The sequence below is a fragment of the Mya arenaria genome, chromosome 15 (genome assembly GCF_026914265.1).
Source record: "Mya arenaria isolate MELC-2E11 chromosome 15, ASM2691426v1".
NCBI lineage: Eukaryota > Metazoa > Mollusca > Bivalvia > Myida > Myidae > Mya > Mya arenaria.
This window is the reverse complement of record NC_069136.1, coordinates 44,921,909-44,993,997: the sequence shown is the minus strand read 5'-3', so window position 1 is coordinate 44,993,997 and position 72,089 is coordinate 44,921,909. Positions and strand designations below refer to the sequence as shown.

Genomic DNA, 72,089 nt, shown 5'->3' with positions numbered 1-72,089 from the left:
GCTTAAATGTATGGTTCACCTTATATTATTCCCAACATAAATTAATAAAGATATTTATTGTGACGATGTGTGTTTCTCCTCAAATGTCTTTAAACCAAGTGCTTCACAACAGGGTCATCGTTTAGCTACTTGGCGTGTCCCTGTAGTTTCCATTGTATTGGTCAAATATTAGTATATACGTAATTTGTTTTACATCGATTATGAAGAAAGTTACATTAACCTATGCTAAGTCACTCTCGTTGGCACGATGTTATGCGAGTGCGTGGTCTAATGTTGTAAGGGAGCCCGGAGATAACCCAATTGTCCGGCTTTGTGACCACCAACCAAACTCACATGTGCCCAGGCCGGGAATCGAATCCGAGTCACTTGAAAGTGAGTGCGCTAACCACTGCGCTAATCCGGGTTATTGAGTACTATTCACAGGGGGTCTAGCGCCTCGTGAAATCCGAACCTGCAAATATCTACTCGAGTCGAATACAACCTCCCGGATCAAAACGCAGTACTAATAACCCTATTATAATGGTCTCATATATATAATTCAAGCGTGCATATACATCCAACACGCATCAAAACACATTCCCCGTTTTCCGAAGTTTTGATAAAAATGAGTGAAAACTGACCACCTATTTTTCCTGATAAAAAAACGTTGACAGTACCGTCACCGAAACATTGCAGAACAAAATTCGCGACACCCCAACCACCCCCTTTCCAGGTAACACATACTTCAATTTTATGTTCAAACCATAGTATTTCAAATATTTGTCGCATGCTTCGCATGTGTGTTTTTTTGGTATTCAGCTTTACTGGTAAATGACCTAACAGATCATGGTTATTTTAAAAAAAAATAAAGAACAATAAATAATATTAAATACATAATGGTATATAGTTCCAACGAAAATAGCCGAAGTGAAAAAAAGTACTGATGACAACATTATTATACAATTGATCCTTGTTTAATATACTGCTTAGTATTACTTTTTATGTTTGAATCTGTAAACTTCATTGTAATATAGTAATGATAAACTCGAATGGTAATAGTAACAATTAAGAAAATCGAATCCATGTTATTATGTATAATAATTTTTTTGATGTTTTGATCACAGACACACGTGTTGATCGTACGAATGGCTATATTTACTAGTCTTCATCAGAATTGAGAGACTCACGTCCCCTTAATAATTCCATCTTTACTTTATGGCGCGCATTAAGTGGCTCAGTACTTCCTAGCAATTCCAAATCGTGCCTTGCATCTTCACCGTCTGCCGACCGATCTTGGCCCTCTGAAAGAACAGCATTTGCGTCATCAGATGTAAACGGAATATCTTTAAAACTGTCTACCTCGTCTATGTTTGTATTCGTTTTCTCCAAATATCTCTTCTTCATTAGTTCCATGTCATTTAACATAGTGTCAGAAACAGTAAGATAAGTTGATCCCATCATTGATTCATCCTGGAACTGAGGGTTGTTAAGTATCCATTCAGCGTATTCTTCCCTGTCTTTTTCTAATAGTTTTTCAAGACCAATAATTCTTAGAAGGTCTTCGTCTAAACCTAGCTGTGGTATCAGTGAAATGTCTCTAAACACATCGTGAACTGTATTTGAATCCTCCTCGGAGTGGTCTTCCCCAATATTTGCATCACCGTGCATAAGTATACCATGAAGCGCTTTTGTATCGGGCCCAACATCCAAAGAATCTGATGACTCCTCCGAATTGTCATGCTCATGATCATGTTGAGCATTAATATCGCCGTGCATTAACAGACCATGCATAATCTTTTCACCATTAACAGGCATTACAATAGTGTCGTCTCCGGTCTGAATTTCAGTTTCATCTGTTTCTTCTTCACTATGCTTAAAGTCAGAAGCGCCATGCATCAGAATACCATGCATGAGTTTCTCGAGTTTTTCCGGACCATTTTCTGTTTGTTCTTTGATAGTTTCTTTATCGCTCCATTCGTGTTTATCGACGGGCTCTTCTCCATGCATCCCATTATGTATGACGTCATGCAAATCCTGGACCCCGGCTTTATGCCCATCTTCAGGCAGTATCTGCTTGTTCTCATTTTCATCGTGGTGTTTACCAGCTTCCATGTCCCCATGCATTAAAGCCCCGTGGAAGGTATTTTCCGGGCTATCTGGACCAATGTCTGCTTTGCCTGTCTCCAGCTGAGATTTAAACCTGAATTCAAACAAAAGCGATATTGGCTAACTACGGATTTCTTTTAGGCCTCACCAAATTAATAACTTGTTCATCGGATTTCCCGCACCTATTTCTTTAGAAAGACAAAAAAAATATCACTTGCGCCCACACCATCTATAAAAAAGAGTCATTTTTTTACGAGCGCGCATTTATTGAGTGGAATGTAGCCTTTTTCCTTAAACATTTCAGAGACTGCAGTCGACATTAACTGCTCTCTAACCTAAACCGCGATTTTCAACATTCGGAACTCCTCGGCCATTATTATCGAAAACAAAGTTGTTTTCATTCGGCGCGGAGTTCCGAATGCGTTGGTTTCGACAAAAACATTCGGAACTTATCGGCCTTTTTAATGAGTTTTTGATTGCAAAAATTGGTGGAGGCATTGGTCGCCGATGAGTCAATGGTCATGTACAGTGCGAGTACGCTAAATATAAACCTGAGTGACATTCCTATGTGCTCATGTCGTGCCACGAGCTTTACCATTCACACAAAGAATTGTGTATAATTTGTAAATACTAGTCAAAAAGGGGAAAAAACTGTGTGATTGGCAAATGTATCATTCACACTTTGTGTTGTGAATAAATGTTTGTAGATTTTTTTAGATGTTCATGTGTATATTTAAACTATATATGGAAATCATTCAAATGTAAAATATTCATGCTGATTGTTTTTATCTATGGAGTAAATATTGCATATTTTTGACTCAATCAGTATTTGCAGTAAAAAAGAAATAAAAGTGTGTTTTGTATACAGTCTAACCCTGTTGGCTCGAACTATTAAGAACCGGCGAAAATACATCGAGTCTCGGAAAATTCGAGCCAAGCGGGAACTCTTACATTTAGTTTAAAGAAATCGGTCCTTTACATCCAGTTCGAGCCATGGAGGAATTGAGCCAAGCGACTTCGAGCCATTAGGGTTCAGCTGTATATGTTTTATGTTTTCTACAAATTGTACAAATTTGCACAAGATATTTAAAAAACAATAAGGAAAATGTGCCAGTTTGAAATTATTATGTTATGACTTGTAGGCGTTCAAATTCTAAAAAAGCCTGAAATAGACCTGGCACTAGCTGTCAATTGTGTATTCATTACAAGAATGATAGCTGTAGTTTATATTTTATTGCAAATGCCTATATTCATTTTGTGAGTTATTTTTCAAGTCGCCTTTTTGAGCCATTTCCATGGCTTGAGATATGCCAAAGTGTTTTAATATATAATTATTTTTAAACAGGTTTTCCATTGGCAACAGTGGAAAACCTAGGTTTTTAAATTTGGGTATGGTTTTAGTTGGGCAGGTGGCTCTGACCATTGCCACTCGTGTGTCCAGGCTTTAACTTAGCCATGCCTAGGATATTTTGAAATAACTTTACAAACATGTTTAACAAGTTGAAAACTGTGGTTTTGATTTCTTTCATTTATTGAATAGTTTAAAGCAATTGATTTGCTTGATCTCAAATAGTGTTTGTTTGATTTCAATACTAATATGTGTATAAAATGATCTTGTAGTGTTATCATTCTTTTACTAGATGTTATCCTTGTACTGTTCACAATGTCATAGTTAAGTTAATAAGTAAATAAAATGTGAGTAAAAGTGACTATATAAATTTGTTCGGTCTTCGCTCACTCCTTTTTTTTGCTAAATGCAAAAAATAGTTTTATTCTTATTTCGCTCGGTCGCCCCATTTTTTTTTTTTTTAAATCCGATGAACAAGTTATCAAATTGGTGAGGCCTTACCGATGATTCATTTACCTTGCCATGAATCAATGTCAATGGCAATACTTAAAGAACAATATACAAAACTAAAGCATTTATTACACATAGAAAAAGGGAACCAAAAATGTATACATGCCATTATATATCCGCCAAAGACACATGCAATTGAGGATTTGATCATAAAATAAATTCACAATAGCACCTCATATATAGCATACATTCGTTGATGATCTTATTGCTTGTTTAATCATACATTTTTCACGATCAGTGAACAAAATAATAATTAAATGACCTGGTTTTATATTTCAAATATTTCAATGGGCAACATGGCTAAAGACGATGCATAGTTCATACTTGAACGCAAACTCCGCGTACTGAAAAATATTATCAAGAGATATAACATCGCCTAGGCCTAAAAAATGTTTGGTTAGGGTTACATCCTTTTCAAAAATAGGTAGGGTAGGTAGGCTTTTTTTATTAGGCTTTATATAAGAATGTCATTTTCATCATTGGAGAATGGTGTTAAAGTTATCTTCTATATAAGCAATTAAGGTTTTAAACTACATATTGAAAAGCAAAAAAAAAAAATGATAATAATTTTTCATTTTTTTTTCAAACTGACTATAAAAACGTTAGGGTCGGCGCCTGTTCCGTAGGTAGGGTCGGGTAACCCGAACCAAATGTATTTTTTTTTAGGCCCTATTGAAATAGTGATTTGAGTATATATTTACAAGATATCGATTAAATTGCTTGTAAAATTAAGTGTAACTTTAACATAGCATGCGTCATCATTATTATCGATTCGTCATCGACCAGTCTGCAGTATAACAATACATGATCGAGGTTTTAGTGACAATTAGGCAATTAGATTAAGATCAATACACAGAGGTTGTGCACAATATACACGTTTTTGTTTTTGTTTTTCTTGTGTGTGTTTTTTTTTTTGGGGGGGGGGGGGCGGGGGGTCACTTATAGAAGGACTAAACTAGGCCTTTAAGGCACATGTTGTGCAAATACAATAAGGCCCTTAACCGAATATTCATGTCATGTCACTTAGAACATAAAGCCTTATTTAAGGGCCCACACCTAACCTAAGATACTGATCCTCCGCAGTGTGCTGGTCTCCTTGCTTATCGTCCCCGTGCATGAGAATCCCGTGCATACAGTCCATACCCTCACACGGGCCTGTAAAATACTTTACTTTAAACCTGTATGTAATCACAAAATGTAAGGCACCCTCGTGGACTCAGTAATGCACCAGTCAATTGAAACCACGGCCCCCAAGGTCCGGGGGTGTACCGGGGATAGCCGAGGAAATGGGCCGTGTTTTTACCCTCCCTGTGACCCCGCAGTGCTGGGTGAATGCGGTGGTATTTTATTCGCGTCAAATATAGCGGGGAATGTGCCTTACTAAGGGTCTCTGGGGTGCAGCGGCATGTGGCAGGTTTTATTCCATCAGTGGGTCCCCGCTGGACGGGGGAGGGGGTACCCGGACTTGGCTGTACCGGAAGTAAAAGTCCCCGCTATTCCCCGGACCTGGAGGGGCCGTGGTTACAATTGACTGATGCATGACAGTAACAGAAAGTTACAATAAACTAATAAACTAAAGTATAAAGTATGAATATGAGTATAAACATGCATGATATTCGCTACAATCTTAATTCAGATAAAATTAGACATGATTACTAAGGTACTTCTTTCGTCTAAACATTTTGTGTCGTTTTTATGAATACATTCAACCAAGTCGCTCGGCAACGCCAAACCGCCCATAGCAACACTACACGTGTGTGACATATACGAGTAAGTGTGTACTTAACACACGACGTTGAAAAACGGCAACCACAACTTCCGTTACTACATTTGTGACTGGTATTATAACATTTGTATTGACGTGATTTCGCCTTAAACCTTTTCACAAAATTTGGAAAAAATATATTTATGTTTGACGACGAGTGTGTCATATGATAAAGATGGCGCCTTTGTAAAAACACTTATGAAACCAACTGGTTTATGTAATGGAAAAAGAATGTGAAATCCTATATGTCAGGACTAAGTAAGACTACTCGCCTCAGGGGGAATCGAATATTTAGTCGAGTAGTTAATAAATAAATAAATTAATTAATTTAATGGATGATCTTTTCTATCAAATAAAATTTTGTGGTAAAATTATATTTAGACTTAAACTAGTGTTGATTAACCCGTACCAACATAAAGTATTGTATACACATAGTAAAAAATGTATATTCACCAATCTGTTTTTCCTGAGGCTTCCCTATCACATTTGAAAACATCAACACAAGTGTTACTGATAAGTAAAATGGCACTAAAACCGTTTGAAAAGTCGCTTTATAGGTATCCATCTTGATATAGCAGTACAGTTGTATAACCTATTAGGTTAACTAAAAGTGAATTTCCTCAAAAAACTAAAATTTCTAAAAAGTAATGTCGCCTATAAGTGCTTGAAAGTATCACAGAATAAAGCAAACATAAATCTAGAATGTTCAACAAACACGACCACGAGATTGTTTTATTATTGACCATTTCGGGACCGTGGGATTAATTCTGATTCAATAATCTCAGGCAGATAATAAGACTCATATTGGTCGACACACGCAATCCATGTAACAGCTGGTTTTGATTTCTAAGGCGTATGTCCATCTAGAATGAGGATGAGACAGCTGCTACAAACAGCAAACAAAAAACGTGTTCGAGTATTCAGATAAACGCATTTGATATATGTTGACAACTACATGTTGTATTGCGCATTTGGTTTTGGTTTCAATAATAAAAATAATAATTTGAAACGTGCAATAATAAAAAAGTCGTTATTTCCATTACTAATAGTAGTCAAGACACTACTATACACTTTTATTATATGCTTTCCATTGGTTATAGAGATAAACATCAGTGAAATAAAAATGATATTTTACTGTTTCAAGCAGTGAAATAACACTTTGATATTTTTGACCGTTTTCATATAGCTGTTGGTGCTCAGTGGATGAAATATAATTCGATCTAACTGAAACGAACAATTACCCTATGCTTTAAGTTTGGGTTGCGCAAAATTTCAAAAAGTAGGGACATTTGTAAGAGAATCTAAATACATGATTTTAGAAGGTTACACAACATGGACAAGGAAATAATACTTCAATGTTTACTAACATATAATCACAGTAGTCACAAAGTCTGGATTATCTGTCCCCTACCACTCTGTGAATGATCTATCTAGATATCCTACCCGTACCACTTTGTGTACAGTCTATCTAGATATCCTGCCCCTACCACTTTGTGTACAGTCTATCTAGATATCCTGCCCCTTACCACATTGTTTACAGTCTGTCTAGGTATCCTGCTACTTACTACTTTGTGTACGGTTTATCTAGATATCCTGCCCCTAACAACTTTGTGTACTGCCTATCTAGATATCACGCCCCTACCACTTTGTGTACTGTCTATCTAGATATCCTGTCCTTTTCCACATTGTCTACGATCTGTTAAGACATCCTGCCTCTACCACTCTGAGTACGGTCTATCTAGATATCCTGCCCCTACCACTTTGTGTACGGTCTATCTAGATATCCTGTCCCTACCACTTTGTGTACGGTCTATCTAGATATCCTGCCCCTTACCACTTTGTGTACGGTCTATCTAGATATCCTGCTCCATACCACCTTGTGTAGTATGGTCTGTCTAGGTTACCTGCCCCTACCACCTTGTGTTGTATAGTCTGTCTAGGTTACCTGCCACTACCACATTGTGAATGGTCTGTCTAGGTTACCTGCCCCTATCACTTTGCGTCAGGTCTGTTAGGTTACCTGCCCTCCCACTTTGTGAATGGACTGTATAGGTAACCTGCCACTACCCCATTGTGAATGGTTGGTCTAGGTTACCTGCCCATACCACTTTGTGTACGGTCTGTCTAAGCTACCTGCCCCTACCACATAGTGTATGGTCTGTCTAGATTGCCTACCCCTACCACTTTGTGTATGGTCTGCCTAGAGTATCTGCCCCTACCACTTTGTGTATGGTCTGTCTAGATTACCTGCCCCAACCACATTGCGTATAGCCTATGGTCTGTCTAGGCTACCTGACCCTACCACCTTATGTAGTATGGTCTGTCTAGGCTACCTGCCCCTACCACTTTGTGTATGGTCTGTCTAGATTCCCTGCCACAACCACATTGCGTATAGCCTGTCTAGATTACCTGACCCTACCACCTTATGTAGTATGGTCTGTATAGGCTACCTGCCCCTACTACTTTGTGTACGGTCTATCTAGACATCCTTCGCCTTACCACCTTGTGCAGTACGGTCTGTCTAGGCTACCTGCCCCTACCTCCTTATGTACGGTCTGTCTAAGTTACCTGCTCCTATCACTTTGTGTACGGTCTGTCTAGATTACCTACCCCTACCACTTTCTGTACGGTCTGTCTAGGTTACCTGCCCCTACCACTTTGTGTACGGTCTATCTAGGTTACCTGCCCCTACCACATTGTGTATGGTCTGTCTAGGCTACCTGCCTCTACCACCTTGTGTAGTGCGGTCTGTCTAGGTCACCTGCCCTACCACCTTGTGTACGGTATATCCAGATATCCTGCCCCTTACCACTTTGTGAACTGTCTATGTAGATATCATGCCCCTACCATTTTGTTAACGGTGTATCTAGATATCCTGTCCTTTTCCACATTGTCTACGATCTGTTTAGTCATCCTGCCCCTACCACTTTGAGTACGGTCTATTTAGATATCCTGCCCCTAGCACTTTGTGCACGGTCTATCTAGATATCCTGCCCCTACCACTTTGTGTACGGTCTATCTCGATATCCTGCACCTACCACTTAATGTCCGGTCTGTCTGGATAATCTACCCTTACCACTTTGTGAATGGTCTGTCTAGGTTACCTGCCCCTACCACTTTGTGACTGGTCTGTCTAGGTTACCTGCCCCTACCACCTTGTGTATGGTCTGTCTAGGTTACCTGCCCCTACCACATTGTGTCCGGTCTGTCTAGGTTACCTGCCCCTACCACCTTGTGTATGGTCTGTCAGGGTTATCTACCCCTACCACTTTGTGTAAGGTCTGTCAGGGTTATCTGCCGCTACCACTTTGTGTATGGTCTGTCAGGGTTATCCGCCCCTACCACCTTGTGTATGGTCTGTCAGGGTTATCCGCCCCTACCACCTCGTGTATGGTCTGTCAGGGTTATCTGCCCCTACCACTTTGTGTAAGGTCTGTCAGGGTTATCTGCCCCTACCACTTTGTGTAAGATATGTCAGGGTTATCTGCCCCTACCACTTTGTGTCTGGTCTGTCAGGGTTATCTGCCCCTACCACCTTGTGTATGGTCTGTCAGGGTTATCCGCCCCTACCACTTTGTGTAAGGTCTGTCAGGGTTATCTGCCCCTACCACTTTGTGTATGGTCTGTCAGGGTTATCTGCCTCTACCACCTTGCGTATGGTCGGTCAGGGTTATCCGCCCCTACCACTTTGTGTATGGTCTGTCAGGGTTATCCGCCCCTACCACTTTGTGTATGGTCTGTCAGGGATATCCGCCCCTACCACCTTGTGTATGGTCTGTCAGGGTTATCTGCCCTACCACCTTGCGTATGGTCTGTCAAGGTTATCTGCCCCTACCACTTTGTGTATGGTGTTGTCAAGATACCAGCTTGCTTTTTGTCCGATATAAGAGGCAAGGAACTAGACGCGACAGGGAGCTAGAAAAAGTAGCTACATCCCTCCTTTGTTAATCTTTTTCCATTTTTTTGTGTCGATTCTCTTACACAAATAACAAGAAGTAAGAAGTAAATAGGCTAGCTGATGTTTCAATATCTATATAGGCTAGTTGGTGTGTCAATATCTACATAGACTAGTTGATGTGTCAACATCTACATAGCCTAGTTGATGTGTCAATTTCTACATAGACTTCTTGATGTGTCAATATCTACAAAGACTAGTTGATGTGTCAATTTCTACATAGACTAGTTGATGTGTCAATATCTAAATAGACTAGTTGGTGTGTCAATATCTACATAGACTAGTTAATGTGTAAATATCTAAATAGACTAGTTGATGTGTCATCAACAAAGGCTAATTGATGTGTTAACATCTAAATAGACTAGTTGATGTGTCAATATCTGCATGGACTAGTTAATGTGTCTACATCGACATAGACTAGTTGATGTATCAACATCTACATAGGCTAGTTGATGTGTCAATATCTATATAGACTTGTTGATGCGAAAAATATCTTCATATACTAGTCGATTTGTCAATTTTCAATGCAATACATGATAAATTTGCTGAGATAATGACTTTAAGGTGCTGACATGCAAAACCTTTACCAAGGTGTGACACAGATGCTTACGCCAGGGTGAGTAGTATAGCTTTCATCATTCTTTGAACAGTCATTCTATAAATTCTTATAAATTTTATTAGTTTTTAGATTATATGATAGAAAAAGTTCTTATTTGGCACAATATCAATCTAAAATCTTCAATATATCCAGCTGAAGAGTACATGACTTAAAGGAGTTGGCTGGTGTCAATGAAAACAAGATAAGCCATTAGTCAAGAGAAATAAGCTAGACACTTCTTCCCGTCATGGTTGTAATGTGTGATAAGTATCCGAGTGATATCACTAAAACTGTTGGAGAAACTTACTTCACAAACTCGCCCAAAGTGTAAAACTCATGGCACATATTTCTACTAAGAAATAGCCGTTAGTCATGACAAATACGCCAGCCATTACCATCCAATGTCCGAGTTGTTCCACAAATATTTGCCATTATCAACCCACTGGATTGTGCCTCCAATATTTCCCTACCAAACTTTTTTGGGGTGAAAATAAATGTAAGTTCAAAACATGATACAATTTTAATGTATGAAACAAAAACAGTGAAATTAGTCATTATAAAGGATATTTTAGCACATCATAATACTTCAGCATTTACAACTGTTTCATAACTATTATGTTAAACATGATATTAAATTATGAATAAATACTGATTGAACTCTAGGTATAACCTTGACCTCTGTGGGTGGTAGGTCTTGCACATGACACACCACTTTTATTAATATGTATAGAACACATACAGTCAAACTGTTGACTCGAACTCACAGGGACTGGCCAAAATACCTTGAGCCTCGGAAATTTTGAGCCAAGAGGGAATGTTCATCCTCAGTTTCAAGAAATCGGTCCTTTACATCCAGTTTGAGCAAACAAGGAATTCGAGCCAAGCGAGTTAGAGCCAACAGGGTTTGACTGTATGCTGTATTATTTTAAAATCCCTCTGTGCATGACAAAGTTACAGACAATGAAAACTGGAAGGAGGGATGGTGTGATATCAATATGCTCACCTCCAGGGGAATTAAAACATGGCCGAAATTAAACATGAAGAATTATTTTTTTACACATATTTGTATATAAAATGATATTATAGGTGGAGAAAATTAAGGAAATACCTTATAAGGCGATGTTAACAAGAGTTTCAAGGAATAAATAAATAAAACACAAAAGTTGTGTACATTCTTTATGCAAAAAGTGTACTTTGTAGCATATATAAAGCCTTTTTCACACAAAAAATCACACTTCAAAAAAGTCAGCAATCGCAAAGTCATCATAAATGTATACGCTTAGAGCTAACATGATAATATTCACAAACAAACATTGATAAAGTGCATTGCTGACCAGAATAACGGTGTTTTTACATAAAACAAGAAATAAAACATCCATATTCACTGCCATACAGAAAGCAATTTCATATAAGCCCAAAAACAACATATTCAATGGGGTTTTCATGACAAAAAGAATATCAATTTGATTTAAAATATAAAGCAAATGCATGTTTCAATGATAAAATATAATCAAGAGTTTAAATAAGAGCTTTCTTTAAAATAAGACAAAGAAATACTCATTCACCTCAAGTTAAAGGCATTTAAGTAAATGCTATTCAAAATTGAACTTATTTTAACTTGCATTCACAAAACTGACATGTCAGTATCTGGCAGTTGCTGTTTGTTCATAAACGTAAGTATTATAACTAAATTAACATTCACACAAGCAGCATAAAAAAATGTGTTGGATTTCAAAAAGCCACATTTAATACAAGATTCAATACAAAAGAAAACTAAGAGTGACCAAGAAAAAGTCACATTTACACAAGACATGTCATGGAAAAATAATGTAATTGAAGGGAACTTACTGAAAAAACTCACACACAGATACAGCCAAGAAGGCAACAGTAGTAGCGGCCCTTAGAAGAGCAGAAACGTTGTGAATAATACTTGTATGTGTACTTGTTTAGTTTAACCGTTATATAACTTACAATGATTGTGAAGAAAGCTATGATAGCTTATACTAAGTCACTCTCGACGTTGGCACGATGTTGCGCGAGAGTTTGGTCTTGGTTTGTGGGGGAAACCGGAGTACCCAAAGAAAACCCACTTGTCAAACTTGGTGACCACTTACCAAACTCACATGCACCCAGGCTAGAAATCGAACCTGTGTCGCCTTGGTGAGAATCAACAAATTGCACACATTGATCATGAAAAAAAAAAAATTTCAACTAATTTTAAGCATGTTAAACAAGGGAGATAACTTTAAAAAGAAAAAGATCTGACAGTGAATGAGGAGTTTCAGCCCTTTACAATCCAATGAAATCTACAGTCAGTAATGCACCAGTCAATTGTAACCATGCCCCCCCCCCCCCCAGGTCTGGGGAAAAGCAGGGACTTTGACCTTCGGTCCAGCCAAGCCCGGGTAAAATCCCCGCTCTGCGGAGACGAACTGGAAGTAAAATCCCCGCCAAATGCCCCGCACCCCAGGGACCCTAGGTTTTAGTATTTAGTGCGAAGACAAAACCAACACATTCACCCGGCACTGCAGAGCCACCGGGAAGGTAAAAACACAGCCCTTTCCCCGGCTTTCCCCAGTATACCCCCAGACCTGGGGGGGGCCGTGGTTACACTTGACTAGTGCATAAACGAAACAGTCAACAATGCTTGTAATAAGTTGGATATGACTTATTGCTGCTTCAAATCAATGTATTTTTGAAACTGAAAGTTTTTAAATGATCTTTTATGTGTAACTAATATAATTGTTAACAATGGGCTAATTGTTCAGAACTTTGTTTAAGTTAACAATGTGATTAACGACATCAATGTTAACTGTTAAACATACAAAAATGATAATGTCTTCATTTATTTAAATATAAAAAAGTACAGAATACAGCAAAGCACAAGTCTCTTCATAAAACTGTGTGGGAAGTTAAGATTTAAAAGTTAACAAAGATGAGGTTTACAACGTTGTTAATATTTACGAAGTTCTGAATTAATAAGCAATGAAGAAAGTGACAAAATACTATGTGTTCCTTTGAAATGAATGGCAGCTATATAATACAGGAACCATGAGATGCAGAATTCTAATAAAAGTATGTTATATGGTAAGAATAAACGATGCAGTATATTACGCAATTTCTAACAGGATATTGAACACTGGCATTATCCAAAAACACTCTTACGTTGACGGTTCATATGTGGGTGTCTTTATCATTTTCATGTTTCTATCTACGTTATTTGTTTTACAAATGAACAACAAGCCGTTATGAATGGTGTATGACAATGACATCACTACCTTTCTAGGACTTTTTTTTTATTGATGAAAGCGTTATGCTGAACAATTAGATATAAAAGAATGGAACGTGTTAAAAATAGTGAGATTAGCTTAATCCTGTTACAAGGGACTTACAAAGTCTCAAGACACTGGGGCCTGGTCTCGTTGTAGGGCAGAATGGTGCTACCGAACAAGGACAGGATGAAGCACTCTTTTATTTCTCTTAGGCTAAAACATTTCAATTGTGTGACATCGTTTTTATTTGCATTGAAAAGTTAAGGTACCTTAAATAATTTGTCTTTTATCTTGAACTGATATGGCATGATGCACAAAAAACTGATGGTAGCAAAAATTGACTATAAGAAGTGAATATCCCAGTTCTAATTAGGAATCATAATAAATGAATAAGTTACAGTGCTTCATGGATTAATGAAAAATAAGTTACAACGGAAGCACATCCAAACAGAATAACCTAAAATAGAATCACTTAGAGCACCAATTCAAAACCTTGGGCTTGGCCCCAAAACATTATCAAATAATAACTCGTAAAAAAAGAGTAACATAGTTAATAACTTATTATAATTTAACAAAGAGAAAAAAAGGTATTCATGATGAAAACTTTACTAATTATCTTAAAAATTTACCATATGATTGCCATTTACAACAATAAAGTCATCAAAATTAGAAATTTTTAATGCATGAGCCTAGATTCTTTCACTTAGTGCTTGACATAAAATAAATCAGCAAGACCTGCTACATGCCTTTAAATCCAGAATTTGAGCAAACCCAAGTTTTTTACCACTGGGATTGCGTGCTCAGGCTTTATGTCATTTTCACTGGCACCAGATTTTCAAACTCGATCATTTAAAAAAAAAAAATCTTATAATTCCAAACTAAAATTTAAAACACCTAAAATGTGAAAAAATATTGATTTTTTTTAAAGAATATGCACTTTTACTGTATATATATATATATATATATATATATATATATATATATATATATATATATATATATATATATACAGTACAATTATAATAAGTGGATATTTATAAAAACAATCAATCACATTTTCGGTTTTATAGTTTATTTTGGAATTATAAGCCTTTTTTTATTTTATAAAAAAATGAGATTGAAAATCCGGTGCAAGAAGTAATTTTCATCACTGAACAAAAGAAGAAATTATAACATATTGTTGCTACTTTGAATCATGTAAACAAGCAAAACCAGTCACCTCATCTGATGGCTTTCACATGCAGCCTGGCGTTACAATCTGGAGTAAGATGTACATAATACACGAGCACCATGAACAGATACTAGCACTCCACCAATTTCCCCCATGTGATATGACACCAAGGGGCATAACTCAAAAACTATTCAAGCTAGCGTTCCGCCCCTTTGTATATGCATCAATCACATTGTCACTGGTAACATGATTGCCAAACTGAATACAAATATTTTTTCTTACTAATGACAACAATGGTGCCAGCCAACAACAACATGACTATGACAATGCCTCCACTTTATTGCTTCGAAGAACGGAAAAGCTAATGATATATACACATGCACTTGGCAGGGTTTAAACTCGCAAATACATATAGAATATCCAGCATTACGTGGACCACATCAGTTATCTGTCACAGAATGCTTTGTTAAGACCCTTGTACCCATCTGTTCAAAACTTTAATTATTGTTTCCCTCTTCAGCTACCATACTTATTCCCAGAATCTGTATATCTTCACAAACTGACAAAATTTACCAGTTTCGCTTATCAAATTACAAATATTTTCTCAAACCTACATTTTAACAAAATGGTTACACTTAGTATCTTCCATGGCCGAGAGTGTGAAATAGGTTCATCCCGACCCGAGGGTATGGCGAGGGCGAGAAATAATTAATTAGCATTCTAAATATTGCCACATGACTAGGCTTCTATGAGGCTACAGACGAAAGTCTTCAATAAGGGAGGTAATTACAATGCGATGACCATTAAAAAGGAGTTCCATACGGGTACTTGTTTTATGTTTGCCTGTGTGCAAGATAAGAATTTAAAGTTAAATTTTTGGATCTACATGTAATTATTTGAGTTGGGAGAAAAACTGATCTTACCGATAAAATGTGACTGACTATTTCTTATGGTATATAAACCATTTGAAATTCTGTTATACATTTTTCACCCATCAAAAGCCAATTTAAAGCAAAGGCACCATTCCCTTAAGCAGGTGTTTCTTAGAGCTGCACTCTTACAGATAAACCGTTTTGAAAATTTCAAATTTTTGTCTCGGAATGAGCCAATTTTGCATAAATGTCTGGAAACCATTTATACAAGACTGCTGTCATTAAAAGATCACATCACAGTTTTCTGCATAAAAATAAAACATATAAAAACCTGCGATGTGATCTTTTGTCAGCAAACTTACATGCATATCACTGGTTTTCAGACATTTCCTCAAATACTGACTTATTCTATGACAAAAAATATTTTTCTATCAAATCTGTCAATCTGTGAGAGTGCAGCTTTACCCTGAATATCTCAAGTCACGAACTGTCAAATGATTCTCTACTTGCTTATGGCGCAACCAATGGTAATTTTCTAAATGCACTAGCGGATCCAGGTCACTAGCCAGGTGCATGCCCCCTAAAATCGTACAAGTTTCCTTTACTTTCAATGTACATGTAAGAGAAAAAATAAATAAAATACGGCCAAAATGCACATTTTCGGACTAGCAATTGTTAAAATTTTCTTAGGAGAATACCCCGAACCCCAATCCAACAAATGGTTCTGAGGGAGGGGCATAAGTTAAAAGGTTACGCCCTAACTTACGCCCCCTCTTAAGTTGAATCCTGGATCCACCCCAGAAATGTGCATACTACGCTAAATGTAGTTTTTAACACTAAAATCTTGTATTTTGTATGTGTGAAAGTGCATGATTTTAATGAATTCAAAGTGTCGAAACTTTTGTAAAAGGATCCAATAAAAGGCTCTGGAAAGACTCGTTAAATACCCTGACTCACGACACTTAATTACTCAAATATTCTTCCTGATTCACACATTATAAATTTAAGTGAAAACCATGGCTCATAAAATAAGATACAAATACATGTAGATTCACAAGAACAACTTTGTAAATAAAATATGGCAGACACTAAAAAGTGAAAATTCTTGAATTTTGAAACGTGGTATTCATCAAGAATCATCGTCCTCATCATCTGCAAAGTCAACCGAGTCATCAAACTGATCCTTCGTCTCCAATAAATCATAATCCCTTTCTACGAACGTATCACCAGTTTTTTCACGCATCTTTTTCGTTCTTTGAAGGAACAGATCTTTTGCATACTGGTAGAGAGCAATATCTAGTTTATTCTGTTCTAATATTTCAGACTTCTGTCTTTTAGAAATATCTGTTCTGTCACTATGGGTGACGGGTAGCTGTTCAAATTCCTTTTTGAAGTGTATATCAAAGGTGTATTCAAACAGCTTTTGTGTTCTTAACTGGAATTCTGTAAGACCGAAAAAGTCCATATTTAAAAGATTTTCTTTGGCACTATCTAGTATTTTTTGGTCCCGATCTTCAGGTGTCATGCTACTGGTATTGTAACAATTAACCTTTGCAAGATCTGCAAGCATACGAGTTTGGCGGTTTTTAGCCAAGTTGTGTTTACAGCTTAAGAATTCATCCAGGGTCACATCTGACCAGTCAGTCCCGTTAAAGCAGAGCGGGACCTCATTTCCAACGGCACTATGTCCATTGCAAACCAGCTTGGCTGTTTTCCAAGTTGCTCCACGTTGTACATGTTTCCACTCGCTTAGAAAACGCTTCACCGGATCTCTCAGTACTGTAATGTAATGATACCTGAAAATATAAATTCAGATTAGCAGGGTACTTATATGGATACCTGATTTCATTTCTATGATTTAAAAAAAATAAAAAATTCAACAATTAGTCAATCCACCACCTTAGTTTACACAGTGGTGAAAAATTGGAGTAACAATATTTTATTGTGTTGAACAGTACTTAAAGACCCAACATCCGATCAGACTATCGGATGTAAATGAGCTATAGAAGAGGAGTGGCTTATCCGATCAGACTATCGGATGTAAATGAGCTATAGAAGAGGAATGGCTTATCCGATCAGACTATCGGATGTAAATGAGCTATAGAAGAGGAGTGGCTTATCCGATCAGACTATCGGATGTAAATGAGCTATAGAAGAGGAGTGGCTTATCAGTTAGGGTCAGTACCTGTGAAGTATTTATAGCCCAAGAATGTAAACAAACATAACCCATATCTGAGTGAGTAGCTACTTTGTTGGAATGCTTCAGATGTTGTAAGGCTCAATTAACAGATTCATTATATAAGAAAATGTTTACAACCTAGAAATGTTCCAAAATGTGAAGTCTTTAGCCCTGACCAACTGACCCATGCAAATTGGAACAGTTCATATATTGAATGGGTGGTATTTCTTTTGAAGTAAAATTGCATTTTAATATTAAGTGATTTTATTGCTTTAAAACGTAACACTCAAATCTACAATCTATGTTCTTGAACATTTTCAAAGAATGGTTAATTTATATTGACACAACTTTTCATAATTACTCTAAAAAATAATTTGTGTATAAGCGACCTACCCTATTATATTTCAATAGGAAAGTTTATTTCTGGCGGGATGATTTTGGCTCCATTTTATTGCTCTCACAGTCATTCTTTTGAATATCATCACATTACATATGGATGAAAATAAGCAGTTTTATCTATCAATTTTATTAAACGCGGACCAAAAATTAACCATTAAAGCATTATTCAATCACAATAATTGGGATTTTGTTAAAATTTACAAATAAATGGTTGTGAATGAACAGTCAAAACAACAGGATGTGTTACATAATAATTTAGAATATAATCATCAGCTAAGATTGCCTTCGCCATCAGAAGGAGCATTTTGGAAAATAATATTATAATATACAGGAAAATGAGAAACTAATGAAAATGATGTTTAAGATGGAACATGTACAGAGTGTTTATGTGTGACATATTACACATGAACAGGCAAGGCTCTGTGTATAGGCAACACATGAATAAAGTAGAACAGTTCACAGAGTGAGATATAAACAGTTCTGGTCAATGTTAGATCACAGTGCATGAAACAATCAAAAGTATTTAAAACAGAAAGCTAGACTACTGCAAGGGACAATGTTGATGTGACAGTATTCAGAATACAAAGAGAAATAATGCCAAGATGTGTACTTGAATTGGTCTGATCAAAATACCCAAATACAGCTGGCATTACCATAATGATATCACTGTGTTATATTCACTGGAATTTTATTGTCCCTGTTGTGAGAAAAAATGCAGCTGAACTCAGTAAGTTTATATGCATGCCATTTACATTATTGAAAATCTGATTCTAGATAGACCTATCCAGCATGTGCTCATGTTTACAAACAGAAGATCACATGATCAGTTTGTTAGCTCCTCCTACTATATTCAAATTTTGAAATTGAAGATATGCATTTCTTATTATCAAGACCATGTTTTAACATAAAACTATGATATATGTATACATATTGATGGACACACTTTCAAACTACATGTACATGCCTAAATTTTTATGGGTTGTAATAATTTGATTTTAAGGTTAAAATTTTAAAAAATGCTTCCCTGATTTGAAATGCTTTCAAAAAACAGGGGAAAACACCCGCCCGCCATTACCTCCCTTTTATACCCCAGTTGGGTCTTTAAACTGATTGAGTTCCTGATTTTGTGGTGCCAGTTAGTTTAAAAAGGAAGTAAATTGGTGCCTATGGCCTGATGTTTTCCAAGTAAAATGGAAAAATCTGAAAATGTAATTGACCAGGGATGGAAACTAACGGTTGCCCGTTCGCCCGAGGCGAGTTATTTTCAGATCAGGCGAGTGAATTGTCTAAGATGGTAGTTCGGCTGGGCGATAAGTTTTTTGGGGAACACGTTTTCTTTTTCATTTTGCAATTATTCATGTCGTAAAAATGACAGATCAAAACAAACTGCAGACGCTTGTTTTCGCTTCGAGCAAACGATCAATACATTCGGCCCTCTCGGCGCTATTGTTATATTCAAGAAAATCACTCGATACTTATGCTCTGGCCCGAACAGCCAATGAAAGCGATCGTTTAAGTTTTATTCTTTATCGTATTGGCGGCGCCCTAGTCTGTATGTATGTATGTATTTAGATCTTGCGGTCGAGGATAACCCGTGAAAGTGCAAGCACTTATTTCCAACGGGGTCCAGTTTTTTTTTTGCTGAAGGGACAGCACGCTGAAGAGGGAGTTTATGGATACAAGGAAGTCCGGGTGCGATACCCTAGCTCTTTTGGAAGAGACCACTTGGGTCTTTTACGTGCTCGGTGTTAAGCACCGATACACGGGGAACAACTTTCCTGGGTTAAACCAGTACTGAGTACACCACTTTTCCAAGCACTACCCTTTAAATGCCGAGCGCCTGGCAAGGGAGCTACTTGTACCAATTTTTAACGTCTTTCGGTATGACGCGGCCAGGGATCGAACCCACGACCTCCCGCTCCGTAGGCGGACGTTTAACCACTGGGCCACGGAAACGGTTGTTGTGACATTTTATAAACAATGTGGCGTTTTTGAAAGACTACTTTTTTCAGTCGTGAATGATTAGTTATATGGTATTAAGAAGGAAATAAAATTTAACATTGTTCTTTTTTTGGTAGAAAATATGGGCTCATAGATTTTAAGACGGGCAACCAAAACCCAAAAGTTGGTTGCCCAGACGGGCAACCATGCTGGCAAAGTTAGTTTCCATCCCTGTTGACTAGTTCCAAATAGGTCATTGTCTATAAAATAATGCATTCAGTGGTGTGTTAAATGTATCAGTTCTGAACAAAAATAAAGATGAGATCATCTAGAACTTGCATAACTTGTTACAGCCTACTGTTGACAATGTGGAAATCTGAACTTTCATAAAGTGCTATCCTACCATATGTTTTAGCAATTCCCTCTCATAAGTGTAGCTTTCTATTGACAAAGATAACCTCTCAACACATATTAGAAGTGATTAAGTACTTAAGTGCTTAAGTGCCCAAGGTTGATTTTATTAACTATTATAGTGCAATTGTGTGGTGCTTACGAGCCATTGTCATGTTCATGCAATGTAACTTAGTGGGAAACATATTTCTAAAGAAACTGTAATTTAATGAAACAAACATTTACAGCTGCTTAATTAATACAACTATTAATCTGCTTTAAGTATGACTGGTTGGTGCATGATAAATTAAAGGGACTTTACACCAGATTAGCACAAAAAAGTTTTTTTCTGTACCGAATCTCAGGAGTCAGGACAATTATTTAATAAAATGTTTTTCTCTTCGATATCATAATTGTAAACTGGTGTCACCAAAATTGCAGTCCAGTGTTGTTACCACTGTGCTACGAAGGCTTACCCTAAGCGGTTGGAATATTTAAGGAATATTGTAACCTAACTTGGTAATATCACGTGATATCATTGCCTAGCCAATCATGCATAAGGAATGAATTCTACTAGGTAGACACTAAGACATACCTAGTGATCGTTTTTAATTAAAAAATACAAAAAATCTGTGAAATAAATAAATTCATTGTAAACTGTGTGGTAACTTGAACTTCAGTTAGTAAGTTTCAATCCCTTGTACACATCGATACCAATTAAGTTTATGTCAGTTTTCGACAATTTTCTTCTTTTTTTCGCTATTTCATCGTACGGAGTACAGCCCCTTTAATACTTAATTCCAAAAAATCTTTGAAATTCTGATTCTGTATTTCCAGATATTTTAAGGCATAAATTGTGCAGATTTCAAGGGAGTTTCAACATGTATTCTTAAGTCTGTCACAATCTTTGCTGGAATGTTTTACCTAAATTACAATAGGGTATAGAGTACTCCATTAAAGCCATACGAATAAGATTTCTCTCTTGCAGCAATGTAAATGAAAATAATGTCCCTGAGTTTTCAAATGAGCAAGGTTTCAGTCGCCCAAAATAAATTACTTACAAAAGTTTAATATACCATGGACATCCTATCCAATGTGGCAAAAGTCTTTGAGAACAATTCTGCTTTGCTTGATGTTTTGAGCACATATGTAGCCCCAAACTTATTTGATAAGGGCACAAATTCGGAACATTTTTATTTAAAAGCAAAAATACATGGTATTACAATTATAATTAATAAGTATGCTATATTGAATAAACACTTAGCTGCAAAGTTATTTATTGTTTCTGCTGTTTTTTAAAAATATGATATAAAAATAAATGAAATGTAAAGCGTGATCTGTACTTATAAATATCTTGAATGTATGTCAACATTTATAACTGCATTAGGCCTCAAAGATGGGCATGCACCCTCTGATGTCATTCCCCACTTTGATCTTTAAGTGTATTAGAACACTGAATAGCATTTTTAGAAAAATACTCAACAAAACAAGATGAAACTTTGCAAGTGTTACAGTACACTCAACGAGTTAGACCCACTTTCCTCACTCACTCCGAGGGATAAAGTCGATGATCGCGGGTTTCCTCCAAGGGTAAAACTGTTGCCCTCGCTAAATCCCCCCCCCCCCGAGTTCCTCCGAGTGGCTATCTTACCGCCGATTTTAATATGAACGAAAGCGTTGAGAATCGTCCGATTTTATGAGCCCGCGGTGGAACACCGAGTCTAATCAGATAAGCAAGAAATCATTCTTGTTTAGAAGTTATTTATTTTTATGCTTATGCACATTCTTAAGCGTAAAAGATTCTTACATGTACCAACGTTTAATTTGTATTTGTGTCCGTAAACGCCAATTGTATATTGTCTTGAATAATAAACATTGAGTCATTAAAGTAGTGCAACTAATTTTATTGCATCATAAATCAGCCTACTATTTACACGATTCTGAACCATGACCTCTGACGTCAAGAGCGTGATCAATACAATGTAGAATATACTATTTATTATTGGTAGTTAAAAATAGCTATGACGTTTAATGGAATTTTTCACAGAAAACGAGGCAAGAAGGCCTTCAAAACCATGCGCGTTGAACTTTGAACACGTGTTTGACCTCCTGATTTTCCGAAAATGTGTAACCTAGCCTTTCTCTGATAAAATGTGTTTATCAATGTATTCAGTCATTAGCAAAAACACGTTTATAAGATGCATGCGCAACTTGTGAAATACAACTGCATTCTTGTGGTAAGCTAACTTCATGCAAAACTGGCAGAGGAAAAAGAATAATAGCAATTTATTGGAGCCGTCATAATTGGTTGAAAATTTTAATAAAAATCAAATAACTTCAGCATAGATTCTTATCAAGTGTACGCAGAGTTTCGCGGCATACATGCCATATCCCCCGGAATTTCAATCCATCCTCGGTCTCCCGGCGGGAGGTAAAAATCCCCCGCAATTTTTTTTTTTTAAGAGATTTTATATCAGGCAATAATGACGAAGTGAAACCACAGTATGTGAGTAAAACGGAATGAAAGGAAACAACCACGCAAGGGTGAAATGACTGTTTAAAAAAGGTTTGATAAATGCCGATAGGAAACCTTAACAACAAGTGATCAGTTAATTTGAAGTAATGATCAAAGGCAAAGAAATATTCCTATTTTGGAAAAGGAAGAAATTAATAATATTCACTCCATTCTCTTAGTGTCTGAACGTTATCATAGCTGATAGTGTTAAGCAGAAGTTTTTAAAAGACTTTGGAAGAAGTAATTTAATTTACTGTATGACATGACAGCAGACAACGCGAAAACTTTTTCTTCTTTACAGGACATTGCGACAGGTAAACACTGAAAGTTTACCTGTCGCACCAAATTTTTACCTGTCGCAATGTTACAAACAGTATTCAGTTACATCAGCCTAAACCTTGATTTTAAGCCTCTTTGTTAAATAAGTTTTGTAATTTCCCATTATAACAGGTTTAGATCATTTTGGTTAGATTTGTCTTACAGTACAATAATAAATTACAAAAAAAAAGCCAAACATAATGTAAAAAAATCAATATTCGGATCTTATAAATGTCATAATTTTATTCTTCCAAAAAAAACTCATCTGGTTCGTCTACCCATGGAACAGCTAGATCTTACTCTTTTTATTCATCTTTAAATTAAAGATACAATACGGTTAAAAATGTAACGAATTGTACTACTAGTCAAACTCAGGCACACCATTTATGCAAAAACGAAAGTAGAGTTCTTGTTATTGGCAATGTTAAACAGAGCGGAAAGAAAGTCAGCTCGGTATATTAATCATCATATTTAAATTAACACGATTGCCGGGAACCACTACATACGGAATTTTGTAATTTCCGAACATTTCCGTAAAATAAAAGTATAAGAGTACGAGCTGAAATCGGAACCTTACGCCTTTTATCGGCTTTTACGGAAACATGTCGAAACGGGGTTTACAAATAGTGAAACACGGATTAACACGCTGAATAATCATGATATAAAAATAACTCTGAACATTTATTTAGAAACTGAAAGTAAATTTTCCGAAAATTAAACGGTGCTGACTTCAATTTTTCACCGGACATTGTGACCGACCAAAACAAAAGTTTCGTCGGTCAAAATTGAAATATACCGGACATGTCCGACTGTCTGACGGACATTCGCATTGTCTGTGACAGTGTATCATAAGAATATGATAAATCATGACATAAAATAATTCTGTATAATGAAAAAGTTAGAGGTTTTCATACCAAAATATATATGAATACAATTTTTCGTACTTGCGTCTCAAAATAATTTCGCCAACTTAAACCTGCTAAAAATCTCCCTGAATACTACCAAAATCCACCTAAATTTCAGCCTTTCTGAACAAATCCCCCTAAATGGTCTCCAGAAAATATGGCATGTATGCGTGGAGTTAACCAGTCTGAGGAACGCCGAGTTTGTTATTCTTCGGTCGACTGATTTTACCCTCCGAGGGCCTTAAATTCAAACTCCAAGGAACGCGGACAGTCGATAAAATCATTGTGTTGTCCGCAGTAGCGAAAATCCGCGGAGGGAAACGGAAAGTGGGTCTAACTCGTTGAGTGTACTGTACCAAGGCAAGCCTCTGTATTGATCTCTGGATCATCGAATAAATGATCACAGTAAACAAATGCATCAGGGCTTTTTCACCTTCTTTGATAGGGGCTGAAATCAGGCTACTTCACAATTGGGAAAAACGGCATTTTTTCCCAATTTCCAGGTGTTTTTTTCACAAATCCCAGATATTTTTCCCAAAACGGAAGATCTTACTTTAAAAATTTACAATAAAAATTTATTCTGTTTGAGCAAATTATTCTTTTTTATCTTTTAAGTTGACATAAGAAGCATGCTGCATAACTTAAACCTTATTCGAGGACCAATTACTCCATAGAATTATATTGTTATCAATTTCCCATTTTGAGACGTTAACGCATTTAAATTTCCCAATTTGCAGAATTTCACGCATTTAAATTTCCCAAAATGAAAAGGCTAGGCCTCTTCACAACTTTTGGTGAAAAAGCCCTGTGCATACAACTTGTTTTAACAGGTGTTCGGGATTTGTGCCCTGTTCGGCAATGTTCCGTCAACAAGAATTGCATTTGTGAGTATTGGAGTCCAAATTTGAACCCTGATTTTATCCAAATGTTACGTGATGATGACGGTAATATATATATTATATACATAAATATATCTATATTTAAATTGCAAGTAACGTATTCAAACACACCTTCTCTTTCTTATTTTCTTTTCCTTTTTATTCATAGCCTCTTCAACACAGGAATTTAATTCTGTCCAGTCTGCATGAAGTCCACAGACCCAGCCGGTGGAATATCGGCTAAAAAGCCAAATTGTTTTTTTAGAAGTGTAACAATCACATCGCTTTTTCCTACGATGGCACTTACACGGAGATTCGAGTTCAAGATTTTTTACTAGATGCCTTCCAAAGGAGGTTCCTCCTGTTTTCTGAATGTGCAGAAAAACTATCACATCTTCTTTGTCGAAGTTGACTGGGTGTGACTCGACGAAAACAGTGTCATTGAAGTTGTTGTAAGGAAGGCGTCCATCCTTGTATGCATTGAAGGAATCAGTTATCTGGGAGATGTCGGACACCACGGCAGGCAATATTGCGTTTGGACTGCACGAGTCATTTCCGCAGGTATACAGAAAGACAAAGCCAGAAAACAGTGCGACTATGATCAAGAAAATAATCGCCTTTCTCCACGTCATTTTGATCTTAAATACACGTCTAATTGTATGAAAGTACAAACAGTTTCGGTATCGGTTATAGAGAACATAATGCATTGACAAATGTTGTCGTAATTCAATTAAGAAGTGCCAAAAAAATCATTTTTATTCAGCTGTCAACCATTTTTAATTATATTGATCGAATGATTGTGTCGTTATGAGATATTAATGTTCATCGTCATCATCATTATCGTCATCATCATTTGTCATCATCATCATCACTTGCCATAATATGTCATCATTTTTTATCATCATCATCATCATCATCATTATCATCATCATCATCATCATCATCATCATCATCATCATCCTTTGGCAGGGTGAACTAGACGCCCATCCATTCCAAACAGTTTAAGAAGAATCTGTGATTCACTTTTTTCTGGGCTTATTAGAAATTAATATAAATATAATATGATGTCACTGAGATAATAAGAATTATAACTTAATTTAGAAAATCATAACTTAAAGTGCTGCATTCTTCAATCCTTTTTATCAGGTTCCAATGTACTGTGAATTCAGACGATGTTAAAGCTGCACTCTCACAGATTTACCATCTTTACAACTTCTTTTTATTTTTTGTCTTGGAAGGGCAAAGTTTTGCGTAGATATCTGCAAACCAATGATATATGATTGCTGACAAAAACAGATCTGTGATTTTCATATTTCCGTTCGAAAATTAATGTTTTATGGCTTAAACCGTTACTAACGGTTTAAGAAAAATGCATAAAACATCATTTTTTGAACTTAAATAAAAAACATCTGCGATCTATTTTTTTTGTCAGCAGTCTTATATAACTGGTTTCCATGGATTTTCGCAAAAATGTGCTCGTTGCAAGACAAAAAATAAACAAGTTGTTAAAACGTTCATTCTGTGAAAGTGCAGCTTTTAAAAATGTGGTTAGTTTCAATAACATCTGTTATGTAACCTCTTTGGAAAAATATTGATTCAATTCAAAATGCATTCATGAATAAGTATACATGTTCAAATACCATTTTCATTTCCATTTCATCCTCCGTTGCATATAATCAAATTGTCAGATGCGTCGTTTTCGATTTCGGCCAACCGGTGAACCATCACTATTATCGACGCTGGTCAGGCATTTGAATAATAGCCTCCGGAGTAGTTCATTAAACACAATAAAATATTCAATGAATGGAGTGTGAGAATTTCTTTATCCGTTCCGATAGAGATGCCCTAAGTGAAGAATCAGCGTTGAGTACGGATGAAGGCTGAGACTATATAAGTTGTGAATATACAGGAGAATGGTAAGTTTCATTTTCATAAATATTTTCTTATGCATTACTTTTTTCTTTAAATTGTCGTATAAGTTTTGATGTTATACTTAACTTGTCTGAGGTGATGGTGTACAAATGGCCTAGTAGATGAATTGTGGTTTTGTTTTGTTACATTATATAAAGGATTCTATTTTATTTCGATGAATGTTTGAAATATCCACCCTTCCATTATTTTTAAAAGGATATCTTGCTCTGGAAGCCCTTTTTGCGCAGCGGTCGACATTAAATTTCTTATCTTCATTTTCCGTTAAGGAGGTTCTTGTAAGTTACAAATTTAAAGGATGAACCAGAACAAAATATAATTTCAAACACTTATATATACAAATAAGTCATTGATTTGGATTGAATTGTGTTGAATTGAATTGAATTACCACAACTTACATGAAAACATTTAAATCATTGTCATTTAAACCTTTTTAGAAGAGGAAAACAGGTGAAGCAATATTCGCAATTGTTAAAAAGATCTGACTCGTTTATTCCATTTTTAGCTTCTCGGGTAAAATCAGTTATTTGAGTTCCGAATTTCACCTTCCATTTTTTTTTACATTACCTGCAATATGTAATGAGCAGTATAACTCTGTGTCCGTACATTCAGCTGCTGTCGCACACATTTTTGCACAAATCCAATCACTTAATAATCACATCTGTATTGATCTTTAATTGCATCATATGTTAGGCCGCTATACATGTATTTTTCGTACTCTACACTAGATGTGTCTGAAGAGTTATGTATTAGCTAAGACAAGATATAAGATATTAGTAAAATGTTTTTGAAATAGGAAAAGTGTATATCATCAGAATAAGTCGTTGAAATAGGAAAAGAGTATAGGAATAAGTCGTTGAAATAGGACAAATGTATAGGAATTAGTCGTTGAAATAGGAAAAAAGTTTAGGAATAAGTCGTTGAAAATGGAGAATTGTATATATATAGGAATAAGTCTTTGAAATAGGAAATATGTTTAGGAATAAGTCGTTGAAATAGGAGAAGTGTATGTGAATAAGTCGTTGAAATAGGAGAAGTGTATATGTATAGGAATACGTCGTTGAAATAGGAAATGTGTATAGGAATAAGTCGTTGAAATAGGAAAAGTGTATATGAATAAGTCGTTGAAATAGGAGAAGTGTTTATGAATATGTCGTTGAAACAGGGGAAGTGTATAGGAATAAGTCGTTGAAATAGGAAAAGTGTATAGGAATAAGTCGTTGAAATCTAAAGAAAAATGTGAAACGTTTTAATAAACGTGATATGCGCTTGCAAGGAAAGCATTTGAATACTTATGAATACATACGTACATGTATGGCGGTCGTATTTTTTTTATTTATTGCAGAACTTCGGAAAGATGTCAGTTTCAGGACATTTTAATTTTTACTTGCAGATTCAACCGATCCGGCGGTGTTGTGTACGGAATATACGGTGAGTTGTACTTTGTTTGTATGCCGGTTTGCTTGTTCGTTCATCATCATTAAACTTGGTCACATTGCTTATGGAGATATATCTCGGACGTGTTAGTTAGATAGCACGAATGTCCATGGCACCCGCCAGTCATGGCCAAAATACAGAATTGATAGTGTCAACTCAGTAAATAGGAGAACATGCTCTCCTTAAGTGGAGTATCCATATATCAACACAATGTCCTAGTGTTTTCGGCAAAATATTTCTAATAAGTACGACAACCAACCGGGGAGTTCCAGACAACGCAATATCCCAGTGTTTTCGGCAAAAAAATTCTAACAAGTACGACAACCAACCGGGGAGTTCCAGACAACGCAATATCCCAGTGTCTTCGGCAAAAAAATTCTAACAAGTACGACAACCAACCGGGGAGTTCCAGACAACGCAATATCCCAGTGTTTTCGGCAAAAAAATTCTAACAAGTACGACAACCAACCGGGGAGTTCCAGACAGCCAAATGTTTTGACCTTAAATTGAAAAAGGAATTAATAAAATTGACAGTGCTCTCTATTATTGACGGGAAATGTTTATAGAAAACAATTATATCGGGCGAGTTTGACACATATCGATAAAGTAACAGCTACTCTTGAGTTAATTTCTGATGACCATACAGTTTTGACCATGTCCACTGCCTTCACGTGCCTTGGTGACTCGTTCCATATTTTTGTATGACATTCCGACTTTTACTTTCACATATATTTGGGGCACTGTGTTTTTGTGTTTTAAACCATTTACGAATTCCTTCAAAATGTTTTGTTATATGGTGAAAATTAAGTACGCGAAGTCGCTTTCTTCTAACCTCACTAACCCTAACCCCCTTTGTACACTGCGGTATTTCTGCAATCCCTTTCAACCGTATTCGGTCGCTGACACATTTATCTATAAGATCATTGTTAGTACAATATACAAAATACAAGAATATATATTTCACGTCGGATATTTATACATTACAACACTAATTCGCAGATATAATTTCCGATCAAATGTAAATCAAATAACATATCAATAATGCAACACACAGAACCTGGATGATAATACATAAATGCATTCAAATAAGATTAAAGACAAATAGTTTTAGCAAAAAAGTTAAGATACAGTATAATTCTATATCAGATGATTATAAATACATCGATTCTGAATAGAATGAGCACAATAACCATACTTATGAGGAAAATAAAAGTATCAAGATGTTTACTAGAAGATGTGTTTATAATACATGTAACTATGATTTCTAGATCATGCAGACGATGTGTTTTTGTCTGATTTTAATATTCAAAAAATAGTTTTAGCTAAATCAAAAAAGCAATTAATATTGATACAAAAGCAGAATTCAAAAAATAAAATACAAAAAGCAGCGCATAGCACATAGTATTACAGAAATATCCGAGTGACAAATGAAAAGAAAGATGTACTTAGAATAAAAATAATGTATGATGTCAGTATTAAATATCAACCCCGAAGACTCGTTTTGAAACCAAGACACGAAGCAAAGAGTTTTATCACAATTTCGTTATTTTCATTGCCCTGTGAAATGCCATACGATAGGAAAATACCCTTTTTAAGTTCTAATTTTTACACAGAACAATATCGTTATTAGAACCGTTAATACCGTCCGTTTGGAATAGGTTTTGTACAATGTTGTACCATGGAGGACCACGCGGTCGAAACATGTTTGATTAAAAACAACCTTTATGAGCAAACAATTGTATAAACGATTAATGAAAATCCAAAAACATCAAGAGACATAAAAAAGTATGTCTTATACCGTTATTACAAATTTTTGAACACATTTATTAGAATTTAATAACTCTTAGATCACGTTTTTTTATAGCATAGTATCCGATTAATCACGTTTTTTATAGCATAGTACCCGATTAATCACGTTTTTATAGCATAGTATCCGATTAATCAAAGCTAAGAAAAAAAGTTTCGCATTATTTTTGCTTATTTAGAATAATCTTATTTTTATAAATGGGTAAACTTGAAAAATCAATGGCAATTCTTTACATACATACACATCAGTATGCATGATATACTGTATGAACTGTACGAAACCCAATTATGCAATAAGCATGGCCTTATCATGTTCTTATTACTTCCCTTTCTCACTTCATGGTCATATGATATGTTAACATAATTAATACCTAATATACTTTATGTGTTTAATTGTTATGAAATACACATAATTCTATGTTAAAAAGCTTGCATATTTTCTTAATTTGACCATGAACGTATTAGGAAATGGATTTAAGTGAAGAAATGAATTATTAAAAATAAGATGTTTTATGAATAGCATCATAGTTTTGTATTACCAATCGTTATCCACTGGAAGAATATCGGCTTGTGTCACATTTAACACATAACTAAAAACATCAAACCTTAAGTTTATAATTGAAAATTTTACAAAATCTGGATTTTTATGCCCCAAAGGAAGGAATACAGGAATATGTCTGCTCGTCTGTTCGTCCATCAATCTGTTCCCAGGGTCAACCATCAATATCTGAAGAAAGCTAGGCCCAGGATTCTTAAACTTTGAAGGCATGTTGGCCATGATACTGAGGTCAGTTGGTCTAACGTCAATGTCATGGTGACATTGAGATTACGTTCAGCTAGAGCTTTCAGATTTCCGATCAAACTATAAAGAACATTTAGGCTCACGGATCTTAAACTTTCTAGGTAGAACTGTCATAACCATGGTATGAGTTCCATTAGTTTTAAGGTCAGTGGGTTAAAGGTCAAGATCGAGGTGACCTATAGTTATAAATTGGTTTACATTCAATATCGGTAGAACGCTTTGGGCCTCAAACTTTGTAGGCAGGTTTGTCAAGATTTACCTTTAGCGTTTTTAATTCATTCATGATTGTTTGGATAAGAGTGAGACTGTGATTGCAAACTGGTTTAGATACCCAGTTATTTTTTTACTGACCGTTCCGAGGCGGTACCTAACAATCCTTGATAAATACACCTAGTTTTTATATAGTATATATGCACTTTGTTGTTTATGGAGTTTTGTGTTGTTGTTCCATGTTTCTTGTTTGTGATTGCTTTTTATGTTCCAAGTCTTTGGGGTTTACCCTGTGCTATTAGGGTACTTTTGGCTACTGAGCTTGTTTCTGTAGCTTTTCATATGAATATTGTTCCCTTCCGAAATTCTTACCATTATTTAAGCTATATATGTACATGAAACCATTAATTGCCATTCACCTCTACCTTCTACTTAACAGTAACAACAGTCAAAGGTTTTACCGTCCATTACCATGCCACAGTTTCTAACCGTCATTAATACCAGCAACCACTTCGTAGACATGTTTTGATTGAATTGACAATAAAAAAATCTGAATTTAATGACCAGATTACTCACTTCATACATTTTACCGTCAAAATATTGGCAAGCGTATAACATACATATGAGATTAACTCCTTCCAAATGACAATTTCATTCATCCGTCTAATATACAAAAGTGCCATGTGTTGTAAAAGGCATTTGTCGATTAAGATGTTCAGTAATATTGCGAAATTAAATACATACACGATCGCATGCACTCATTAGTTTGTTAAACCCCTTTCCCCGACGATTAAAATATCTCACATATATTGAAAACGCATACCCATATTGTTTAATGTTCCAATGTTCTGAAACCTTCGTTCTGCGTGCCTTGTTCCTTAACTCGTGTATTGCAGAGATACATGTTTTGTTTTTTGTGGCTTTCTTGTGGCAAATTGGTCAAGATTCAATGGAATAGAAATTGTCAGCTCATCTGCTATTTTTATCCTTCTTGTATTTCTTGTTATCATATCGATCAGGACTTTGTACCTCTATATTCACATTTCAGGGGTGTAACTTTTGCCCTAGTAATGTCTGTTGCTCTTTCCCTGCTGTTTCTCGAAGGCAAGCCTAGGGCAGATAAGATCAATTTTGATGACCATGAACGTGGAAGAGGGGATTCTTTCTTGGTAGGTAAACTGTTGATTTCAGATATCAGCGGTCGGTTTAAAGGTAAAATATGCTTTTCGACCTTATGTAACGAAAAACCTTTTCGTTTTATTATCTGCTTATATTCATTAGTAATATGTTGCATGACCACAAGTGGCATTACCACGTGGTTCATAAGAATGAAACATGGTTACTATTTAAGACTGTCTAACGTACCATTGTATTGTATGGTATTGATGCAAATTTTAACTGTGGAAAACAGCTGTTCCTTGATGATAAATTCTGTCTCGAAATAACTCTTCACATTATTTTGACATTTCTTTTGCATATTTCGGTCACGATAACGCATACATTAATATTTCAAAATACGTTTCTAATCTTTGTTGTCTTTATTGCTAAATGATTATCTCTATTTGCCTTAAAACTTGACACTTAATTGTTAGGTTACCCTGTGATTGACCATGTAGTTTCCATTATATTACTTTTTAAATGAATTTCAGATATATCGACCATTCTCCACTACCAAGAAAGTTGACCGTGCTGTCCGCCATGTTGCTTTTCTTAAAGTTCACAAAACCGGAAGCAGCACTGCCCAGAATATATTCCTCAGGTGAAGAATACTTATTATTGTGTAGCCAGTTCGTTTATAAGTTAAATTTAAAGAAGTGGCTGAAAGAATACGTAACATATGTTTGACATTGAACTTTTTCACTTCGAGGCTCAAATTGTCTTTCCCTGGTCATGCCATAATGATAAGGTTTCCTTGTCAGTGAACAAATGTGCTAAATACATCTTTGAAAAAAAAAGATTAAGCAGAAGCACAGGATCTTTCAAATTTAATGTTTATGGCTTCGTTCTGGTGTTTAGTGGTATTCTGGTGTTGTTGTACTCTGCAAGATTTAACAGGTTAGGTCAGAATAATAATAAGTTAACATTTGTTCTTCTACCTGCCAAATATCCGTTCTGGATAGTTAGTGTCTTTAGTCTTATACTGGTGTACGCCGTTCCGGATAGGTCTTGTGTGTTATTCTGGTGTATGCCGTTCTGGATAGTTCTTGTCTTAAATGTAATTCTGGTGTATGTCTTTCTGGGTAGTTTTTGTCTGAAGTGTTATTCTGGTGTATGCCTGTCTGGATAGTTCTTGTCTTAAGTGTTATTCTGGTGTATGCCTGTCTGGATAGTTCTTGTCTTAAGTTTCATTCTGGTGTATGCCTTTCTGGATAGTTCTTGTCTTTAGTGTTATTCTGGTGTATGCCTTTCTGGATAGTTCTTGTCTTAAGTTTCATTCTGGTGTATGCCGTTCTGGATAGTTCTTGTCTTTAGTGTTATTCTGGTGTATGCCGTTCTGGATAGTTCTTGTGTTTAGTGTTATTCTGGTGTATGCCGTTCTGGATAGTTCTTGTGTTTAGTGTTATTCTGGTGTATGACTTTCTGGATAGTTCTTGTCTTAAGTGTTATTTTGGTGTATGCCGTTCTGGATAGTTCTTGTGTTTAGTGTTATTTTGGTGTATGCCGTTCTGGATAGTTCTTGTGTTTAGTGTTATTTTGGTGTATGCCGTTCTGGATAGTTCTTGTGTTTAGTGTTATTTTGGTGTATGCCGTTCTGGATAGTTCTTGTCTTAAGTGTTATTTTGGTGTATGTCTTTCTGGATAGTTCTTGTGTTTAGTGTTATTCTGGTGTATGCCGTTCTGGATAGTTCTTGTCTTAAATGTAATTCTGGTGTATGTCTTTCTGGGTAGTTTTTGTCTGAAGTGTTGTTCTAGTTTATGCCGTTCTGGATAGTTCTTGTCTTAAGTGTTATTTTGGTGTATGCCGTTCTGGATAGTTCTTGTGTTTAGTGTTATTCTGGTGTATGTCGTTCTGGATAGTTCTTGTCTTAAATGTAATTCTGGTGTATGTCTTTCTGGGTAGTTTTTGTCTGAAGTGTTGTTCTAGTTAATGCCGTTCTGGATAGTTCTTGTGTTTAGTGTTATTTTGGTGTATGTCTTTCTGGATAGTTCTTGTGTTTAGTGTTATTCTGGTGTATGCCGTTCTGGATAGTTCTTGTGTTTAGTGTTATTTTGGTGTATGCCGTTCTGGATAGTTCTTGTGTTTAGTGTAATTCTGGTGTATGTCTTTCTGGGTAGTTTTTGTCTGAAGTGTTGTTCTAGTTTATGCCGTTCTGGATAGTTCTTGTGTTAAGCGTTATTCTGGTGTATGCCGTTCTGGATAGTTCTTGTGTTTAACGTTATTCTGGTGTATGCCGTTCTGGATAGTTCTTGTGTTTAGTGTTATTCTGGTGTATGCCTTTCTGGATAGTTCTTGTCTTAAGTTTCATTCTGGTGTATGCCGTTCTTGATAGTTCTTGTCTTTAGTGTTATTCTTCTGTATGCCGTTCTTGGTAATTCTTGTTTTTACAGTTTTTCTCGTGTATTCATTCATTATAAAATATAATAGGTTCTGTTAATTTTTCTGCTAATTTTATAGAAAATTTTGGTGTAATTGCAATAAAACAGGATATATATATATTTTGACTTCTATCTTTTTGTTTATAGTTTGATTCTCATGTTGAGCATCAAATTATATTAAATTATATTAATATATTACTGATTTGTAGGTTTGGATGGAACCATAACTTGACATTTGTTCTTCCTCCTGCCAAAAACCCATTTGGATATCCTAACATCATTAGTCTACGAGAGGGGCCTACTTCATCAAACGTGCTACCGCCACCTGCAGGGAAACACCACGAGATTCTCTGTAATCACGTGATCTACAACAGAACCTCGTTCCGAACGTATCTTCCAAAGAATACCTTTTACGTTGGTATCTTACGGGAGCCTTACGAATGTTTTAAATCAACTCTAAATTATTTTAGGCCTGGTTATATCTTTTTAAAAATAAAATCACCGGCGCCAGGGTCTGACTATTTGACAGACCCTTTAAAATATGAACCAGAAAGTGCAATTAGTTCGATTACTAACAACAGAATGGCAGTTGAATTTGGTTGTTCAGAGAACCTGGTTAAATCTAAAAACAGAGATCAAATCATGAAATTTATAAAACAGACTGAGCAAGATTTTGGCCTTGTGATTATCACAGAGATGTTTGAAGAATCGATTCTCCTTCTAAAACGGTATCTTAACTGGTCAATTAAGGATGCTCTGTATTTAAACAAAAATATTGCCCATCGAAAGAACGTATCGGCTTTGGTTGGTCCGTATGACCGAGAATTGTACAAGCAATGGGCGACGATTGACTATGCGTTATATGATCATTTTTACAAACGATTAAGACAGCAGATTCGAAAAGAGGGAAACGATTTTGACGAGGAACTTCTTCATTTTGCGGAGATAAGAAGAATAACGAGCGAGTTTTGCTCGGTGTCGGGGAAATACAAAGACGATAAGTTGGCTGTGAAAGAGTCAAAGTGGGACGAGAAGTTCGAATTAGCTCATACCGATTGCTTACTTTTACAAAAACAGGAAATGCATTTTGTTAAAGAAATTCGGGTCAGGCAGTATGGTTCAGAAGATATTTGAGAGTGTTTGTAAGGACGCATTTGTGGACGTGTGCAATCCAGTGTAGAATAAACAAATGAAGAGACGAATCTGGAGTGATACATAACGAATCAAAGTCTACCGCTAATACATTACTCAGTTTATGTGGTATTAAGACATGTATGGTGAAATGCCAAGGATATTTCACCGAAGGATCGATTATAATACGTAACGGTGATAACTTATATGATCTGAGAATAAGTATAGTGTCACGCAGCTTTGACTTTAAAATAATATAGCTATGTTTCTTGGCGAAAATGTTGTTCATAGAGTGGTATCCAAACTGCGAAAGTGTTCAAACCAAAAACATTTGTAAGCTGGTGACAGGGAAGTATTAAGTTTTTATTTTAGACAAAAATGCTCTTTATCTGTATATTTTTGCTATCTGCTCTTGTAGACTCTGTATCTAATTTACTATATGCGATTTTCACTTGTCAAATGCCATGATTTTAATGCATGCAGACTTTTAGAAATACTGTCAATTGATCAATACATTAATGTCGTTCTTGCTTGTATTGATAACATTTTAAAAATACATTAAATTTGTCTTTTATAGCTCCGATGTAAAAATTAACAAAACCATATCTATGTACAAATTCGATTCTCTTTTGAAATCCCAAAATGCCGACTAGTTTCAAAAAATATGGCTAGAACATTTAAATCTTGCTAATGCTTGTCTGACACAAAATAGTAAATCTATGCATAAGTATTTTTTTGTTTATAGCAGAGATTTAAAATGCTTATATATGCCACATAATGGGGAGTTTCGCGGTACCATTTGAACCAGTTCCCTTTTTATTAAACTTTGTTAAAGTGACACTCATATAAGAAAAAAAAATCACTACAACAATCATTAAGCTTGAGTGGTGAACCTTTAACTACTTACTATATAATACAATTAATGGAAAATATCAATTACTGTTAACAAGATTGTAACCATGTATTTAACAGCTGAAAACGCACACAAATATAATATTGGTGGGTCCGAAAAGATTAACGGAGATGAACGTTAGTCTCATATGGTAGAATTATGGTGGAAGTGTTTTCCGCACCTTTCTGTATTTAAAAAAAGCAATGACATACAATTTATACCAACTCATGTCACCTACGAAATCTTACAAATCTTTTACATTCATTTTATACATTAAACTATTGGAAACATTGAATCCGCTATGTTCCGTGTGTACATATCATTTCTGACAAACACTAGTTTAACAGCATGCTATTGTCAAACGTATGCAGTCATTCCATTTTGTCTTTTAGTATCAATAAACAAAGTTAAACATACGTGCCAATTTTGAATTTGATCCTTTGCTCTCAATAGATATTTAAATAATGTATTAATATCTTCAACCTTCCACAGCAATTATGGTTTGTTTCCTCAAAAAGGTATGTCTATGATCGGACCACCGAACATACAGGGTACATTCCATCGGCGTGGCTCGAAAAGTAACTTACGAGTTATAAGTGCATGGACATACGGAGCATTCAAACTTACTGTTTTGCCGTTGGGCAAATAAAATAAGGACATGTTTAAGCCTAGTTGGGCATATTTGTTGTTTTGGCCAATGGGCCCAAATGTCCATAAAGTTTATGTCTGATTTATTAAATATTAAATGTTTTAATTAAAGTAGAAAGTACGCATGCCATTACCGCCAAGTTGGACGGAATCTTAGTTGACTAGTCGTTTGTGTGTTATATGTATTGTGTTATTCAAAGAGCTATGCCATTTACTGGCAAACCAAAATAAAACATCTCTTATTGAAAAGACACAGAGTGTTTGTGTTTACTTATTGACAATCATAGTCTGGGGGGTGTCATGGTTGGTTTCCGATAATCAACGGGTTCTAGTTCGTCGTTGTTGAGTGAAAATTTAAAGTGTCTCCATGACCTTCTATTTGTACCAAAAATCATGACTTCTTTTTTATGTTGACCACAAGCTTCCCATGCTGAATATATTCATTAAAATCTAATAGGCCTTCCTGAAAATCGTTTGGTGGTCTGGCCAGTATAATTGTATCAGCGGCGTACAGTTGGAAATTATTTTTAAGTTTTTAATAATTCGTCAACTCTTCGGCTTATATTCAATTGTTCTATCATTATTTGTAGTATCCAGAAATTCGTAAATGTCATACAGGTAATTGGAGAATAATATCGGATATTTTTTTTCTCCCTGGCGTAAGCCTATGTGTAAAGAAAATATTGCAGAACTGTTTCCATTTAATTGGACTCAAGACTTGGTGGCCAAGTACTTACTACGCACTGTTCTAAGATTCTTACTGTCTATGCCCAAACATGTTTTTTTCTAGTTATCAAGTCAAATCAACGTTTGAAATCGACGTACATACGAAGACCTATTGTTTTTGTAATCCTAATTGTTCTGTTAAAATGTGCAAGGTAAAATATGATCCAAGGTGGAACGACTTTTCCAAACCTGCTTGATTTTCAAAAATAGTTTTGTACTTGTCTGTGAATTTAGTCACCCGTTCGTTTGCACAGCAGTAAACATTTACGTAGGCAATTGTTAATTGAGCGATAGTTTTCAGGAGATGTTTAGAACCATCCTGCTTGTTAATTGGTATAATGTAATATCCTGTGTTGGAAAAGGCCGTTATTTAGAATGCAGATAAAGAATGGAACGCACATAAGTAAAATTGAATCAACCTTTTCCATTTCTAAAGAAGATACAGGTGAATTAAGTGTCTCTTCATCATTATCAATATTAATGGTTACATAATCAGCACAATTGCTGGTATTTAGAGTTTAAAGGAATTCCCAATATTAGTCGTTTCGCCATTAGCTTACATTTCTTCTTTTTTGTGTAAGTACAGTATGTTTTGGATGAGTTTGCAGCACTTCCCTAAAGGTCTTGCCCTTAACAAATTATGTTGCCTTACATAGACATTTATCGTACGTTTTTCATCCTTACTTGTTAGTTGAGTAACATTCCATCATTCTCCGATTTATCAATATCATACTGCCGTTTTGCTCGATTGCATCAGTGATAAAATAATCGCTTTCAACAATATCCTCTGCATTTGAATTATGACCAATGGTATCACCACATAATAAGTCATTGTTATGGGTATTACACATATCATTAAATTCCTTTTAAATAATAAGCATTTCATCATGATTAAAAAATCTAGAAGGTTCTGGAGATATGTAAATAATACCCAATATTACATCTTTGTCTATGGACAAAGATCCCTTTTTTATGCCCTTATGTGGTACCCTCATGATATAATCAGAATGCTTTTCTATCAGTTTGCATTTAATATGCAATCCAATACCTATAGATTTATATTAAAAATGTTTTGTCTAGGTTGTGATAAAACTCATAATTCTTAATGTAAGTTATGTCTTAATTTGATAACATAGTTTCTGTACAGCAAAATATATCATAAATGTTAATTTTATCTGTGAATTGTTATTCAATCTAGATTTGATTTCGCACATATTTAGGTACTGGTGGCGAGTTTTGAGTCGTGAGGGCGTCAATGTGCTTTGTTTGAGGCTTCCAGATGGCATGTAATTGGAAAACTTGCGGGAGATGTTGTATTGTATAGGTCAGACCACCTTGTTTTGTATGCGGACATCAAACGTCTTTGTTGGTTTGTGTTGCGGCTCTCGGCCAGTACAGTGTCCAAGTCAGGAAACAGATCCCCGTATGGTTTGTCATTTTACAACAAGGGCTACTGGGAGTTTGATCCGTACATTTCTGGCTCGAAATCCGTTTCTTCCTTCCTCGAAATCATATAAAAAAGTCAGTTCATATGTAAGCTCTCGGGGTCACCGTTCATCAGCACGTTGGTGCTTTGATTGATTTTAGGAGATGCATTAAATGGTTCTCAATGGTAACACCTATAATCTGGACTGACATCATATTGAAAAAATATCCATATACATTTAAACCTCTAAAAGCCTTTAAAATGCTGGACAAAAAAATACAGTTGGTGGCCATTTTGGATGATATCACTTATCGCTTAAAATTATATTCAATAGTTTTTGTTTTAATCTGAGTGATTTTGTAATACGAACTTCCCGGAAAACTCATACAAAAAGTATGTAATAAAAAAGCTCAAATTCTCCTTTGTCAACAATCTAAAACACGTCAAATGTCAAAGGTCAGCACCGATGGGTGGCCTTCACTGTTCAGCTGGTGAACGGCCCGGTCCGTCTACAAACGCATTGCACTGACCTCTGAGAGTGAGAGCGAATAAATACCATACAAAACAAACTCTCAAAGTAGGGAAACCGGTTTTGAATCCACTGTTTATCCACGCTTGTAAAATGTGTACACTTTGGACCTTACAAATATTTCATTTTGTAAATGGCGACAATTGTAAGTCGGTACTATTTATTCAATCGTTTTGTTTTCATTTGTTTTGTAGATTAAGAACGTAAATCCATTAAAGAAAGTCTATTGAAACATGTTTATCCACTGTTTGAATACGAGTAGTAATTATTCTTTAAATTACTGATGGACAACTTTGCAAAAGTTATATGCATGAAAGCGGATATTTAGAAAATTATTTTGAAATACCAATAAATATTAGAAAAAAGGGCATTAAAGAAATATAAAGTTTATTTTACGAGTGTTATAGAATAACTATTTTATCGAGTACGTAGAAAAATACCAATTATTCTACATTTCGTTTCTTTTAAATTAACATTGACGTATACAAGAAAAGAACTGCGGAAGTCCGAATCCTTCAATATTTATCCTTTATCAGATAATATTGAAGAAACTTTGAATAACAATTGTGGTATTTATCAGTTTGTTTTTTGTGCATAAAGAACAACCTTTGATTCATAACTATGTTTAGCTAAAAGATTTAGAAGAATTTACGAAAAGTTGATACATTTTTACAGTCTATAAAACAAAGTTGTTACTGGTGAAGGATAATGATAGTGCACGGGTGGAACCTTGAACTGTGATGTGGATTTACAAGAGAAAGGTAAGTTTTATTTTCATAATAGTTATCTTATGTATAACTTGTTTATAAAAAATATTGATAGGTTCTGATGTAATACATTATTAGGCGGTAAAGAGTGTGTACAAATAGCCGTCGTAGACTCGTTGTGGAATTGAAGGCCGTTTATGTGTTTTGTTAGATCATTTCCTATGGCAAGAACTATGCTTTCTTTATATTAATTTATATCACTACAGAACAGTACAGATGGTTTATTATTACATGTACTTCTTTTCCAGTTTATTTTGACGAATTCCTAAATAATATCACAATGGTTACTTTTAAGTAGGCGTTTCGCTTGACAGAAAACATCTTTTAACTGTTTACAACTCTTATTAAGAGACGTTTTTAAGCGGTTTTGCCATATGATAAATCATACTCAAGTTGAGAAAGATTTTTCATTTTAACATCTATATCTAAAGAATTATTTATCATATTGTTAACGATGCTGTCAAACTTATGTTTATTTTTATGAAAGTTTGCATGTAATAGTTCATTATTCGAATCATTCCAAGCAATCTTCTCAAAGGCTATTGGGCTACTACAAGAATCTATATGCTCAAAAATCATTGAAAAGCCTAACGGGTAATTGCGAGAAAATTCGTTCATATCGAGAACATAAAAATCACCATTAAATGAATACAAATTTAAATTAAGATGACATATGACATAATAGACAATACTTGCCGCAAATCTGTTACGAATTCAATTACAACAAATAAAATTTCTTTCAAAAAGTCGTCCGTTCACAAATATATGCTATTCTCTTTTGCAGAGATTTAATAGTTTATTACCAAAGCCATTAGATTGCGTATCAAAATAGATCGATAGATTTTTACTTTGCATTTGCAGATTCGGCTGCGTATATTAAGGAATAAAAGGTAAGTTACAACGCATATGTTAGTTTATTTGCTCACAAATTATCATCAACAATGGACACCATGTTTATGGACGGACATTAAGCGGCCAGAAAGTCCAAGGCAACCAACAGCTATGATCATTACATTGACACACATATCCAGAATTGACATTGATAATTACCAAGCTTTATAAAAAACATTTTGTTCTTTATTTTGAGATTCAAAATAGTTCATCTATCAACAAACCTAGTTAATCTCTAGCATTGACAAGGTTTCTCCAGTTTTTATCATGCATGTATGACAGGACTATGTTATGATATTTGGCGCCCTGGTTGTTTTATTCAGATCAGTTATTTTTAGAATCGATCACGAATGCTATATTTCATTTCAGAGGTGTTACTTTTGCCCTAGTAATGATTGTTGCTGTTAGCCTGTTACTTCTCGGAGGCAAGCACAGGGCAGATGAAATCACTATTGATGACATTGAACTTGGAAGAGGGGATTCATTTGGGGTAGGTTTATTGTTGTTTTTTGGTGATGGGGAAAATGACCAAATGGCTTTTCGACTTATGTAACAAATAACCAGCTCGTTTCTTCCCTGCACATGTTAATATATAGTACGTGCATGAAATAAACCTGTGGTTAATATGTGTGGAACATTTAAAAGTATTTAAACCATCTACCTATTATATTTTATTTTATGATATCGCTGCAAATTTTACTTGCAGAAAAAGTTTGTTCTTTGTTTATAAATATCTTGATCAAAATTTCTCTTTCACACTTTCTTTTTCAAAACATTTTAAGGTTTACCGTTACCGTTACTACGTTTATAATATTACTTTTTATATGCCGCTTAGTTTCATTAACAATCTTTACCAGTTTCGTTTTTGGCGTTTGTTGATTATTCATGTTTTCTGAGTTCATTTAAACACAAACACATACAAAGTTATTTGTAAGTCTAATACTGAATTTGTCAGTGTCGTATAATTTGTAATTGTTTTTGAATACATTTTAGCTATTCCGATCACCCAGCACTACGAAGAAAGTTGACCGTGCAGTTCGTCATGTTGCTTTTCTAAAAGTTCACAAAACCGGAAGCAGCACTGCCCAAAATATATTCCTCAGGTGAGGCTTTTTGTATGAAGACAGTTAAAATAGTTCATTGCATGATACAGCCTGTTAATTATTTTCCAAATTGCCATTTGAGTATAAGGTAAATTTTAAGGAGAAATGCCTGGAAGAATAACATAAAGATTGACATGGACTAAATCATCACTGAGGATCAGATTCCATTGCCATGACTTAATTATTTAGATTTCCATGTGAGATGACAAGTTTGTTCATTACATTCTGCCAGAAGCACAGACTTGAGGTTTATGCCGTTCGGGATAGTTCTTCTCTGAAGTATTATTCTAGTGTGTTTTTTTTTCTTTATGAGATTAAATAGGCCCTGTTAAACTCTTTTTAGTCCTTTTCCACTATGTTTATAGAAAGTTTTGGCGCCATTGAAATAGAACAAGATTTAAAGGTTTCTATGTTTTTTCTGTGTATAGTTTGATTCTCATATGCATCACATTGTAATAAATGTTATTAATATATACGTAACTAATTTGTAGGTTTGGATGGAACCATAACTTGACATTTGTTCTTCCTCCTGCCAAAAACCCATTTGGATTTCCTAACATCATTAGTCTACGAGAAGGACCTACTTCATCAAACGTGCTACCGCCACCTGCAGGGAAACACCACGAGATTCTTTGTAATCACGTGATCTACAACAGAACCTCGTTCCGAACGTATCTGCCGAGGAATACCTTTTACGTCGGTATCCTACGGGAGCCTTACGAATGCTTTAAATCAACTTTAAATTATCTTAGGCCTAGCTATATCTTTTTAAGAACAGAATCGCAAGCGCCAGGGACTGAATATTTGAAAGACCCTTTAAAGTATGAGCCAAAAAAATCAATGACATCGTATACGAACAACAGAATGGCAGTTGAGCTTGGGTGTCCAGATAGCCTGGTTAAATCTAAAAATAGCGATCAAATTATGAATTTTATAAAGCAGACAGACCAAGATTTTGGCCTTGTGATTATCGCAGAGATGTTTGAAGAATCGATTCTCCTTCTAAAACGGTATCTTAACTGGTCAATTAAGGATGCTCTGTATTTAGACAAAAATATTGCCCATCGAAAGAGCGCATCCGCTTTGGTTGGTCCGTATGACCGAGAATTGTACAAGCAATGGGCGACGATTGACTATGCGTTATATGATCATTTTTACATACGATTAAGACAGCAGATTCGAAAAGAGGGAAACGATTTTGACGAGGAACTTCTTCATTTTGCTGAGATAAGAAGAATGACAACCGAGTTTTGCACAGCGACAAAGAAATACAAAGACGCTACTTTGGTTGTGAAAGAGTCGAAGTGGAACGAGAAGTTCGAATTATCCCATTCCTATTGCATACTTTTACAAAAACAGGAAATGCCTTTTGTTCAAGAAATTCGGGTCAGGCAGTATGGTTCAGAAGATATTTGAGAGTGTTTGTTCGGATGAGATTGATGGACGTGTGCAATCATATGTGTTCATGAAACTACTTATGAGTCTCCACGTGTGATACATAACGATGCAAATGCTACCGCTAGTGTATTTGTGTGTTATCAGTATGTAGGTTTGAAAGTTTGGATTACTTTTTATTTAACGTTGTAAGAGCGATGTGATCGACGTCAACCATCAATCTTTAGTGGTCTATAGTGTGTTATTAGTATAACAATGTGCTGAAGATGTGTTCAACGTATGCTGGTGATTACTGCGTTTGATACAAGCATTATATGTGAGTTGCATTTTTGATCGGTACAAAGTTCAGCAACTGTTGTATCGGTTTGTTAACATTAAGCGCATACGAAGTGGTGCTTAACTGGTGCTTAACAATGCCTAGATAAGGCGAAGAGCATGTATGATATGTCATGCTCCCACCTAAGATAAGTAGATCCAATAATTTAACCATGCTAGAAATTCTTATCTTTCCCACGGGCGAAGATAAAATGCCCGTATGGAACTCATTATTAATGGTCACCACATTGTAATTACCTCCCTTGTTGAAGACTGTCGTTTGTAGCATCATGGAAACCTTGTCTTGTGGCAATATTTAGAACGCCAATTAATTATTTCTCGCTTCAACTGTGAGCATCAATCAATTTTCATGCACCTTTTAAGAAATAATGCTTCACTCTCCTTAGAACTATTTAAATACCGATCTGGCCATTAACATAATCTGCGCGCATATCCATGACAACCACGAATTATCGCATATCCATACGCAATTATTTTCATTAAGCACAAAAGAGTTCCAGCAAAAAATACATTTTTACTTAATTTTGTTTGTTTTACACTCTCGGCCATGGAAGATACTTATATGTCACCGAAGTATTGATTAAACATAACGATCATATCTTATATGCTATGAGCTGGACACCAGTGAATGTTTTTTGTATCATGTAGTTTGATCGTAATATAGTTTAGCTATGTTTCTTAGCGAAAATGTTGTTTAGGCAGTGTTATGCAAGCTGCAAAATTTTTCAGAACAAAAACTTCATTGTAAGCTAATTTGTCCAATATGATTCTAAAAGTTGTAAAAGACCATTTGTAACTTTCTCAACTCGCTTTCAACATTTTCTTTAAATCTAAATGCATTATACAATCAACGGTTCAATCTAAATACAGTCTAACCCCGTTGGATCGAACTCGTTTGGCTCGAACTCCTCTTTGGCTCGAACTGGATGCTAAGGACCCATTTTTTAAAACTGAAGATAAAAATTCTTGGTTGGCTCGATTTGTTTCGAGGCTCGTGGTATTTTCACCGATCCCTGGGACTTCGAGTCAACGGGGTTCGACTGTATATGACAAGAGGTCCGCTCATCTAACGCCGCCGATCATGCGGGTTTCGGTCGGAAAGGGCCATAACTGAACAAATATTAAAGTCAGAGAAAAGCAAAATGACGGACTGCACGGTCAATGTTGCCTATGGTTACATGTGTACCAAGTTTCATTGGAATATCACGATTGCGGTTTTCCCTTCAATTCTGAATTCAATGTTTTCGCCAACCAATAATAAAAAGTAATTTGTCAATGACTATTTTCGAAAAAGAAACAAGCTTCATCGAGCATGAAAAATACATGGTATCCGAAATAAGAAATCGTTCATATCTGGGACCAATAACAAACAACAAGGCGTCATTGGTTCGATTACCGGCCTGGGCGTATTTGAGTTTGGTTTGTGGTGACTAAGCGCGACAAGTGGATTTCCTCCGGGTACTCCGGTTTCCCCCACAGCACAAGACCACACTCTCGCGTAAAATCGGGCCAACGAGAATGATTAATAAAATGTTGTAATAACTTGTTTTACAATCGTTTAGATATAATATATATGTTTAAACTGTTGAATAACGAACTGAGACTCATGACAGCAAAATATTGTTTACCTAAACAAAAGCGGAACCTGCAAAATCTCAACCTAAACGTCGGGTTGTAATTAAAGATGAACAAAACTAATTTATGTCCATTGCATCTCCATTCATATTATCACGTTTTGCACTGGTCATACATTAACTAATAAAAACAGACTCAATCACACTTATCTGTGACTTTCATTTGTCAATGACCATTCACAGTGTGTGTATACCACGTGATACAAACCACCAGAGTTTGATTGGGAGTTTAGTTTCTTAAAACACTTCGACAAAACTTTTTAAAATACTGCCGTCTGACAGAGCACTTATCAAAATATTATTTTGGAAACAGGTTTGTCGAAGTGTTTGATATAACTAATCACCTTATCAAGCTTCGGTAAAAAACGAAGGCGGTGCTCTTTAAGTGGCATAGACTGCCATTTGTTTCAATTAAAATGGTGTAGTAAAACAAAAGTTATCTTTGTTTTAAGTCATATTTTAAGCAAAACGCTGCCTTCCGACGTAGCATATATGACGTAATTTATCACGTGGTATACACACACTGCTTCATATTAAGGTGCAAAACAAAACATCAGATGACCCATCACTCGTTGTGGTGAGAGTCAATAGTAAGTAGACGAACGCATAAGTTTAAATTCTATATTACTTATAATAGTCGCATTAACAAATTTATTTGGTTAACACATACTATTAACCATTAGCCCATTACTTCTTAGCCAATGCTCCCAAATAAAAGTGTTCAACTATGGAACACATGATCGATGGAAGTTCTAATTTACAAAGGAAACAGTTGTGGAATATACAGTCGAACCCCGTTCGCTCGAACTCCCAGGTACCGGCCAAAATACCTCCAGCCTCTGAATATTTGCGCCAAGCGGGATTATTTACCTTCAGTATAAAGAAATCGGTCCTCTACATTTAGTTCGAGCCAACGAGAAATTTGAGCCAACGGGGTAAGACTTTAATATAACAAACAAATGTCGTGCCATAAATGCATGTTAAAACATATTCACCGGCTAAGTGTTCAAATTTATATTTTATCTACTGGCCCAGCGTCCGACTACCCCGTTTCAATCAATAACGGATCACTGCTGATTTACCAAAAATCTTTGCGGAAAAAAATGAAAAATAATGCTATCCCATGGGACAAAACATAATTCAAACATTGTATTAACATATTTATTTGAATAAACAACACACATTAGCTTTCATTTAAGAGATAAGCAAAAACCCAATAAACATGCAACTAAAATCAAATGTTCAATGATTTTTCAGTAAGCGCAGTGGTTAGCGCACTCGCTTCTTACCAAGACCGATCGGGTTCGATTTCCGCCCTTGTCAAATGAGCGTCTTGTTTGTGGTTGCGGTCACCAGGCTGGACGCGTCTTGTTTGTGGTCACCAGGCCGGACGCGTCTTGTTTGTGGTCACCAGGCCGGACGCGTCTTGTTTGTGGTCACCAGGTCGGAAGCGTCTTGTTTGTGGTCACCAGGCATGTTTAACATAGTGCTAACGAGAGTGGTTATCATAATGTTGTAGCAATTTGTTTCGCAATTATTGTAAAATAAATAAGGTTAAATTATTTTTTTCTGATAAACAATTCGAGGTCAGACTTTTATAAAACAAAAAAACACGCTACGTTGGCAGCATAGCCAAAAGTTACGCTTCTATAAACACATCACGCCAGAAAAGTTATTATTTACGACACTATGTTTAACTCGGTAACACAATATAATATACATCTTTCATACAATCGACACTCCCTAAACATATTATACAAAAACAATCAAAACACCATTCACAACAGTTTCTAAAAAATGTAAAGATAATAGAAATATAAGTGATACAAATCAACACTAATGTTCAAACAACAGCACAGAATGAAAAGCTAAAACGTTTCTTATTGCATGATGTGATATGTGAAATATGAGATGTGGGTCTAGTAATTTCACTATACATAGAGGTGTTTTACTTTGTATAATTCAGTTACATCTGGTTCTAGTTTATAATGCACCCGTTAACTGTAACCAAACCCCTCCCCCTCAATCCAGGACCGGGGGTATACCGGGAATAGCGGGAGAAATGGGCCGTGTTTTTAACTTCCAGGTTGCCCCGCAGTCAAAGTTTCCCGGACCTGGGGGTTGGGGGGGGGGCGTGGTTACAATTCACTCGTTCATAAATATGTCGAAAAGATCAATTGACGAAATAATGTTGTTTGCATTAATATAACACAGAAAGCAACTTCTATTAATCTTCAATTATGTTAAAGTCTTCAATCTAATTTTATAGTTATACTTTTAGTTGCGTTTGGTTCATTCCGCAAGTTGCTACGCAGAATTGTATTTGACGATTAATGAACGACGTGATCAAATGATATATGAACACTAATGGGCTATTGCACTAGATTTGAGCCTTAAAATAATTTAAATAATTATGTAAAATATAAGATTAAAATAAGTTTTAAAAATACTACAATTACATCTTAGCTGCTACGAAACTCGGTGAATTATATCGCGACCTTACACCGAATTAAAAAAATCACACTATTTATTACACAATATAGATCCTTCACAATATCATAAGTTACGGGGTTATTAGGTGACCCAATATGGGATATACGTGGCAAAGGAAACCATATTGGGTGAGAGCGTTGCGTCATTTATGTTGTAGGCGTGATATTATAAGTTACGGGGTTATTAGGTGACCCAATATGGGATATACCAGGTAAAGGAAACAATATCGGGCGAGAGCAAAGTCACCTTCTAACCCCGTAACGTATATATCACGTCGACAGCCTGTTATCATGTTTAAATGTTTCATTTATTCATCGGAATCGGAAATAAGACGCCATTTTGGAACGATATAAATTTGGTGATCAAATATGGAAAAACATGGGGTCACCACGTGACCAGTCTTGGACCAATGGCGTTGCGTCATTTATGTTGGAGGCGTGATATAACAAAATACCCGAAGCTCATAATCGTATGGAAATTGATGTAAGTTAACGAAATCAGCGGCCATGTGTATTCGAACCAGTTCGATATTTATTCTAAATTATTATTTAACTCCTTTCCACATTTATGATGTAAATCTGATATACAGAGAAAACCTTTTAATCGTAAGGTGTACCGACGTAGAATCTGAAGAAGATCTAGAAACGAATCAAAATCGACTGAGACTGACAGCCTTATTGTACCTCAACTCAATATTGTCACAAAAGCCCCGTGAAGTTAACAGACACTATAATTATACAAGCATTATCTAAGACGAAACAACAAATATTCAGAAACACCGTCAACACTGATTACCGATTGTACGACTAAAATGGTTAAGGCCGTTTATACTTTTCAGAGTAACTGAAGTTCATTTTGGATATCTACAGAAAATGGAGCCAGAGTTGTACATGCAAGTTTGTTTCTCAAATGCTAACGTTGCCTCTTATGTTTCGCCTGACTGAAATTACCAAACAAGTATCAAATTTGGTGTATTTGTGATCAGCATTTGCTCTTATGTCCCATTGACAGGATGTCGTTTTGGTGACGAGAATATTATGAGAACAGAGCGAAAAGGTTCTATGTGCACTCAAATATTGAAGCACATGGAACATTTTCGCCTACTACTGTCCGATTAAGGCAACAAATGATAACCTTTGTTGGATATGGGTTTGTGCCCGAAGGAGGTTAATGTCCAAAACTTGTTAAGTCAAAGGCGTTGCACACAAGACATATAATGCAGGCCAAACGTTCGTCTTGCCAAATTACTGCTGTGACATCACCTTAAATGCCTAGTTTAATCTTATCAGATCTCTGATCTGAATATCCTGCTATGCAGTTTTGGAGGTTTTATTATAGAAATGGACCCTAAATGGCACTGAGCCAATAATCAAATAAACAGGAAATTGGCCCCTACTGTGACATCAGTGCAATAAGCAGGAGATGCACAGCAGGGGGTTGTCATGCCAAACATTCCTTAAATTAGATTTTAAATGTTTCTGGTTTGTTACCTATTTATTTACAACATTAGAGCAACAACTACAGAAACAAGAACGCTAAGGACGGTTGCTCTAGCGACGGTTGCCATGGCGATCTGACAGGGCGTGGTCATAAGCTTGTGCTCAGCGAAGACGTTGACAGAGTCGATGAAATATTCCATATCTCCGGCCGGGCAAGTGGTCATGTACTTCTCAGCGCACTTCCGCATTCTATGAAATTCATGGACAAATTTTCTTGATTATTTATTTCACTGTAAAACCTAATTTTGAAAAGGTGCGAATTCGCAATTTTATATATAATACAAGACAGTTTTTATTGTATAATATTGTAGCATACTCGAATTTAAAGATCTATTGTGCAACACATTGCAAGGATCTAGTCTATCGAACAATGGATACAATGGATTTAGTTTAAACTTATTTAATTTTACAACGATTGTGAAACAAGCTATTGCAACTTATATTAATCACTCTCGTTGACACGATGTTGCGCGAGAGTGTGGTCTTGTGTTGTGGGGGAAACCGGAGTACCCAGATAAAAACCCACTTGTCCGGCTTGGTGACAACTAACCAAACTCACATGCGCACAGGCCGGGAATCGAACCCGGGTCGCCTTGGTAAGAAGCGAGTGCGCTAACCACTGCGCTAACCGGACAACAATGGATTTACTTGCATCATATCTAGACAAGGAATAAAGACGAATTGAAAGCTACATATGGATTTACTTGCATCATATCTAGACACGGAATAAGGACGATTTAAAAGCTACATACCCGCACATTCTGTCCTTGTCGTCTTTGAGAGTGGCTGCGTATTTGACGCACACTTCTATAGAGTACCATTTAGATCGCTTCTGGGAGCACGTGTGCTTCACTGGAATAAATGGAAACGGTTACACATTAAGCAGAGTAATATCATTACCCAGTAGTTTCAAACTATTTCTACTGCACATTTTTTATTTATACTATTTCTATGGCACATCTTGGACTATACAGCACTATATATCAGATAGTGTTCATTGACGGTTACAAATGGAAATATTCAATTATCCAACAAAAATCGCATTCATATATAAGTCTATTTTCGTACATGACTTGTATACATGTATTAGTAAAATTAGAAACATATTCATTTTAAAGATGATCGTAAATTATAATAAAACTGAACTAAATAATTTTACAAATATATGATTAACCCAGCTTCAACTGCTTAATTAAACATATTGACACGTTTTTGGGCCTTTTACAATTTATAGGATAATGAAGGTAATTGTTGAATCTAGAACATTTTAAAATGGTGTGGAATTTTTGTTGGTAATTTGCAGCTATAATGTGGACAGGTATCATGTCAAAAGACATTGCAAATACATTTGGACCATTAAAACCTTTGAAATGCTGAACATGAAACTAGAGTAAGTGGCCATTTTGAAACGGCCGCCATTACCACTATTTTGGAGATTTCACATGGCTATCGTTGTATCTGTGAATAAACATGTACGAAGAGTATTCATACAAAGTTTCATGTTCTCTTCACAAAGTGCATGAATTTTCTACTATATGGCCGCACTACTTTAACGTCTTTAGGGCATGGCATACGCTTGCGATGTACCTCGCCCGGACTTTACCGGAGCACTCAATTAACAACGGCGAGAAACTCTGGCCGTAAGAATACCGATGAAGTACCAGCATTACAGCCGATGTGCCACCGAAAAACCACTTTTCTGTCACCGATGGTATACCGAGGCACTTCCGTTATTGTACCGATGAGCCACTGCTGACCGGAGCTAAAGCGGATTGATATCATTGTGCTGCCGTTATATTACCGTTGTACGGTACTATTACCGTATAAATACGGACATAGGTGGGTTTCACTTCGCTAAGACCGTCTCCCTGGTCTAGTGGTTAAGACGTCCACCTACGGAGCGGGAGGTTGACGGTTCGATCCCTGGCCGCGTCATACCGAAAGACGTTAACAGTTGGTACGTAGCTCCCTTGCATAGCGCTCGGCATTTAAAGGGTAGTGCTTGGCAAAGTGGTGTACGTAGTACTGGTTCAACCCAGGAAAGTTGTATCCCGTGTATCGGTGCTTTACACCGAGCACGTTAAAAAACAATAATTATCTTCGCAAAGAGCTAGGGTATCGCACCCGGACCTCTTGTATCTCACTATGTTTCATCAAATCTTCCAATGTCTGGATTTGACTGCGAATTGCTGTCACTTCTATCTCATGTCACATATGGCATTTAAACACAATTTAAGTCGTAATGGCGTCACGGCGGGGTCAAGCCATAATGCAGCGGGCAGACCTCGATAAAATCAAAATAAACAAACAAATTCACCTCGCTAAGAACGGTTGTACATTGTTAGTTCATCGGCAAGAAAACGGTATCACATCTGTACCAGCACCGTACACATTGATGTCACCGGTGAGCCGCCGATCATTCACGGTGCACTACCGGTACTCTACCGACACTAACGAAGCTATACCGCAGTATTGCCGTTGTAGTTCCGTTGCTCGCTCCGGCAGCGCCACGGCAGAAAATTTAGTGCACGATCAAACATTTATACCGTCTGCGGTCGATACTATTTTTTCGCCGATGTTCTTAAAATGTCCTGACGATTTTCTACTAGTATACTGTTCTTCACGATGTGTTAAAGCTCCCGCAAATCGCCAACTCTAGTGTACTTATATCAAACCCGGCGGACAGATTAAACCTGTGTAATTGCACGATTGTATATAATGTCAGTTACTTAGCTACATATTACAAAAAAATCATTCAAGTATTACCATCTGGCCAATGTTTGCAGTGGTTCTGGGCGAACCTGTGCGCATACTCGAGTGAGCTGATGTCAAACCACGCCGTCATGCTAGATGACACAGTCTTGTTGTATTTGTATTGCAGGTAGCGGGTACACGTTGGCATGGAGTTTCCCACACATTCGATGTCCTTTCTTGCCAGTCTGGAAATATATCACCGTGTATATTCAGGCCTTTTCTCTATCTTTTATTACTTGTTGTTAACATTACAAGATACAAGATACAAGCATCTTTATTTAAAGTCGGGTATGTGTTAACAAGAAACATAAGCTCAATGAGCTATTTTCCAACATGAATAACAGACATACATTACATATCAAATAAAATAACAATAAGCTTGTGACCTGGAAATAAAAGTTAAAACACATATTGGAGCATGCATACAAATACAAATAGGATAAGAGCATTATGTTATAAATTTGTATGACATTCTTTACGCCATAGAAAAACTTTGAAACTGTGTTATCTTGACTTATTGTTCGCTGTTAATATCTGGGTAGCGGCCTGTATCCACTAGCGTATATATTGACATGTTTGAACCATCAGTAGCAGTGTGTGTATACCACGTGATAAATGACGTCATATATGCTACGTCGCAAGGCAAAAAAATGCTTAAAATGAAGACTTAAATCAAAGATAACTTTTCATTTACAACACCATTTTTTAAATGAAACAAAGGGCAGTCTATGTCGCTTAAAGAGCCCCGCATTTGTTTTATTTCCGAAATTTGATGAGGTCTTTGTTTCATCAAACACTTCGCAAAATCTGTTTCCAAAATAATGTTTTGACAGTGCATTGTCAGAAAGACGTATTGTGAAAAGGTTTGTCGAAGTGTTTTAAGAAACTAAACTCGCAATCAAATTCTGGTTTAAGACCGAAGGTGGGGCTCCGTAAGCGGCGTAGACTGTGCTATGTTTCATTTAAAATGGTGAAGAAATAGTGAAGTTAACTTTGTTTAAGTCTTTTTTTCAAATCAAAATATTTCCTTCCGACGTAGCATTTATGACGCATTTTATCACGTGGTATACACACACTGCTCTAGATTATGGACATGTTTTAACAGTAGGAAGGATCAACGCATTTTAAACGTCTTGGCATCATGCATATATTAGAAAGTTAAAGTGATTCTAGTGTGTGCTACCGGGCGGCGCTGATTCATTACAGACATTTAACGAAACGGGACCAAGTTTCTAACGTATTGCGTAAACGGTTTACCACACCACAGTTTGCGATTTATTTTATATACATTGGACAATATGTCATGCGTACACAAGCAGTAAAACATATGTGTGATATGTCATAGCCAATGGTCATCCAATTATAACGTTTTATAAGTACCAATTGTAGCAATGTTAAGCTAATAATACAGAACAATTCATCGAAAAAAAACAACAAAAAAACGTCAGAGTATAACTATAGTATACCTATTTAATTTTAATATTGTTTTTTCTTAAATCTCGACTGGTGCATAACATAGATACATTTTAATTCTGAATATGGAAAAGCCACTGGCTTCTGCTATTCGCCCGCCTGCCTCTACTGGAAAATTGTGTGCAGACATTCCTGACAAAGCAATCGAGTCATTGGTTTTAACATATTATACCCGCAAATGTATGCCGGCTCAGCCAACTCCTTCCAAACAGTGTTGTTGTTCTGAGTCCGAGACATTTTCCCAAGGTCAATCTCATTCAGACACGGAAGCGTGGGTAAACACTCTGAAATAAAACGAAACAAATGTTTGCCAGGCTTTTCTTGTCACCAGATAAAGAAGATGTGGGCCATGTCTTAGATGTAAAGAACATATTGCCTTTCTAAGAACATATGTACTCTGTTCTTGTCACCAGATAAAGGACATATGGGCGCTGTTCTTGTCACCAGATAAAGGACATATGGGCCCTGTTCTTGTCACCAGATAAAGAACATATGGGCCCTGTTCTTGTCACCAGATAAAGAACAGAGGGGCCCTGTTCTTGTCACTAGATAAAGAACATAGGAGCTCTGTTCTTGTCACAAGATAAAGAATCTAGGGCCCTGTTCTTGTCACCAGATAAAATTATCTGTTAAATGAGTTTTTTAAACATGGTATTAATAGTAATAATTTCTTTATTGTTGTATGTACTTTGTTTAATAAGTTGTTGAGTTGTGGATATTTTCCAGAGGCTTGGTCTGAAGGGATAATTGTACCTTTGCATAAGAAGGGTGATAAGAATGATACAAATAATTATAGAGGTATTACATTACATTATTAAGTACATTTGGTAAATTGTTTACTAAAGTAATAAATAATAGATTAAATTGTTGGGCTGAAAAATATCATGTATATATTGAGGCACAGGCTCGTTTCAGAAAAAATATGGGCACAGCTGACAATATTTTTGTACTACAAGGTGTTATAAATTATTTGTTAGAAAATAATAAGAGACTTTATGCAGATTTTGTAGACTTTACTAAGGCCTTTGATTTTTTAGTGAGAGATGTCATTTGGTATAAACTTTTGAAGTTAGGAATTAGAGGAAATATGTTTAATGTTATTAAATCTATGTATGCCACTGTTAAGTCTAGAATTAAAATACATAATACTATTAGTAAAGATGACTTTACATGTATGCTTGGTGTTAGACAAGGAGAAAGCTTATCTCCATTCTTATTTTCTATGTATTTAAATGATATTGAAGAGTATTACATGTTAAATGGTTTTGATGGTATTGATATAGGTATGCTGAAACTGTTTCTGTTATTATATGCAGATGATATTGTTATTATGGCTGACTCTGAAGACCAGTTAAAAAAGGGTTTGTTGTTACTAGAGCAGTATTGTAATAGATGGAAATTAAGTGTTAATTCTACCAAGACTAAAGTTATGATTTTTAAAAAGGGAGGCAGGTTAAGGAAAAATATTGTTTTTTCTTATAAGGGGGTCAATTTAGAAATAGTTAAACATTTTACATATTTAGGTATTATTTTTACCTGTGGTGGTTCCTTCACCACCACCTTTGATACTTTAGCAGGACAGGCATCCAAGGCTATTTTCAAGTTAAACTCATATTTAGCTAAGTTTCCATATATGTCTATTAGTAATAAGTTAGATTTGTTTGATAAATTAATCTTACCAATTTTAAATTATGGATCAGAAGTATGGGGATTAAAGGATTCTATTGTTTTAGAAAGAATATATTTAAATTTTTGCAAAAGATTATTAGGTGTTAAAATTCAAACTCAGAATAACTTTATATATGGCGAACTTGGTAGAACTACATTGTACACTAGGAGAGTTGTTAATGTTATAAGATATTGGTTGAAAGTTATAAAATTAGATGCTCATAAATATGTTAAAGGTATGTATTCTCATATGTGTAGTTATATTGAAACAAGACCTAATTGTAAATCTTGGGCAAATGATGTGTGTTCTTTATTGCAATCTCTAGGCTTTCATTATGTATGGTTAAACCAAGGAGTTGGTGATGAAAATATGTTTATATCATTGTTAAAAACAAGACTAAATGATATGTTTATTCAGAATTGGATGTCAGAATTAAATAACTCATCTCGTGCAAGATCGTATACAATGTTTAGTAATTTTATGTTACAACCTTATCTGACAAATGTTAATATGTACAAATTTAGAAAAGACATGTGTAGATTGAGAGTTTCTTCACATAGACTGTCAATAGAGTCAGGCAGATGGCACAAACCTGACCCAATACCATATATTGATAGAAAATGTTTGTGTTGTTATGTATTAGAAGATGAATTTCATTTTATTTTAGATTGCTCATTGTATAGTGATTTAAGAAAAACTTATATTAGTAAATATTATTGGACTAGACCAAATATACCAAAGTTTGTTGAGTTAATGAAATCGGACAATGTTAAAGTGAATAGAAATTTAGCTATGTATATACATAAGGGATTTAATGTTAGAAACCAATACCATTATTACTATGAATAATATGTATTTTTCATGTACACAATGATCTCTCGCTGTCATATACATGTACATAATGCTATATTGTGTCTCTATTATGACATGAAACATGAATATTTATTTATATGATCATTGGTGATTTATTTGACCATTTGATTACTTACATGCATATAATTCTCTATTTGTAAATGTATACTCATGGACATATTGTCTATTGTATTTGTTAATAAACTAAAAAACTAAAACTAAAACTATGTTCCTTGTTCTTGTCACACGATAAAATACATATCTGCCCTTTTTGTCACCAGAAAAAGATCATATGGCCTTTCTTAGAACATATGTGTTCTGTTCTTGTCACAAGATTAAATTACATATGGCCCTGTAAAGAACATATGGGCGCCCTTTTTGTCACTTGATAAGACAAATGTTGGACCTTTTCTTGACACCAGATAATGGACAAATGGACCCTGTGAAGAACATGTGGACCCTATTCTTGTCACCAGAATATGAATATATGGGCCCTGTTCTTGTCACCAGAATACGATTATATGGGCCCTGTTCTTGTCACCAGATAAACAGATAAAGAACATGTTTGCCCTGTTCCTGTCACCAGATAAAGACCATATGGGCATTGTTCCTGTCACCAGATAAACAGATAAAGGACATATGAGCCCTGTTCTTGTCACCAGATAAAGAACATATGGGCGCTATTCTTGTCACCAGATAAAGAACATATGGGCACTGTGTTTTCACCAGATAAAGGACATATGGACCTTGTTCTTGTCACCAGATAAAGGACATATGAGCCCTGTTCTTGTCACCAGATAAAGAACATATGGGCACTGTTCTTGTCTATATACCGTACAAGTTTCATCGAGATACAATCAAAAATGAAGACTGTATCGTGTTCACAACCAATTGTTTACACATTAACATTTTTTTAAACTATCAAGGCCCATAATCTAGGCATGCATGGGCGGATCTGGCTGTTGTTCGAAAGGAACCAAGCTCTAATGGATATCTAGATACTGTACAAGTATCATCGAGATACAATCAAAACTGAGACTGTGCCGTGTTTACAACCGCCTTTGGCAAGTAGAGCTAAAAATGGCCAAGCTCCTGTCAGCATATAAAGAACATTTGTACCCGGTTCTTCAGAAAAGAGCATGCTATGAATAAAGGCTCTGGCGATGGCTTGGACATTCTGCAATGTAGGCATTAATGGTTTTGTGATCTTCCATAAGTGCTCTGGTCTTCACCTGTACGAAGTAATTATGAACATGCGTAGCTTCTCGAAACCACAATTTTGTCATGTTTGGATGATGATGTAGAGCCGAACATCTGCCTTTAGATTTCCTAAATAGTTTCTTTACCATAAATATCATCATGATTCTTCGTTCTTGCCTGTTTGCCATCTATTAATACAGTATGATTTATGAGTTTGGCCAAATGATATAGAAATAAATACTAAAACTGTACTGTAGGTTAAAGCTGCACTCTCACAGATTTACAATTTTAACAACTTTTTTTATTTTTTGTCTTGGAAAGGGCAATTTTTTGCGCAGATATATGCAAACCAATGATATAAGACTGCTGACAAAAAATCAGATCGTAGATTTTCATATTTCCGTTCGAAATTAAATGTTTTATGGCTTAAACCTACTAACGGTTTAAGAAAAATGCATAAAACATCAATTTTTGAACTTAAATATAAAAATCTGCGATCTAATTTTTTGTCAGCAGTTTTAAATAACTGTTTCCAATGGATTATTGCAAAAGTTGGCTCGTTCCAAGACAAAAATAAAAAAGTTGTCAAAACGTTCAATCTGTGAGAGTGCAGCTTTAAGCGTGTTCCAATAAATTCTGCACATAGTAGAGCATTGGACTTATATGATTTTAATGTATGACTTGCATATTGATATTGCCGGGACATATGTTTAAACCCTGATTTTTATCATTACACATTATGGAAATATAGATGATTTACTGAATACAGACACTATAGTGACGTCACATCTGTTTAGTATTTTCTTAACCTTTCGGAACGGAGTATGTTTGAAATGATGAGTAATAAGTTCAGTTCAGTTCAAACATACTCCGTCATTGAATGAAGCCGTCATAGTCCTGCACTTTGGTGCAAATATCACAAGAATTGTGCAAAAAATGGGAAAAGCATGGAATTTGGTAGAGATGATCTATATACTATAAGGTATTTGAAAAGTACGAGACCCAGGACAAAAATGACACGCTTGACCTCTATGCTGGACATTGAATGAAGTGACCACTTATTCAAATTTGTTCTCTCAAGTACTTAACTGTTTTAGTCATAATCGTGTATGGGTTTCATTCAAACTCATTTTCTATAACATATTATGTTGTATTAAGAACTTGAATACTTTGCCATATTGTCCGATACTTCCGGGGTCTCGTACTTTTTAAATTTACTGTATGGTAAATAGACACTATCTGCAAAGTTTCATGCTTTTCCCATTTTTTGCAAAAAAGTTCACCATATTGCAGTACTATCAAATCAAAGGGAGAAGCAGACAAAGACGACGTCCTATTGTAACGTAAATATTCGCGCATGATGTTTTCCAATACCATTTTATGGTTCATTAACTGCCCAATAATCCTCCGGAGATTTTGCTGCATTGAAATATTGTATTGTGTGAGAATACAGCATTGCTTCAGCATATGAATACTTTATAACGATATTGATTCTCATGTACACAACAAGCTTTTATCTCAGGTATTACCGTACCAACGTACATAGCTTAATTGGACGTTACATAGATTAATTCCTTGTCGCTGTTGTTCGCGTTTATATCGAAGCTTTTTTATCATTCTCTTTTATGTTATGGTTTATGTCCGACAACAGAAGAACAATGAGATGAAAAAACTAGTCTACTAATAGAAATGCTTTTATACATATTCCTTCAATCCTCTAGGTAAAACACAATAATATATTATATGTTAAGACAAGTGACATAACAATGTTTATTCAAGTCTATTACAACAGGATTAAGCTAAACCCCCTATCCTTGTCTTTCAATATTTTGCGTTTCATATACTCCTTTAAATGTTTTAAAACTTAGGAATTATCGTTACGCTTATCACAAACAAAAAACATTTTTCATTTTTAAATAATCACTATAAGTATGTATTTTGGCTGATTGAAATAAGCATCTTAAGCCTGTTAAGCTTAAGGAGTTTCGAGAAATTGGGGCCAGTTGTATATGCCTTAACAAACTGTCTGTTCTGTTCAGGGCCCATATTTATTAACGAATTCAGTCTGAGTCAGAGACAGAAACTCGGAAATGAGCATTCTAAAATGTTACAAAATATGTCTAATACAATCATGTTCACCAAAAAAAGTGCGAATAATTTAACATCAACTCATTTGTTATACAGATACAGATTAAAATAACATTATTGCTCTTGAATACTTGTCAGTTAAACAAATATATATATTATTCCCAAATGCAGGCTCCAGACGAAAATGAATATGAAGTATTTTCGATTAGGACAAGTTCTTGCCAGCAGACAATGCATGTATAGACCCTGATCTTGTTATCATGCAAAGAACACATGGGCTTTGGTCGTGAAATTATCAGGTAAGGACGCATAAGCCGTTATATTTTTGTCGTCATAAATAAAGAATAAAAGGCTCTGTTCTAGTCATCAGGAAAATAACATATTAGCCCTGGACTTGTTAACAGAGTCTTAAGGAACATAAATGCCCTGGACTTGTTATCACAGTTTTAAAGAACATATTAGCCCTGTTCTTGTTATCAGAGTTTTAAAGAACATATTAGCCCTGTTCTTGTTATCAGAGTCTTAAAGAACATATTAGCTCTGGACTTGTTATCAGAGTCTTAAAGAACATATTAGCTCTGGACTTGTTATCAGTGTTTTAAAGAACATATTAGTCCTGTTCTTGTTATCAGTGTTTTAAAGAACATATTAGTCCTGTTCTTGTTATCAGAGTCTTAAAGAACATATTAGCTCTGGACTTGTTATCAGTGTTTTAAAGAACATATTAGCCCTGTTCTTGTTATCAGAGTCTTAAAGAACATATTAGCTCTGGACTTGTTATCAGAGTCTTAAAGAACATATTAGCCCTGGACTTGTTATCAGTGTTTTAAAGAACATATTAGCCCTGTTCTTGTTATCAGAGTCTTAAAGAACATATTAGTCCTGTTCTTGTTATCAGTGTTTTAAAGAACATATTAGTCCTGTTCTTGTTATCAGAGTCTTAAAGAACATATTAGCCCTGGACTTGTTATCAGAGTCTTAAAGAACATATTAGCTCTGGACTTGTTATCAGTGTTTTAAAGAACATATTAGCCCTGTTCTTGTTATCAGAGTCTTAAAGAACATATTAGCTCTGGACTTGTTATCAGAGTCTTAAAGAACATATTAGCCCTGTTCTTGTTATCAGTGTTTTAAAGAACATATTAGTCCTGTTCTTGTTATAAGTGTTTTAAAGGACATATTAGTCCTGTTCTTGTTATCAGAGTCTTAAGGAACATAAATGCCCTGGACTTGTTATCACAGTTTCAAAGAACATATAAGCCCTGGACTTGTTATCATTGTTTTAAAGAACATATTAGTCCTAGACTTGTTATCAGAGTCTTAAAGAACATATTAGTCCTGTTCTTGTTATCAGTGTTTTAAAGAACATATTAGTCCTGTTCTTGTTATAAGTGTTTTAAAGGACATATTAGTCCTGTTCTTGTTATCAGAGTCTTAAGGAACATAAATGCCCTGGACTTGTTATCAGAGTTTTAAAGAACATATAAGCCCTGTTCTTGTTATCAGAGTTTTAAGGACATATTAGCTCTGGACTTGTTATCAGAGTCTTAAAGAACATATTAGCTCTGGACTTGTTATCAGTGTTTTAAAGAACATATTAGCCCTGTTCTTGTTATCAGAGTTTTAAAGAACATATTAGCTCTGGACTTGTTATCAGTGTTTTAAAGAACATATTAGTCCTGTTCTTGTTATCAGAGTTTTAAAGAACATATTAGCTCTGGACTTGTTATCAGAGTCTTAAAGAACATATTAGCCCTGGACTTGTTATCAGAGTCTTAAAGAACATATTAGCCCTGTTCTTGTTATCAGAGTCTTAAAGAACATATTAGCTCTGGACTTGTTATCAGAGTTTTAAAGAACATATTAGCCCTGTTCTTGTTATAAGAGTTTTAAAGAACATATTAGCCCTGGACTTGTTATCAGAGTCTTTAAGAACATATTAGTCCTGTTCTTGTTATAAGTGTTTGAAAGAACATATTAGCCCTGGACTTGTTATCAGAGTCTTAAAGAACATATTAGTCCTGTTCTTGTTATAAGTGTTTGAAAGGACATATTAGCCCTGGACTTGTTATCAGAGTCTTAAGGAACATAAATGCCCTGGACTTGTTATCAGTGTTTTAAAGAACATACTAGTCCTGTTCTTGTTATCAGAGTCTTAAGGAACATTAATGCCCTGGACTTTTTATCATAGTTTTAAAGAACATATTAGCCCTGGACTTGTTATCAGAGTCTTAAAGAACATATTAGCCCTGTTCTTGTTATCAGTGTTTTAAAGAACATATTAGCCCTGGACTTGTTATCAGAGTCTTAAAGAACATATTAGCTCTGGACTTGTTATCAGAGTCTTAAAGAACATATTAGCCCTGTTCTTGTTATCAGAGTCTTAAAGAACATATTAGCCCTGTTCTTGTTATCAGAGTCTTAAAGAACATATTAGCTCTGGACTTGTTATCAGAGTCTTAAAGAACATATTAGCCATGGACTTTTTATCAGAGTTTTAAAGAACATATGGGCCCTGTTCTTGTCACTAGATAAAGGACAAATTGATCGCGTTCTTGTTATCAAAGTTATAAAAAAACATATGGGCCCTGTTTTATATCAGAGTTAAAAAAACACATGGGCAATGTTTTTTGGTGCGTATTCAAAATGATTCTTATAATCTTTACCTGAGTAATCCGAGCACAGGTCAACCAGTTTAATAGACCAATGAAAACACCCATATTTTTTCCACATAGTCAGTCGCAGAATTCAATTAAACTTATAGCAACTCTTAAACAAGAATCGTTCAATTCGTTCAATATTTTGGCTAATTCTAAAACAATCCAATGAAAATATGCATACTATTATCCTAAGATTAAGTTAAAACATAATATGTTATTGAATAGAGCCCAAATTATCTTATTTTAAGAGTTGGAAAATACGACTAGGTCAAACTTACTACAGAATTCGTTGGCTGATTTGATATGGAAGAGATCGTCGGCAAACACCTTAGCAGAAGCATGTTTGAGTTCCTTGATGAATGCCTCGTCAACGAAATCCGTGCAGTTGTTGAAATGTTTGATGATTTTGTCCAAACTAGCCTTGTGTTCGGTCCTATAAATGTAAGAACGTTCATTAACAGAACAATTAGTAATACGTGTAACATAATTAATTATTGGTCATAGGAACTTGGTCGTTGAGAAACAGCAATCACTAAATCAATGGTTCAGAACATTATGAAAGTTAGTAAGGTGGTTGAGCGTAGTTGTATTAATATAGAAACCTAAACTATGCATTCATTAACTGTAAAGTCACGAATACCTTTGATGTCGATGTGAGTGTTCAATATTTCATCGAGATTGGTATGTTATTGCTGAATAGCATTTTTATTAGGCCTAAAAAAATATGTCTGTTTCGGGTAACCCGACCCTACCTATAAAAATGCGCCGACCCTAACTATTTTTTTCCGTTTCTGAGCATAAAAAATATTCGTTAGCGAATAGAGTTACGAAGGGCGGATAAATGCAGTTTTTAATCAAAATTATTGTTTATATGATAAAACAAAGTCAGGCAATGACAGTTATGTAGGAAAGACTGCCATGTGCAAGAAAACACACTTACGACAGATTTTGAAAAAAAAAATAACAATCCCTACCTACCCTACCTAGAAATTTTGGGAAGGTTACCCTAAACAAACAATTTTTTTTTGGCCTAATATAACCAACAATATACATAATACCGTGGTTGAATTCCACACACTTTCTAACAAACGAGCCTGAACAGTATTATCAGACAATCATTCTTTTTGTTCCATAGCAGTGGCGTAGCTACATGTAGGCCTTGTAGCTCTGGGCCTACAACTGTTTTGAGAAATGCAACATTTGAATAACCCCAAAATTCAAAAGTTGTATATAACGTTATTTGAACAAAAGCAAGTCTGGTGTTTATTTAAACTATGTTCTGGGTGTATTGCTTGTTTGAATTGTAATCATTGCATATAAATTTAAGTTTGTGTAAAGTGCATATAAAATAGATGTAATTGTACCTTTGTTTTTCTCTTGGAATGCTTCCAAATTGCACTATTTTGCTTCAAATTTAGAAAGAAATCTTTAGGGTGGGTATCCCCGAACTCACCTAGAACGATCGGGCCTACATTTGTTTTGCCTAGCTACGCCCCTGTATAGTTTCTATATTCACACATTGTTTTCAACTGCTATTGCATTTTTGATGACCATTATCATAAAAATGTGTTGTTCATGTAATTAGTGCGTTTGATGCGCATACAGTTAATTAATGTGTAGTTGATAAAGATGAACCTGTTATGCTTTGTTTCAAAATAAATATTATGTTCTGTTCTTTTCTGTTGATGATTTTAGAGCAATCACGTGTATTTATCCTAAACAATTTCGTAGACCAATCCAACTCCTACATGCAGAGGAAGTCTGGCACGTCGTTGGGACTTTTCTTGGCCAGCTCCTCCTTCAGGGGATTGAGCACGTCCTCTACCGTCTTCTTGTTTTCTTCCACGCATCCGGCATGGCACGTGACTGAAACAGGAAATGACGAGCATGTGATTCAAGCCGGAAGTTAGTACGTTTGTTTATGCAGGATAGAAATATAACTAAAAGCTATAATCATTTAAAAGAAACTATATTTCAAAACAGTTTTAAAATAGAAGTAATGATAATAGTTATATTTGATTTAATCATTATGAAGTGTCAGCCGTTAAGGGCACTTCCCACAGCCATGCTCCTGTACGAAGAAATTCGGTAACGCCTGAATGTAATTGAGCGGTACGGGTCAGAGCAGGTTCCGGTCCAGTCACAAAAATAGGTAAAAGAGAGTCTGTAGTGTCAGCCGTATAGGTTTCTTCCAACAGCCTTGCTGTCGAGCTAGCTTTCATAACGATGCGGTTGTGGTATCGACTGCGGGTCGAATTAGACCGGGTTCACCCCCCCCCCCCCGTCCCTCTCCACGTTTGCGTTTGGGCCTATCTTTCACTTTAGTCACATCGAAAGGTTTCAGACCAGCACCTGATCCGACTCATTGTTATTAACGTAACCACATAAATCGGATGTCGGCCCGTTAACTCGATTTTTAGTTGAAACTTATAACAAGTGTTACAAATAATTTCCATTAACATCGCACAACTTTAATTCAGTTTAACTGATATACCTTATATAGTTTATTTAGAGCTTTCATTTCATTGGCCGATGTTGATCCATATCTGGCATAAAAAGAAATAAATTGTAATATTGTGGGAGAATGAACGCATATCGTTATAGTTAATGATTCCAATATTTTTTTTTGTTTTATCTTCAAAACATTTAACCTTTTACGAACACAGGGAACCAGTCTAAATAATTTATGATACCAAGGTTACCAAATATAACATTTAATCAGTAAATAAAGCAAAAAAAGCGCCCAAACATCCGGTGAATTGTACTACTGCAAGTTTATATTGATATAACATGCAATTCATTGTAATACATAGAGGTTGTTCCAACTAACAAGATGACGCATTTATTGCGTTCCATTGATCGTTACACATACAATAAGTTCGCGTGAATTCGTGCGAGATTATCGAACAAGTTTTGCTTCTATCTGTAATATTTTCGCTGCCTCCTCTTTTTTCATCGATCATACTTATTTTCTTGTAAGAGAAAACGGTATTGATCTGCAGAGCCGGTTAACATAAAACTATATATTCTCAGTAATTTCCTAATTTAAGTCATTTCCTTAGGTTAAGTATTTCAGTTATTATATCGGATATACTCGCTTAATCATGTCTAAAATACTTTATTTTCATTGGTTTGATTTAAAATACATACTGGCATGTAAAAAATACAAACAATTTAACTGCAAAAATCTTAGGAAATTGGCTAGAGTTAAGAAATGGCTTAAGATGATAACTGAAATAACGCCCCAGGTTTGCATGCCACATGTAAATGATTTCTCTTTGTTCTTATCGACAGAGCTAATGAGAAATTCAACATGTTTACCTTCCTGTACACTTTATTGCATGTAATACACTGTAGTTTTCGCAGGTATAAGGCTGAAATTTATCATTAATTTAGCGAAACAATTCATAAATTCGCATAAAAAAAAACGGATACTTACCGATCACACACAAGACAACGATTATAATCCCAACGTGTTCCATTGTATTTTTTCAGTAGGCAAAAATATGCCTCGTTTTCTGCCAAGGTCGTACACTAGACTTGTTCCCAGAATCGTGGAATATCGATTGTACTCGAGCTAAATTGCTGTAGAAACTGATATCGGCTGCTGAAGCTGGCATGATGGCTTTGCCGCTTTTCTATGGAGTATCGACTTATCGAATAAATTGTTGGAAGTTTTGTACTGGATAATAAGGCCAGCATTTTTTTTATAATGTGGTTTACAGGAGCGCCGACCCTATTTTTGCCAAAACCAAATAAAAATAAAAGTTCAATCGTTATCTTTTATTTTTATTCTTGCCGCCGACTGTCATTTTTACGTGTGTTCGAAAAAAAAGACTGATGACGATTCGGAGACGATTTGTCAAATTTTATACTAGTTCGCGTCTATAACGGGTATTTTAATTGGGTGTACACTGCCAGGGGCGTAGCCAGGCCGTTTCGAAGTATACGCACAATTGTGGTTAAAATGGGCGGAATGCCCTTATGGGGGGTCAGAGGGGCTCCGCCCCCCCACCCTGGAGCTCTCTGTTTTGTCATAGGTCAGAATGATACTGTATAGCAAAATAAGTTTATCAGTACAGGATCATCAGCATTTAATCAACGATTAGAATACATCCCACATTTTCAGCCAATGAAATTGCAGATAGGCAGTCATTAAGTAGTAGACTTAATCATTAAGAATTTCAATTTCCGCGCGTGTTTAAAGATCCGCCTACTGCCTATCATCCGATACACACTCCCTGCGTCAGATTCTGCATTGACGATGTATCCAATGAGGTTGTATTCTAAGTCAGTTAGATGACATGAAGTGAATTTGTTTACTCCGCCCATGGTAAAATTAACCGCACCAAGCCGTTTATTTTCGAAATAGTTTTCAGTAAGGTTTAGGCAGTCCGCGAAGAGTTTTGTTTCCACAAGGAGTATGCATAACCAGCATAATGTTCAATGAATGATAAACATAGCAACTTTTGTATTAATTCCAAAAGCGTTAACTTTTTATATTACTTCAAGCGCAAAACACACTCGATAGCGCGACCACTACTCGACAGCGCCACCACTAGGGCAACAGCGCCACCACCTTTATAAATATGTGCATTTTTCCTTTTTAAGAAGTGCTTATTAGTTTTGTTGTGTTCCGGCATAGGTAATATACATAGCAGTTATGTTTGCATGCGTGATAATGTTCTTACGGGATGTGTAAGCACCGAAATGTACTTGCTATGCAATCAGATCTCAAAATATGCACAAGTCCGATTCGGGAGAAAAGCTTCTGGAACCACAGTTTGCACAATATTGAAACGAAATAGTAACCAGCCTACAGTAGAAGTGTTCTTACACGGTACCACATTCTCCGATTTTCGAAATATGTCCGTTAATTGAAATTATCAAATAAAACATAAATCATACTCACGTTTGTTCATGTAAACATAGGGCACAGCTCCACCACGGAAGCGTCGACAGCTCTTTTTCTTTGCACCAGCGTAAAGTGGTGGAGCTGGCGTATAGAGGCCATGAGTATGCACTGAAGGAAATTGTCAGCGATTACTCCATAAAGTTACACTCGAAAAAGTAATGCGTCGATCCATCTTCTGGGCGAAGATGTCTATTACCCGTTGCGTTTCGATTTCCCGTTCACGGTAAACGTGAAGCATTCCAAGACCGGTCAAGTGACGACCAATTTATTTTTTGGGGTATAAAAAAAAAAACATCCTTCACATTGTAATGTATTGTTACAGAAGGTATACTCCAGAAAAAGTCAAGGACAATTTCTGTCGTATTCACAATTAGTATAAACACAAGCTGCAGTGAGCCATTAACATTTTACCGAGTCGTGAACATTCATGAAGCATATTTTTTACCCGCAGTATATTCGACAATTTTGAAAAATGGGTCTTGTCAATATCTGTAGATAAAATTTGTTTATCTGATATTTGAAATCAAAATATATAATGAATATTAACAGTTAAAACAGACACCGCTGTCATAAATTTGTGCTGTATCGTCCTCTTATATAAAATGCCACGGGGCACTTCACATTTTATAACTATGCTTCTCAAATAACCTAAACAAAATGTACCACACTGGGGAGAAAAACTCATAGAAATGTTCCCATTTTGCAGCCAAGCGTTTAGTTTATCAGCATTGTCAACTGTTTGAAGATTATCTTTGAACATGTCAAGATAAGGAGGTTCAAGGTTGGCGTTTGATATTTTGAAACTTGCCGCTTTGTAAACATTTATCGGATATTCAGTATTCAGTTATTGACGATTGATTTATGACTGAACAATAAGGGAAACTTTTCAGCATGCTTGTATTGCTTGTATTGTACATGGATAAAAAAGGCGTTCCATCAACTAAACGGTAACCGATGCTCTTACTGAATAATAGGATTTTTTTTTAGATTTTATTGAATGAATGAATGAATGAATGAATGAATGAATGAATGAATGAATGAATGAATGAATGAAGTCTTTATTTACAGAGGGTAACCCAATTAGTGTAAACTAATCTTCCTTGGGGCCCTCTAAAGCAATATTTACATACATATAAATACATAATTATATAGCAATATAACAATCAGCATAACAAATTCAAAGTTAGCATTATTCATAAACATGATCAACATGATAACAATGTTACACAACAACATAATACATACATATGGCGGCAGAGGTTTAACTTACAGACTTACATATGGCCATATTTACAATTTTAGCTTTATGACTGTTGATTCGAATTTATCCACTTAGTATAATTTACTGTAAAACTTTTAATACTTTCGCTCTGTCTTATTTCATTTGGAATGTTATTCCATACTTTTACCCCAGAGTACGACATACTCCCTTTAAAAAGTTCTATATTTGGTTTGGGTATTAAAAAATCCGATTTATTTGAAGAACGTAAATGATTTGGACGCCTGACATTGTAATTGAACATATTTTGAATATATGACGGGACTGCATTTTGCGATACCCTGTACATAAATTTGGCTTTATGAAGTGAAACCCTCTGTTCAATATTAAGAGAATTAATGATATTCAAAGCCTCGCTTAAAGTGGTATATTGTTCACCTAGAATGATACGACATGCTCTTCGTTGTAATCGCACTAAAACCTGGATATTTGATTGTTTTGTACTACCCCAAATGATACTACAATAGTCAAGATGTGGTTGGACATAGGCTTTGTAAAACATTATTCTATAATTAACAGGAATAAATACTTTAATTCTTGATAATAGCCACAAATTACTAGATATTTTCTTCCTAAGAAATTTTATATGCGTATCCCATTTAAGGTTTTCATTTATATATATGCCAAGAATTTTATCACCTGTTGTGATTTCCAGATTTAAGTCTTTATATTTCAAATTTAGAGGTTGATTAACTAATTTTGTCCGCTTCTGGGGTGTCGTTATCAATATTACTTTTGTTTTTGAAGCATTTAATACCATACCATTGTTTAGACACCATGTACTGACGTTATTCAAAGCAGCTTGTAAATTCATTTCAACTTCAAATTTAGATTTATTTGTGTCATATATTGTAGTATCATCTGCATACATATCAACGTTTGAAACATTATCCTGTACATACATAGGCAAGTCATTTATGAATAAAATAAATAAAAGAGGCCCTAGAATAGACCCTTGCGGGACCCCGCATGTCGTAATTTGCTTATCAGAGAGAACACCGTTTAAGTTCACCGCTTGAGTTATTTTTGTAAGATAAGACTTGAACCATTTAATAGTATTATCTCCACATTTGTAAATTTGTAATTTTTTTAATAGTATTTCGTGGGAACATAAATCGAATGCTTTAGAAAAATCTAACATAACAACGCCTACAAATTCTCCATCATTTAAAGCTGTTAACCATTTATCTATCATACATACTATGTTTTTTTCTAAATCCACTTTGGGATTTACATAATAATTTATAATGATTAAGGTAATTAACAAATGAATCATGCACATGTTTTTCAATCAATTTTGAAAGAGTAGGTAAAATTGATATTGGCCTATAGTTATTTACACCATTTGATGAACCTTTTTTAAATAAAGGGTTAACTTTGGCGCATTTCCATTCATCTGGGAAAACACCTTGTTTTATACTACAATTTATAAAATACGTAAGACTATTTGATATAACATCGGCTGATAATTTTAAAAGTGTTGGCCCTATTTGGTCAAGTCCTGTAGCTTTGGATACATCTAAATTATTTAACATTTTACGCGTTTGGGATTCCGTAATCAGAGGAATGTGAAAATATATATGATCAGGAACTTTTGTTTTTACAAAATCATTTACTTTATTAAAATTTGAAGTTGGAATAGGTTCCTTAAGTTAGCTGCTACGTTTACAAAAAAGTTATTAAAAGTATTTGCAATATCTTGGTTATCAGTAATATCTATTCCATCTTTATGAATGTTTTTTATTAAATTACAGTTGTTTGTCTTTTTTGTAGACGCACCATGTTCTTTAAATATTTTCCAAACTGTTTTAGGGTCTGATTTTCCTTCCTCAATTTTTCTTTTATAAGATTCTTTTTTAGAATTATCTATCAATGTACAAACTTTATTTCTTGAAACTCTGTAGTTATCCATATCATTTTTAGCCTTAACTTTATCACGTTTTTTAATTTCATCTAAAATATCAGGTGTAAACCAATCTGGTTATTTTATGTGTTTAACTCTGTGAATTCTAATTGGGACGTGATTATCTACAACACTTGAAAAATTAGATACCCAAGTGTGAAGTACTTCATTAGTATCAGTGTTGTTTAGATTACCCCAGGGGATTCTGATAAGATCTGATAAAAATGACTCCTCTGAAAATGACCTAAATGATCTGTATTTTATAAAATTATGTGAATTGATTTTTTCTATATAATTTAACTTTCTTGTACATAGGATCGGATAATGATCGCTAATTCCTATTTTGGGCACGCTTACATTACATATATTTTGATCACAATTAGTATAAATGTGGTCTATTAAAGTTTTTGAAGTTGAACATTCACGCGTCGGCTGCTTAATTAACTGTTTTAATCCTAGTGATAAAATATAGCTAGACCATTCATCATTTATTTTGGAATTTAATAAATCTCGATTTATATCGCCTAAAATTATTATTTCTTTTTCTTCAAGTTGAACATTTTCTATATGAGTGTCAAATATTTCTTTCCATGCAACTTTAGATTCTGGATGCCTGTAAAGTGAACCAATTAAAAAAGATTTACATTTTGTTGGCATTTCTAATTATTATTTCTATATCATCTCCTTCTAAATCCAATCGTCGTATGCAATTTACGTTTTGTTTTACATATACTGCCAAACCTCCACCGCCATTGAATAAACGGTCGCGACGAAAAGGTACTTGATATCCATCTATATGAAATGTTTCAGTTTTATGGTTTTCATTGAATTTCGTTTCACTTATACCCATTATATCTATTTTGTTTTTCTTAGATGTTAGCATTAATTGTAATTCATCAAATTTAGAAGACAGTCCAGCTAAGTTTAAATGACCGATGGTTAAACCTTTTTTATTATTTAATCCTAAATTAGTTAAATTTATGTGTTCCGAAATATTTAAGATA

At 35.4% G+C, this 72,089-nt stretch overlaps 4 protein-coding genes across 8 annotated transcripts; 1 reads left to right on the top strand and 3 right to left on the bottom strand.

Moving 5' to 3' along the window:
• Positions 1–919: 919 nt before the first annotated feature.
• On the bottom strand, positions 920–6,456 carry LOC128220184 (uncharacterized). Its single transcript, XM_052928461.1, has 3 exons — positions 6,162–6,456; positions 5,005–5,098; positions 920–2,179 (listed from the first exon to the last, which is right to left on the bottom strand). The coding sequence occupies exons 1-3, from the start codon at positions 6,271–6,273 to the stop codon at positions 1,138–1,140; spliced, it is 1,248 nt and encodes a 415-aa protein (XP_052784421.1). The 5' UTR covers positions 6,274–6,456; the 3' UTR covers positions 920–1,137.
• Positions 6,457–14,556: 8,100 nt separating this feature from the next.
• Positions 14,557–25,874, bottom strand: LOC128219750 (heparan-sulfate 6-O-sulfotransferase 2-like). The gene is made up of 2 exons (XM_052927708.1): positions 25,234–25,874; positions 14,557–17,372 (listed from the first exon to the last, which is right to left on the bottom strand). Exons 1-2 carry the CDS (start codon positions 25,806–25,808, stop codon positions 16,706–16,708), a joined length of 1,242 nt encoding a protein of 413 aa, XP_052783668.1. The 5' UTR covers positions 25,809–25,874; the 3' UTR covers positions 14,557–16,705.
• Positions 25,875–26,743: 869 nt separating this feature from the next.
• LOC128219749 (galactose-3-O-sulfotransferase 2-like) lies at positions 26,744–45,154 on the top strand. Of its 5 annotated transcripts, XM_052927705.1 has the most exons (7): positions 26,744–27,017; positions 28,424–28,461; positions 40,850–40,935; positions 41,803–41,831; positions 42,202–42,322; positions 42,826–42,935; positions 43,427–45,154. In XM_052927705.1, the coding sequence occupies exons 3-7, from the start codon at positions 40,915–40,917 to the stop codon at positions 44,349–44,351; spliced, it is 1,206 nt and encodes a 401-aa protein (XP_052783665.1). In that variant the 5' UTR covers positions 26,744–27,017; positions 28,424–28,461; positions 40,850–40,914; the 3' UTR covers positions 44,352–45,154. The 5 variants fall into 5 exon arrangements, 3 of the variants coding, with proteins under 3 accessions (XP_052783665.1, XP_052783667.1, XP_052783664.1); XM_052927707.1 differs by lacking the exons at positions 40,850–40,935; positions 41,803–41,831; positions 42,202–42,322; positions 42,826–42,935; positions 43,427–45,154 and adding exons at positions 32,334–32,454; positions 32,935–33,044; positions 35,032–37,721 and having other exon boundaries at positions 26,769–27,017; XM_052927704.1 differs by lacking the exons at positions 26,744–27,017; positions 40,850–40,935; positions 41,803–41,831; ... (1 more) ...; positions 42,826–42,935; positions 43,427–45,154 and adding exons at positions 32,334–32,454; positions 32,935–33,044; positions 35,032–37,721 and having other exon boundaries at positions 27,754–28,461.
• Positions 45,155–47,447: 2,293 nt separating this feature from the next.
• LOC128219748 (uncharacterized) lies at positions 47,448–66,581 on the bottom strand. The gene is made up of 7 exons (XM_052927703.1): positions 66,428–66,581; positions 64,737–64,854; positions 63,267–63,421; positions 54,692–54,803; positions 53,059–53,231; positions 51,045–51,144; positions 47,448–50,481 (listed from the first exon to the last, which is right to left on the bottom strand). Exons 1-7 carry the CDS (start codon positions 66,468–66,470, stop codon positions 50,292–50,294), a joined length of 891 nt encoding a protein of 296 aa, XP_052783663.1. The 5' UTR covers positions 66,471–66,581; the 3' UTR covers positions 47,448–50,291.
• Between the last annotated feature and the right edge of the window lie 5,508 nt (positions 66,582–72,089).

Coding starts and splice junctions, on each gene's coding strand:
- LOC128219749 (XM_052927704.1), top strand. CDS start 28,325: ATGAATACATACGTACATGTATGGCGGTCGTATTTTTTTTATTTATTG. Junction 28,462..32,333: donor TGTTGTGTACGGAATATACG/GTGAGTTGTACT, acceptor TTCACATTTCAG/GGGTGTAACTTTTGCCCTAG. Junction 32,455..32,934: donor GAAGAGGGGATTCTTTCTTG/GTAGGTAAACTG, acceptor AATGAATTTCAG/ATATATCGACCATTCTCCAC.
- LOC128219748 (XM_052927703.1), bottom strand. CDS start 66,470: ATGGAACACGTTGGGATTATAATCGTTGTCTTGTGTGTGATCG. Junction 63,422..64,736: donor GTGCCAGACTTCCTCTGCAT/GTAGGAGTTGGA, acceptor TTACATTTATAG/GACCGAACACAAGGCTAGTT. Junction 54,804..63,266: donor ATCAGCCAACGAATTCTGTA/GTAAGTTTGACC, acceptor GTTTTATTTCAG/AGTGTTTACCCACGCTTCCG.
- LOC128219750 (XM_052927708.1), bottom strand. CDS start 25,808: ATGCATTATGTTCTCTATAACCGATACCGAAACTGTTTGTACTTTCAT. Junction 17,373..25,233: donor AAGAAAATAAGAAAGAGAAG/GTGTGTTTGAAT, acceptor TTATATTTTCAG/GTATCATTACATTACAGTAC.
- LOC128220184 (XM_052928461.1), bottom strand. CDS start 6,273: ATGGATACCTATAAAGCGACTTTTCAAACGGTTTTAGTGCCATTTTAC. Junction 5,099..6,161: donor GCCTCAGGAAAAACAGATTG/GTGAATATACAT, acceptor AGTATTTTACAG/GCCCGTGTGAGGGTATGGAC. Junction 2,180..5,004: donor GCGGAGGATCAGTATCTTAG/GTTAGGTGTGGG, acceptor GTTTGAATTCAG/GTTTAAATCTCAGCTGGAGA.